At 34.9% G+C, this 72,089-nt stretch overlaps 4 protein-coding genes and 1 pseudogene across 6 annotated transcripts; 3 read left to right on the plus strand and 2 right to left on the minus strand.

Moving 5' to 3' along the window:
- Positions 1–10,723: 10,723 nt before the first annotated feature.
- Positions 10,724–11,699, minus strand: LOC126702535 (transcription factor TCP14-like; annotated as a pseudogene).
- A 9,199-nt stretch (positions 11,700–20,898) lies between these two features.
- Positions 20,899–23,532, plus strand: LOC126702615 (HVA22-like protein a). 3 transcript variants are annotated; one of them, XM_050401371.1, is made up of 5 exons: positions 20,899–21,171; positions 21,433–21,463; positions 21,626–21,748; positions 22,813–23,056; positions 23,260–23,532. In XM_050401371.1, exons 1-5 carry the CDS (start codon positions 21,159–21,161, stop codon positions 23,317–23,319), a joined length of 471 nt encoding a protein of 156 aa, XP_050257328.1. In that variant the 5' UTR covers positions 20,899–21,158; the 3' UTR covers positions 23,320–23,532. The 3 variants fall into 3 exon arrangements, with proteins under 3 accessions (XP_050257328.1, XP_050257326.1, XP_050257327.1); XM_050401369.1 differs by having other exon boundaries at positions 21,433–21,459; XM_050401370.1 differs by lacking the exon at positions 21,433–21,463.
- Positions 23,533–29,224: 5,692 nt separating this feature from the next.
- On the minus strand, positions 29,225–35,808 carry LOC126702035 (microtubule-associated protein RP/EB family member 1A). The gene is made up of 8 exons (XM_050400633.1): positions 35,459–35,808; positions 33,218–33,286; positions 33,021–33,107; positions 31,823–31,929; positions 31,546–31,688; positions 31,368–31,441; positions 30,727–30,840; positions 29,225–29,698 (listed from the first exon to the last, which is right to left on the minus strand). Exons 1-8 carry the CDS (start codon positions 35,564–35,566, stop codon positions 29,561–29,563), a joined length of 840 nt encoding a protein of 279 aa, XP_050256590.1. The 5' UTR covers positions 35,567–35,808; the 3' UTR covers positions 29,225–29,560.
- Positions 35,809–64,890: 29,082 nt separating this feature from the next.
- LOC126701559 (40S ribosomal protein S9-2-like) lies at positions 64,891–67,860 on the plus strand. The gene is made up of 3 exons (XM_050399731.1): positions 64,891–65,072; positions 65,837–66,218; positions 67,396–67,860. The coding sequence occupies exons 1-3, from the start codon at positions 65,045–65,047 to the stop codon at positions 67,577–67,579; spliced, it is 594 nt and encodes a 197-aa protein (XP_050255688.1). The 5' UTR covers positions 64,891–65,044; the 3' UTR covers positions 67,580–67,860.
- A 2,175-nt stretch (positions 67,861–70,035) lies between these two features.
- Positions 70,036–71,119, plus strand: LOC126702355 (pectinesterase 3). Its single transcript, XM_050401049.1, has one exon. It carries the CDS (start codon positions 70,132–70,134, stop codon positions 70,882–70,884), a length of 753 nt encoding a protein of 250 aa, XP_050257006.1. The 5' UTR covers positions 70,036–70,131; the 3' UTR covers positions 70,885–71,119.
- The last annotated feature ends 970 nt before the right edge of the window (positions 71,120–72,089 follow it).

Below are 72,089 nucleotides of genomic sequence, written 5' to 3' on the forward strand. Positions count from 1 at the left end.
TGGGAATTTTCAAAGGGATTTATGTGTGTTGTTTGGCTTGGATTTTTGCTATTTTTTTTTTTTTTTGGGTTTCTATTGGTTTTGAAATAGATTTTTATTGGTAGTGTTGTTGATGCCAGTGACCAAGTCATGGGCTTCGCCGTGGCTAAGGTTCCATTAGAGAGAGAGAGTTCTGAGATGGGGGAGAGGAAAGATATAGAAGACAGGAAGAAGAGAAAAAAAAATAATAATAAAAATAACGGCGTTTTTTTTTTTTCCAAGTTCAGGGACAAAATTGTCTTTTTAGGACGAAATGGGTAGGTTTTAAAATGTTTTGGACTTAGTTGGAATTATCACAAACCTCAGGGTGGATTGTGGATTTACGCTTTTCTTTTTTTCGATGAAAACGATAAAGGATGCGAAGCATTTAACTTGGTTCATGCATGCTTGTAATTCACATATGCTTATTTTGTTTTACTAATACTCCCCATAATCAATTAGGCATGCAAATTCTCTAGTTATATTATATAACCTGGATGGATCCAAATCTCTTTAACACACTTTTTCACCTTTTCTCAGATCTCCTTCTCCACTTTTTCACTACCTTTTCTCAGATCTCCTACCTTTGAGTTCCTCCTCCTCCGCCAAGATGGAGATGCAGGAGTGTTGTCGTACGAGCACTGGGTATATTATTTCTCTCTCTTTTTCTCTCTTTGTTCTTTAGCAGTAGTATTAGTTAGTGATTTTGTGTGTGTTTGTATTCACGTCCACGTTTCTTTGCTGCGTTTTACATTTTTTTTTTTTTTTTTTTTTTTTAGTATTGCGGTTACTGTTTAATGAACAGTAACCGCAAAGTGGACTTTCTGCCGTGAACAGTGTACATATGCACGGTTTACGATCCACAAATTTTATTTTTTTATCAATTTTTTCATTAAAAATGGGTCCTACAGTACTATTTACATATTTAAAAATTAGTTTGCTACAGTGTTTTCAGTTTTCAGTTTTCAGTTTCAGCAAAATAAGTTCTATCCAAACACACCCTTAGTTCTTTTTTCTCTCTTTATTCTTTAGCAGTAGTATTAGTTAGTGATTTTGTTCCTTTTTTCTCTTGGTTCTTTAGTAGTAGTTTTAGTTAGTGATTAAAGCCCCCTCTTTTTCTGTGTTGTTCTTTTTTTCTCTCTCTCTTTTTCTGTGTTTTTCTGGGTTGTTAGTAAGAGACTTTTAGAAAATCACTGAGATGGATGGGAATTTCAAAGTGAAAGTGAAACAGCTACATTAATCGAGATTTTAGTTGAAAAATTAAGAACTTATTACCCAAAATAATATAAACTAGAATATAAAATTCATAACCTTTAAAATAATGGCTTCAGAGAAAGAAGCCGCTCTTGCAGTTGTTGCTTCTGATTCTCCTACCATGTATTATATATATATATATATATATATATTATTATTATTATTATTTTCCTGTTTTGAACATAATACAAAGACAATGATATTCAGATATTTTCTAGTGTAATGTAAAGGGATATAATATAATATATATTTGGGGTATTGATTTATTATTATTATTAGGGCATTGCTCCAAATTAAATAAAAAATAAAAAAATAATTCATGGTTCTATTACTCTTGATTACTGTTATTTGTATTGGGTTTGGGATTCAATTTTCTTTGATCTGAATTTTATTTATTTTATAACATCATATATATTTGATATATTTATATTTGATTCATATATTTGATTTTTCAGCCGATGACTATATCCGCAAACAGGACTAGCCAAGCAGAGGAGGCATCATTGCTGACCCGCCACATCAAGAGTCAAAAGGTAAGTTATTTGTGCTGTGTTATTTATTAATAATTAGCTTGAATAATTGTGTCAATATTTTTGAGGTTATTAAATTATTAATATTATTTTATTCTTGAAAAGTACTTTTTACCTTTAGTACTTATTGGGGCAGTCACGTGAATTGGGGTCTTTATATATTTCATTAAGATAATAATGACATAAAAAAATAGTGATTTTAATAATTAATTAAAGGAATAATCTTAAAATTTAATTTTTCTTTAAAAGGAATGCATGATATATACCATTTTGAGGAAAAGAAAAAAAAAAAAAAAACACCTAAAAGAAGGGTGTCACTAAATTTTATGTTTTGAAAATAACTTTTGGTTATTGTTTATTTACATTGGTTATTTTTAATTTCTACATTTTCGATGTAAAAGCTCACATAATTTTTTAAAAAATAGGTTCTTTATTTTTTTAACATTATTATATGGAACAAGGGAATAAAATGTAATTTATCCTACTTTTTTAAGTAAATGAAAATATTGTTGAAATGATTAAGAAAGTACTTTGACAATTTATCAAATTGGATGTTGAAATGATTAAGAAAATATCTTTTTTATAAGCTGAAAAGTATTGGATTTATTTTCTCTACAAAACTCAATCAAACCACATAACTTTTTTTTTTTTTTTTGGAGAAGAACCACATAACTAATTGATCTCCATTTACCAAAAAAAAAAAAAAAATAGCATGCAGATTTTTTAATAAAAGATTGGAAGGCATTGGAATTAGTTTTGTAATGGTTTATGCTATGTCCTATATTTTATTTTCAATGCAAGGCGTTTATTTATTTTGGTACATATACAAAAATAAAATGCATGGTATTTAATGATAAAGCAATCAAGGAGGACAGCTTTTAGCTATTGGTGATGTCCATGAGGATTAAGTAATCCCTCACTACAGACCTGCCATTTTATAATGTTCATTTTTGGGCCCAACAATGTTAATCAATGGGATGAATAACAGTCCAAACCTTACTAAAGGAATCAAGAAAAACAATTGGGCGAAAGTAGGCGTAAATAATCAAGAAAAACAATTAATATCGTGAACTACGCACACACACCAAAAAAAAATTGTGTATCTAGAAAGGCTAAAATATTTCTTTAACAAGAGAAATTGAGAAAAACATTAGAATTAGCATTGATTTTTTTTTTTTTTTTTGTTATATATATATATATATATATATTAGTTGAAATCATGTGCATTGCACGATTTTATTCAAGAAATAAGTAAATAAATAGGTATTATTACATAATTTTAGAGTTCTCATTTAAGGTATCAAGTAGTTGCTTGTTTTGTGTTTTATTAATGTAAATATTAGTATTTGTATTCATAATGATATAAATTAATCTACAATTAGGCCATATAGTAAAAAAGTAGATCATGTTATCTCAATGTAAATATAAAATAAAATAAAATAATTTATAATATTACCTTGTTAAAGAGAAAAGTTGTGATTTTTATAAACATTCAAAAAAGTCTAAAATTTAATTCAAAAGGTAAACTAAGGTAGAACTAATGAACTCTTGCCACCCCTATTTATTATGGAGTTTGGTTGGAATGTTTGTTTTTTTTTTAATATATTTTTATATATTTTTTTACGGAGCTATCTATTGGGCATTGGTCATTGCTGCTGCTGTAGCAGCGTACTCTGTTACGGTGGTAAGCTACCAAAGCCAGCAGTGCAAGTGCTTTTGGATGTTATAGATTGGGACCTTGACATTGGAGCTATACTTTTGATCCTTTGACCTACATTATAGTGGAAGGACTCTCAGATGAGAGCTCTTATCCTTTTGTAGGGAGTGTATTAAATTAATTTTTAAATTTTTGATTTTTTTTTTGCAATAAAAGTGTGCTTAATTAGTTTTTTTTTTTTTAGAAATGTCACTGCATAAGTACACTATTGATGGTTTTGTGGCAGTTCCACTTAGAGAAGAGTGTCTGATTGACACTCTCAGATATGGACCTCTGATAGGGTCATTGGTATGCATACTTAATGTATAGTTGTTTTATTTATGAGATTTTTAATGATAATTGTAATGTTATATGTAATTATTTATTATTGTGGTTTGAGCATTGATCGTCTAATAGGAAAAATTCAGAGAAAATTTAATTAGAATTTGAAATTAAAATCTAATTTTGCGCCGTGTGTTTAACTTTATGTGGGAATATATGATAATTATCTACTTAAAATTGTGTTTATTAATTTTTTAAATGTTTCTATATGTATGCATGTGTTACATGTTATTTTTTTAATAGTTTGACTAATTTTATTTATGCTTTTATAATAAAAATTGTGTTTAATTTATACTGGGACTTTAGGAGGAAGAGAGCCACACAATATTAATTACAGGATGAGGATATTTGGAGGATTGTATTGCTTTTCAGTTTAGAAACGGCTATGGCACTGAGTGGCACTATGATGGATACGACTATCTCTAGACATTGGAGGGGTCAAAGGACGAAATATTTTAGGTAGAGCTGGAAGGGTCAGAGGGTACATAGCAAGAACCCTTGAGACTTGCAATATTAGGAGTAGAAAAGCTGAAACAGAAGTTGCGGTCTAAGTCATCCTGCTCGCCACTAGCTTGCCACTTCTGTTTCAGCTCTTCTTCTCCTCTACCATTCTTCAAAATGAATATTGCAAGTCTCAAGGGTGCTTGATGTGTACCCTTTGACCCTTTCAGCTCTACATAAAATATTCCGTCCTTTGACCCCTCCAACATTTGGAGGTAGTCATATACATCATAGTGCCACTCAGTGCCATAGTTGTTTCTAAACTGGAAAGCTATACGATCCTCCAAATATCCCCATCCTGTAATTAATATTGCGTGGCTCTCTTCCTCCTAAAGTCCCTTTATAACAATTTTTATTATAAAAGCATAAATAAAATTAGTCAAACTATTAAAAAATAACATGTAACACATACATACATATAGTAACATTTAAAAAATTTAGTGAACACAATTTTAAGTGGATAATTATGATATGGTCTCCACATAAAGTTAAACACATGGCACAAAATTAGATTTTAATTTCAAATTCTAATTAAATTTTCTTTGAGTTTTTTCTATTAGACTATCAGTGCTCAAACCACAATAATAAATAATTACATATAACATTACAATTATCATTAAAAATCTCATAAATAAAACAGCCATACATTAAGTATACATTACCAATGACGGCCATATCTGAGAGTGTCAATCAGACACTCTTCTCTAAGTGGAACTGCTGCAAAACCATCAATAGTGTAATTATTCGGTGACATCTCCTAAAAGAAAAACAAATAATTAAGCACACTTTTTTATTGAACAAGAAAAATAAAAAATTAAAAAATTAATTTAATACACTCCCTACAAAAGGATAAGAGCTCTCATCTGAGAGTCCTTCCGCTATAACGCAGGTCAGAGGATCAAAAAGTATAGCTCCAGTGTCAGGGTCCCAATCTATAACATCCAAAAGCTCTTGCACTGCTGGCTTTGGCAACTTACCACGGTATTTGATACGGTGGTAAGCTGCTACAGTAGCAGCAATGACCAAACTACAAAAAAAAAAAAACATAAATATATATTAAAAAAACAAACATTCTAACCAAACTCCATAATAAATAGGGGTGGCAAGAGTTCATTAGTTCTACCTTAGTTTACCTTTTGAATTAAATTTTAGACTTTTGAATGTTTATAAAAATCACAACTTTTCTCTTTAACAAGGTAATACTTTAAATTATTTTATATTTGCATTGAGATAACATGATCTACTTTTTTACTATATGGCCTAATTGTAGATTAATTCATATCATTATGAATACAAATACTAATATTTACATTAATAAAACACAAAACAAGCAACTACTTGATACCCTAAATGAGAACTCTAAAATTATGTAATAATACCTATTTATTTACTTATTCCTTGAATAAAATATATATATATATATATATAACAAAAAAAAAAAAAATTCAATGCTAATATTCTAATGTTTTTCTCAGTTTCTCTTGTTAAAGAAATATTCTAGCCTTTCTAGATACACAATTTTTTTTTTGGTTGGTGTGTGTAGTTCAAAAATATATTACACATTAAATAGACCCAAAACAAGTCTAACGAATCATTTTTTCAGGATAAACTTAAAATAATTTTGGTTTGAAAATTGTTTTCAATGAGGCCAAACGTCTAAAAATTCAAAAAACCTATATCGAAACAAATCACGATATTAATTGTTTTTCTTGATTATTTACGCCTACTTTCCCAATTGTTTTTTGTGATTCCTTCAGTAAAGGGTTGGACTGTTATTCATCCCATTGATTAACATTGTTGGGCCTAAATAGGAACATTATAAAATGATTGGGCTTCACAATAGAAGTGGATAAATCTGTAGTGAGGGATTACTAATCCTCATGGACATCACCAATAGTTAAAAGCTGTCCTCCTTGATTGCTTATCATTAAATACCATCCATTTTATTTTTGTATATATACAAAAAAAAATGATAAACGCCTTGCATTGACAATAAAAGATAGGACATAGCATAAACCGTCAATGCCTCCCAATCTTTTATAAAAAATTCTGCATGCTTTTTTTTTTTTTGGTAAATGGAGATGAATTAGTTATGTGGTTTGATTGAGTTTTGTAGAGAAAATAAATCCAATACTTTTCAGCTTATAAAAACGATACTTTCTTAATCATTTTAGTATCCAATTTGATAAATTCTCAAAGTACTTTCTTAATCATTTCAACAATATTTTTATTTACTTAAAAAAATAGGATAAATTACATTTTATTCCCTTGTTACATATAATATTATGTTAAAAATATATATAACCTATTTTTTAAAAAATTGTGAGCTACATCTAAAATGTAGAAAATAAACAATAACCAAAAGTTATTTTCAAAACATAAAATTTAGTGACACCCTTTTTTTAGGTTTTTTTTTTTTTTTTTCCCCCTCAAAATGGTATATATATTATGCATAGGTTTGTTTGGTTTGCGCGTTCGCATTTTGGACGTTTGCGTTTCAGGGTTTTTTTTTAACCAGCGCCTACAAATAGGTATGTGAATAGTAATTTTAAAAGTGAACAGGAACTGAAAAATGATTTTTTATTGTTTTCAGCAAAATAAGCGGTATCCGAACGCACACTCATTATAAAGAAAAATTAAGTGAATTTTAAGATTATTCCCTTAATTAATTATTAAAATCACTATTTTTTTTTTATGTCATATGAGTACTAAAGGTAAAAAGTACTTTTCAAGAATAAAATAATATTATTAATTTAATAGCCTCAAAAATGTTGACACAATTATTCAATAACACAGCATAGTAACTTACCTCGAGTCCCTTGATGTGGCGGGTCAGCAATGATGCCTCCTCTACTGTGGACTCCCTACAAAAGGGTTCCGGATCCTCTCCATTTCTATTTGAAATGGAGAGCTATGTAGCACGGGTGCGTTTCGGGATTCGGGTGCGGGTGCGGGTGCGGGTGCGGGACTCGGCAATTTTTGAAAAAGGTGGGTGCGGGTGCGGCGGGACTCGGCGATTAAAAAATTATTAAAAATATTTTTATTTATATTTTTAATATATTGCTAAAATATATTATTAACATTTTAGACGGAATGAGAGCCAGAGACAGAGGCAGAGTCGCAGAGATCAGAGCAAGAGAGAGTGAGACGGAATGAGAGAGAGGTAGTGATGAGAGAACTAATGAAAAAGAGGCAGAGAGCTAATGAGAGTGAGAAACGAGTGAGTAGGGTTTAGTATTTAGGTTAAACGGTGCGTTCTGGGTTTTTTTTTTTTTTTTTTTTTTTTTTTTAATTTCGGCCGTTTCGGCCTGAATCGGCCGTTTCGGCCGATATCGGCCGTTTCGGCCGATATCGGCCGATATCTGCCGATATCCGCCGATACGGCCCGAGTCGGCCCGATTCGGCCCGAGTCGGAGCCGCATCGGCGCGAGTCGGCGCGAGTCGGCTTCGATCTCGAGTCTGCCACGTGGCAGGACTCGGTCGGACGCGGCCGGACGCGCGGGCAACGGCGTCCCTCGCGCGTCGCCGCGTCCGGCCGCGTCCGACGCGGGTGCGGCACCGGAGGTGCCGCGTCCGTGCTTCATAGATGGAGAGGGTCCAGTTAAGGGACCTACAAAAGGATAGGACTCCTCATCTGAGAGTCCTTGAACATAATGTAGATCAAAGGATGAAAAAGTGCAACTCCAGTAGTTTTGATATAGCCTAGTTTGATTCATCAAAAAGATATAGCCTAGTTTGATTCTCAAAAAAAAAGACAGTAGTGTTAATTTTGAAGAATGGCAGAGGAGAAGAGGTGAAACGGAAGAGGCAAGAGCACGTTACGGTCTGACTCATCCTAGACTAGGCAGACCCTAGTTTTATATTTTATTGCATTTTGACAGTAGCAGTTTTACGTTGAGTCTGACGATGAAATCTTTTTGCTCTTGCTAATTATTGGAGTTTATTTTAGTTCGATCAAAACTTGTTTATTCTTTGCTCTATATATTTGATATTTCCAACACACTCTCGTTTAAAGACTCCGTTATTTTTTAGAGAGAGATGCAGAAATTTATTGTTAATATAAATACAAAGAAAATTACAAGAGCAGAGCAGTATATGCTAGGAGAGATCAAAACTCTCAAAGAAAAAATCTACAAACAACAGAGCATTAAAATAAAGAATCCGTCTCAAGCTATAAGGAGAACCTTCAATAGAAATTGAGGAACCAAAAAAATCCGAAACTCGCCAAGAAACCATTAGAGCTACTTAAGGGAACACTAAAGCTAGAAGAGATCCCACCTGAAAACACAGATGCTCGTTGCTCAGTAACCATAGGAGGCAAAAAAAAAAAAGTAATGAAGAATAAAGAGTTCTAAAACTCTGTGTAAATAGTGAAAGTATTGGCTATGTTTTTTTTCTGGGGGAAAGTAAAACTAACAAGATTAGAGCACCCTGTTTACCATCATCAATCACGAAGGATATATTACTTCTGCTTCATATTTGGTGATGGAAAATGGCATGTTAAAAGGATATATAGATTTCTTAGCTCCCCAATCAATTATTTTCCTTAGCCCTACTCTCCTACTTTTCTTGTACATATAGCTCTTCTACTCAGACTATCTAAGATCTTGCCACGTCATTCTACCAAGTTTTCAATGGTTAATTTCCTGTCAACGTATGAAATTTGCTTATTTGATCACTGATGGAGTGAGATTTTGTGTGCACTCAATTGTAGAGTAGAGTAATTAGTTTCTTATATGAAGTAGTATATGATTAATGCCGGACGATGAAGACTTTTAGGAACTGTGATCAATGTGATCTGATTTTTGGATTATTGGGGCCCCACACCATAACTATTAAAACTAACTTCTCCATGTTATAGACAACAGTGCACTGGCTATTTCTATTACAGTTACACCCTTTTAATAAGTTTATTAACATTTTGTACATTTAATTTAGATCACAATTAGTTAGATTATAGTCCAATGTTAATTTTTAATTTGATATAATCATCCTTAGGTGACATCACAAATCCTTACCCAAGAGTCAACTCTTTGTAATTCAAAGAGAAAATTAATATCATTTTTTTGTTGTTATTATTTTATTTTATTTTTTTATATAGGAAATTGATATCATGTTAATCATGAAAGTCCATAGTTGATGACAAGAGATCATATTAATTATTTACTTATTTAGTTTTGTAGCTTAGGATAATAAATTAAGGGTGCATTTGTATAAGCTATTGCAAAATGATGTTTTGAGTTTAAAACGAGTATTTATAAAGGATTTGACCAATTGGGTTTAAGTCCACATTATAAACAAATTGCATATATGTTGATGAATTTTATATCTATTTTGAGTAAATTCTAATATGCCATTTTCCACCTTTTGTGCATTGATATAATACACGGTCATCAAACCTAAATAGCCAATAAAATTGAAGTAAAGCTCCCACATGCAATCATCAGGTCTAAATCTAATAATGTACCAAACTTAGAATTAGAAATCAATAACTAATATAATAAGAAGGATATTTACAAATTATGGTGTTCTTTATTCTTTCCAACATGTTGGAATTAAGGTTAATAAAATCAGCTAAGGCACAAATCTCTAGTGCATTATTAGCTAATGGACATTTTGGGAATATACCCTAAACATAGATCAGATAAATATAATGTCTTTTTCTAAGGCAAAATATTACTGTAGTACCAATAGATTAGATCGTGCAAATGTTGCAATATGTCAGAGTCCCTCATCAACCAAGTCTATTTAAGGCCAGGACTACTTTGCTCTGGGAACTAAGCCACACACCACACTACCTAGACAACTTGAACCACCTCTCTCTCTCTCTCTCTCTCTCTCTCTCTCTCTCTCTCTTTTGCCTAGTACTTATGGCCATGGCTAAGCTTCTCTGCATTCTGCTTCTAGCTCTCCTTGGCATTTCCATGGTTGCAACCCAGGTGAGTTCCCATTCTACACAGTACACACTTTGAAAATGTGCCATGATTCTGGTCCTAAAATGAGAAAATTTCATAACATATACTAGTCATAATCTGGTTGTAATTGTCTACCCCTTTTATTTCTCTTGTATAGGTCATGGCAAAAGAAGCTCGGTACCACCTTCAAAGTGTAAGTTTTTTCATCTCTTTTGCATGATAATTCATTTTGGAAATTTTTGCAATTTCTTTTGTAAGTAATTGTTTTACTTTACATTGCACCATATTTTTGACAAAATAATTGTGTTTTTCAGGGGCAAAATGGACAAGGGAGTCTTAAGAGTTACCTTAAGTAATCACCGACAAAATGTTGTTTTATTTTTACCCCTATATTATATATGGTCTACTTTTAACACTGTGAAGTGTAATTTTGCACTCATAGTAAATTTTTTTTTTTTTTTTTTTTTTCACCTGTTGTAAATGAAATAACCAGAATGCCCATCACAATGCTCGAGAAGATTATTATTAACCGAAGGAAATGTCCGAATAGGGTCACCACTCATAGCTTGGTTATTAGAATTAGCAACCATCCAAAAATACGCTGGAATCTGACCGTGGCTCGCTGGAATTGCTCCGGCGTAGACTGCAACAAATAGCTCCCCATTTGGTGCTGCTGCGACTGTGGAGACAAGTCTTGTTCCTGTCTTCTCTTCCTCCCTCCTATTCTCTCCTCTGTTGTCTCCGACGAGTCCAAGGATGACGTGGCATCCCTCAATTCTTGCTTAACTTGTAACATGGTGTTGAGATTACAACTTGTTTGGAAATTAAGAAGCGTGGAAGTACTTTCTGATGATAACCCAATACCTGGAAACAGGCTTGATGATCTCCTTTGCTGTTGTTGTTGATGTTTCTGTTGAATATTGAAGGTTGGATTGAAGTACGAGGATCTTAGTTGAGAAGGGACAGACATGCTTGAACGGTTGAACCAGAGCTTCTTAGAGAGATATTTAGAGAAGTGAAATTAGCTGGGATAGTGCCGGTACCAGTGGCAGCGATCACGGCAGGCTCAGCTTGTTGAAGTAGCCTTTCAATGGTTTCACCATCGGACTTGTGACCCAGTTCACGTGTGAGCTGAAAAACCCTGGCGGCACAGAGTGCTGGCATTCGGATACGGCGGCCACGGCCATCAACTTTTGTGTGGCGGTCCTTGGTGGAGGTTCGCTTCGGTGGTGGCTTCTTTGAAGCTTCAGCAGCAGCAGCAGCAGCAATAGCAGAAGTGGTAGAATTTGTGGGTTGAAGAGCAGTTGTACTAGTGTTATTGTTGGGGTCTTGGGATATAGCTAAAGATGGGTAGGGACAAGTGGAACAAGGTTCGTCTTCTTTCTTTTCTAGCAATTGGAATGGAAAATTTGGACGGTGGAGTTGCTCATCACCTCCATCCATGATCGCATGGAAATAATAGGTTTAGAGTGAGAGAGAGAGAGAGTCTAAAATGGAGAGGTGAGAGTTAAGAATGCTAGATTTCCCAGCTAATTAAAAACCCAAAAAGATTTCACAAAGATGGGGAGGTTTTCTTCCATTAAAATGTGGACAACCCTTTTGTAAATCTCTCTCTCTCTCTCTCTCTCTCCCTCTCTCCAGACTCTTATTCATGGTTCAGCGTAATACAGTTGTGTTCCCATAAACGGTCTTTGCTAAATATCATGAATTCATGATGGTTAACGTGATAATTACAATAATTACTCCGTCCCATAAAAGCACAGTTTGATGAATTTTGAATCGACCCAATTGGAAATTGGGAAAGGTCAAAAAAAAAGGGAAAAAAAAAAAAGTTTTACTTACCTTCAATACTTTTTTAGTTGAAATTTTCTTTTGTTTTAATGAGAAACTATCAAATCATCCATTACCTAGATAAAATGTAAAGATTAAAACTTACTGCTACTTGTTATTATGTATTTAAAACAAAAAGACACATTCAATTAAAAAAATATTAGAAGTAAGTCCAAAAATAAATAAATTCAATTCTAACAATATTTGTAATATTCTGTACAATATTTTCATCCCAAAATAAATATTTAGACAATAAAATACCACTCATGAAAAATAATTTAAATGTCTCTTTACTCTTTGATTTTGACTATACATCATATCAAAGAATTTGTGAGATTGTGTGATAAAGAAGGAAAAGTTAATCGTGTGGTAAGGAAAAGTAGTGGAAGCCAAGAACCCTTTTCTATCTGCAAATGAACCAAATTGTTTATAAGTAATTGAAGTTCAACTTGATAAAAACTAGTTTATTTTGTTAGTTTATTAAATAAACAAGCTTATGCTTGATTTTAAGGTTTGTTTAATTTTAATGACTTAATTAAGCTCAAGCAAGACACAGCTAATCTCTCTTAGGTTTTCAAAGTAAACTTGTGTGCTAGTTCATCAACAAGGCTCATAATTCATAAATAAGGGAACATGAAATATTGTGTGATAGAGATATGAAGGGAAGTTCTAAAAACTTGTTTATATATGTTCATTTTTTTAATTACCAATCAAACAGACTCAGACTAGATTTTAAGGCTAAATGAATCAAGCTTGAACAAGACAAACAATGTGTGTTGTTCAGGCTTACAAAAATAAAATTCGTAAACTAATTTATAAACAAGGGTAGTGGTCATCTAGGCTCATAAGCAACTTGATATTACAAAAATATATCTAAAAAGTATTGATATATTCTTGTTAAACTTCAACTATAATAGTTTGGTTTTCTTAATTCAATTTTTATGTTTAATTTGGCTTTTAATTATGCGCAGTTTGCATAATTGCATACCCCTTTGGGCCATTACTTATCATTGTGTCCAGAATGTTTGGTTTCTTCTTCTTCTTCTTCTTCTTTTTTTTTTTTTTTTTTTTTTGAGAAGAAATGTTTGTTTGGTTACTTGGTGCTCAAGTGGTACGTTTTATAAAATTTGTAAACTTGTCAAGCTAGCTTAACAGACTCATATTAAGTAAAAATCAAACTTAGGTTCAAAAGTTCAACAGAAGCTTGATCCGAGCTCAAGCTCATTTAATTTTTAACAAACAAAAGCCTAAGAAAGTATAAAGCTTGACTCAACTATAACTTGTTTGTAGCTCTAAACTATTGGATGTAGGGTTATGATTCAAACAATTTGAGCTTGACTTAATAAAAAGTTCGTTCATGCTTGTTTGTTTATAAACAAGCTAAGTTTAAGCTTAAGTTTTAAGTTTGCATATTGAATGAGCCGAGCTCAAGCAAAATATTTATGAACATAATTGTGAATAATAAGGCTTGATAAAAAAACAAGTTAAGTCTAGTTATGTGCTTCGTAATAAGCTTGATATGAGCTTGGAAAATAAAATCATATCTTACTAATCCTTTACTTAATTGAGAGTAGAGAGAGTTGGGACCATTTGTCCAAATCAAATAAGCTTGATAATATATTTATATTAAATCTTTAGCTCAAAAGCTTGATATATTACTCGAACTTGATTTGATTTATAAATCAAATCAAGCTCAAACTTTTTAATTTTTTGACAATACTAAGTTCAAACATTATTTTTATGTTTGGTTCAAGCTTGAGCTTAAGCTTAAACATTTTTTACTTTTATTTTCAAGTCAATTTTAACACGTTCAAAATCTCAACCAAAAAAAAAAAAAAAACCTTGGCTTTTTTATTTGCAGATGAGAGATTGCTATTAATTCACAAGACGTCTAAGGCTTATCCTCTATTTGCTTTTCTTATCGCATTGAAGAGTTTAAATTAGAATGAGTGTTTGTGATTGACTGATTGTGATTTGACATATAATTTGTTAAATTAATTTATGCAAAGCTCAAGTGGGAGATCATTGGTTTAACTGTTAAAACTTTGGATCCATTGTGGACACACGATGAGAGGAAATGCGTGTCATTCTAATGGTCCAATGAAAAGTATAAAAATGACCAACGGGAACGAAGTCTCGTGGAATTGGTGCTTTAAATAGATGCTACTTACAGCATGTAGCATGTCGGTTGCCCTTGAGGACAAAACCAAAAAAAAAGAAAAAAAAAAAAGACGACCAATGGCTTTAATTTTTACATGACAATCATAAAACATACAATCATGTCCTTACAGTAAGTAGGGAATAAGAATTGGTCGTATATGGTGCAAGCCATTCTTATCATGCATGTTAATTTGCTAGGTCTCATTTAAGGTTTAATTGTACAATTGTGACATTAATCTTTCATTTACTTTCACACGTTTGAGCAGTTAAGTTTGTAAGAGCACTTGTAGTAATGGAGCTAAATAGCTATATAGCTATTTTAGATGTGCTAAAACATAACAAAACTCCGTTGCAGCAGTGGGGCAATAGCTAAATTTTTTAGCTGAATTGCTACAGTGCACATCTATAAATAGATGTGCAGTGTAGCTCACATCTAAAAATAAAAAGTAATTTTTTATTCCCCTGGTACAAATTGCTTCTTTTTTTTTTCCCCCCACCGGTCTCTCATTCAGCTCAAGTCTCTCAACCTCTCACTCTCTCAACTCCGGCAAGTCTCTCAACCTCTCACTCTCTCGACGTCACCAACACCGGCACAGCTCGCCACCATAGACCGCCCACATCGCCCTCACCGACCCACAAACCCACATCGTCCTCACTGACCCACAGACCCACTTCGCCCTCATCGACCCAGCCACCGCAGACCCACATCGCCGATCACCCATCTTCCTCTATTCGCCGATTTCACTCACCCAGTCGCCACAGAGCCACCTCGCTCTGACCCAAGCCGCTAGCCACTGCTGCTGTCCATCTCTCTTTTCTCCTTGCTGTGATTGTGTTTTTTTATGTATTTTCATATGGGTTTGGTGGTTGTGGTGGTGGTGGTTGATTTTGGCTATGGTAGTGGTGGTGGATGATTTTGACAGTGGATTTGTGGGTTTTTTTTTTTTTTTTTTTTTTTTTTTTTTTTTTCTATGTTGTGTTGTGGTTGCCAAAGTAGAGTGGTGGTTGTGACCGGTGGTGGTGGTGGTGGTTGTGGCTATGGCTGATGGTAGAGGTGGTTGTGGTAGGTGCTTTGGATGTTTTTTTGGTAGTGGGGTATATTATTTTATTGTAGGGGATATATTATTTTATTGTGTTGAAAGCTAAAATAGATCCACTACTGCAGCATATGTGTAGGTAAAATAGATAAAGTAACTTTTGGTAGAGCTAAAACGCTAAATTTTTAGCTCCACTGCTGTGGATGCTCTAAGGGACATCTCTTTTTTACCCTTGCCTTTTTCTAAGAGGTTTGTTTATTATGATTTGGCTACTTTAAATGTCTTATTTTATTTGAAAATTAGAGCTTTTGTGGCTTTGATGACTCTTAGTGGATATGAGTGTTGTTCAGAACACGTGTACTCGTACTCATGTTGACAATTAAAATGTTATTCATTATGTCCACAACGATGTCTTCTATGAGTATACTAAGCGCATTCAGATTGATTGTCACTTCATCGATCATCATCTAGAGTAGCCTTTATTTATACTCAGTTTCCTTTAAAGACCAACTTACTAATATGTTTACTAAGTTTTATCCGTCAGGCTGACTTCGTGATCTCATCTTCAAACCCAAGTTGACTTCCTTCACATCACCTCAAGTTTGAGGGGAATATTAATATATTGCACATATTTAGCACATGTTGTATATCATAGTAATACCTACAGCTATGTGGTTCAATATCCTTTCCAATTATGTTTTAAATTTGTGTCATTTGCTCCTGCAAATGAATTGTAGCTTCAAGTGTTTTTAAAGACATTCGTGTCTTTGTTTCTTTCAATTTTTTATGCATTCTTTCCCACTTCTTTTTCTTCGGCAACATCTCCAAGTATGCCATTTTCTATTATGGCAAGGAGATCTTACAAACAGTAAATTCAACTTTCTAGCCCAAGCTCTTTCAAACAATTTGACTTGTAATTGTTTGGAATTTTATATGTAATGTTCATTTATGTTTTTTGAAGAAAATCAAACCCTAGCCTTTTGATTTGTGTTATGTAATGTTTCGTGGTAAAAGTTGTTTTTTAAAGGAAAAGTCAAAGGTGGGTAACAGAGACCAAACAAAGCTAAACACAGGTGGGCAAAATGTTAAGTTTTAAACCACTGGTAAGCAAGGTCAAAGAGGACCAAACCATAGGTGGGTTTACTATAATTTTCCCTAAAACTTTTCATATCCTTCGAATTCTTATAGTTTTGTGCATGACTAAAATTCTTTGCACTCATAATAACAAAATCTTTCATGTTAATAACTCACTGACATAATACTTATAATTACAAATTTACAAATTGAGAGAGAGATAGATTCGAAGAAACACAAAAAGTATATGTTTTAATATTACACACTTCAGATTCAAAGTTCACTAATGATATGAACTTTTGGACTTTTTCTTTTACTTTAGTTTTGTTTTGTTTTGTGCTAGTTAGACTTAGTGTTAGTAACTTCTTTATAGTATTTAACTCTACTACTTAGGGTATGTTTGGTAGATTGTAATAAGTACTGTAATGTAATAGTTATTTTTATAGTTTAGTTATTCAATAGTTTGATTATGTCTTTATTATAGGAAATAGTCATTTCTTATGAATAGTTATTCTTTAAAATGAGGAATAACTATTCATTTCTATAAAGGTTATGATAATTATTCCTTAGTAGGTGTATTAATTTCTAAAATTAATATATTTCCAAATAAACAAACTTTCCATATGCACATAACAATTATGAAAATAAAAAATCATAAAAAATAACTAATCTCTCTTTCAAATTTAAAAAAAAAAAAATTATTTGTTAGGAAATATAATTATATGAGTAAGATATTTCCTAAAATATATATTAGGGATAATTACACTTTACTCACCTGTGGTTTGCCTTTAATTTTATGTGCCTACCCGTGGTTTAAATTTTGACACTTTGCCCACCTGTGATTCTCACTGTTACCCAGCCGTAACCCACCTCTCCAATTTCCGTTACTCTAACACAGAAAAGGTAAAAAACATAACTCCACACGGATCAAAACTCACTCACTCCCATCCAACCCAACGAAGATCCTACACAATGCAATGCAATGCTAGTACGTGTCAAGTGCTTCTTCAAACAACTTAGTAAATCTGAAGCAACAAAACCAAATTAAATCAAAGAAAGAAAGAAAAAAAAAAAAAAACCAATAACCAGCAAGTGAGAATCAGACCTAGAAATGAAAAAACATCCAAATTTCTGAATTTCAGATTGATTTTCTAATTTAAGCAAATACCCACAAAAAATAAAAAAAGAAACTTCAGGTTATTAGTCCTCCTGCACAATTTACAAACCATTTGAAGTGGTTTTTAATTTAAGCCAAAAATAACCAATAAGTAAGAACCTGACCTAGAAATAAAATAAGATCCAGAATTCTGAATTTCAAATTGACTTCTAATTTAAGCCAAAAAAAATACCCACAAGAAATAAAGAAAAAATAAATTCAAATTATTAACCTTCATACACAATTTAGACGCATTTGGCGTGATTTTTCTCATCAAAATTAGAGGGTTTGAAATTTAAATTTCAAAACAGAAACCTGGAGGTGCAAGTCAAGAGATTGGGCCTATTGCTGTGTATATGACTACCCAAGAAATGAATATGGAAAACACAAATTTGGATTCAGGGTTTAACATCACTTGGAATTTTCCAGTGGGTTCAGGTGGTGCTCAATACTTGGTTTGATTGCATTTCTGTGATATTGTTAGTCGTGCACTTAACTTGCTGTACTTCAATGTATATCTCAATGGGTACCTTGCTTATGAGGATCTTGATTTGTCAGTACTTACGTCCCATGTGCTTGCATCTCCAATCTATGTGGATTTTGTTGTGGATCTTCATTGGATTGGATGGGAGTGAGTGAGTTTTGGGAGAGAGTGAGTTTTGATCCGTGTGGGGTTCTGTTTTTTACCTTTTCTGTGTTAGAGTAACGGAAATGGGAGAGGTGGGTTACAGTTGGGTAACGGTGAGAATCACAGGTGGGCAAAGTGTCAAAATTTAAACCACAGGTGGGCGCATAGAATTAGTGGCAAATCACAGGTGGACAAAGTGTAATTATCCCTATATATTAAGTTTGATATAAAATGCTTTCATTTTATTGTCTTCAAGGTTATATTATTGTGTTGTCACCAAACAAATAAATAGTAATAAGTATTACATTACAACGTCTTGTATTCTTTATAATACCTATTCCTATATAATTATAGTTACAGTCTACCAAACATTGTAATACCTATCCAATATTCTAATGTAATTATCATTACAGTTTACCAAACGTGTTCTTAGTATTTAACTTAGAGTTAGATGTTTAGCAGTGTAGACGTCTGGTAGATGTGTAGTTGTAAATGTTGTTTTTAAACCTAGATCGGATCGGTTGGTCCGACCTGGTTAATCAGGAATCGATCCTTGGATCAATTTTGTAAGCCACAGTTTAGCCATGTCATTATTCTGGTAAAAATTGATGAATCTAATAGACGTGTAGTTGTAAACATTGTTTTTAAACTCGGATTGGACCGGCCGGTCTTACTAGGTTAACTAGGAACTGGTCCTTGGATCGGTTTCATAAGCCATGGTTCAACGATGTCATTATCTTGGTAAAAATTGATGAAAATATGCTGCTAGCAAGACTTGAACCTGCTCTCACCGAGTGAAAATAACATTTTTAGCATGCAAACCATTAGGTCACGCAGATCTTGTTGGATAGGAATGAAAAATTAATAAATATAAACCAATTTAAGTATCAAATATATTAAAAAATTAAATGACACATCACAGTTTGACCTCAATTGAATTTCAGTCCGATTTCAAAAGCTTTTAACATCTCCCTTTTCCAGTTCATTAAACGGTTCAAGTTTTAAAACCATGGTTGTAAATGCTTTTGCCTTTTGTATTTTTTTTTCCTTTTGATTAACTTTTTTTAATAAATAGGGGCATGGCCATTGGTGGCTACTAAATGGCTAAATAGCGTCAGTGTAGTGCACCTAACATCGTGGCATATAGTTTAAACATTTTTTAGAAAAAAAAAAGTTTAAAAAATGGGTTGAGTTGGCTCGCAAAAAAATGAGTCGGCTGTGAGTTGGCTAGTTTTTTATGCATGCCAAAAAAATTCATGTTTAGGCCTGTTAAAACAGGTGGGTTCGAGGTTGGGTTAGCAAATTTTGATCTATTTTGCCATGTCTACCTCTAGTTATGCCAGTTTTGCATTGACCCTTACAATAAAAATTTTGAATAAATTTGAAAAATCAGTGACGAAACAAAACACCAAAAAGACCACACAAAAAAAAAAAAAAAAAAAAAAAAAAAAAAAAAAAAAAAAAACAAAACAAAACAAAACAAACCTATAGGACTGGCTCAAGGTATTGTGGGGCCTAATGCAATAACTTTAAGTGAGGTCTATTCTTATACTTTTAATATTAATAGAATATTTATTTAACTTTTAGTTTTTTTATTCATTTAAAATCTATTTTTTTAGAAAAAAATTACAAACTAAAATGAACCCATCGCATTATTCAATTACTATACAACTAAAATAAACACTATTTATTAAATAAAATAACCAAATACTAAAAAATTATGATTGAAAATTGTAATAAAGTTATATTTTTGATATTTCTAAATAGGATGTGAGTATAAATTTATTTACTAGTGTAAGATTAATGAGTTTTTTTAATATTTATGTGTAAGATTAAATGATTGACCCATCCAATAAAAATATTTTTTTGTAACTGGTTTTTATTTCATAAAAAAAAAGCTACTTTTTATTTATTGGTGAATATTTAGGATTTAATTAATACTTTTATTGATACAAGAATATCTCTATTGGTAAAAATTTAGGAACCTTTTTTTATTGGGGTCTTAGGCAGTTGCCTATTTTGCTCATCGATTGAGCCGGCACTGAATATGAAGAATAATTAACTAATTGCATTATGCAAATTCCAATCTTGTGCACCATATTCAGCACCAAAAAAAAAAAAAAAAATCCTGTGCACCATAGTAGTGGTTCTTTCTAATTTCAATTTAGATTTCGGTGGTACTAATTGTTAAGAGTTTTATAACACACTTATTATTTCCCATAGAGACATTAATAGTTTATTTTTGCACCCCAACTAAAAAAAAAAAAGCTGGGAACTAATTATATACCAATATAAGTATATAATGAAACTTTGATTTCCACGTAAACAAGAACACATGAAAACAAAAAAAAAAAAGGTGGGGGCTATTTCAATTCAGTACCTTTAAAGTGTCCGAAGAGAGAGAATTTTCCCCCACCGACCTGATCAGAACTTACTCGAGAGTGGCAATGCTGTGATAATAAGGAGAGACAGAGTACCAATCTGACAATCAACGTAACAAAGATTTGTTGCAACTAAACTTGGGAAAACGAAAAATATTGAGTGTGAAAACGGTGCACCCAGGCCCTCCTCACAGATCAATTCTCATTGGCTCATATCAGAAAAAAGAAACAAAACTCAATGGTTCCTAGTTCTACATGACTTTACGGCTTTACCTCGTCTTCAATTGTGAACCACAATCTTCAGGAACACCTTAACGTAAATAAACAATATTATTCTCTCTCTCTCTCTTTTTTCTATTATTTATTTAGTACTTGGCAGTTGGCACTGCTTTTCAAACATTTGTCTGCTTTTAGTTTGTAACACAGACACCTGCACACTCTCTCTCTCTCTCTCTGCCTTTACCAACAAATCCTAACCTTTTCTAAATAAAAATACTAAATTTGACAAAAACAAGCGGTTGGTTTTTTCAGGGAAGAGATTAACTGATTGAGATCAGAACTAAAGAAATCACATTGAGGAATCAAAGATGGGTTCTGGTGCTGGAAGCTTCCTCAAGGTTATTCTCAAAAACTTTGATGTTCTCGCTGGGTATGTCTTCCTTTAACTTCTCTACTTTTTACCAATTTGCTTCCTTAATTAAAGAATATTGATTTTTTTTTTATTTGGGTTTTGGACAGATATTCATATTATGTGATTAAAATTTAAAAAAAGGTTTTTTTTTTTTTTTTTAATTATTGGAAAAAAAGGAGCGAAAATTTAATAAATTTCTCAAACCCAGGTTAATGTAGTAGACCTGGTTCTTGATTACTTTTCTTTTGCACTAATTTGACTTATTTGTTTGGATTTCAGGCCTGTGGTTAGTCTTGTTTATCCTTTGTAAGTGAGATTCTATTTCTTCTTTTGGACTTTCTAAGATAATAGTATCTCGTACACCTTGATTTTTTTAAAATTTTGCAATTATTTTGTCTTTCTGTGATGGGTAGTGTTCAATTTTGATGATAAAGTTGTATGTTTTTTTGGTGTGGTTTGGGTTATTTAACAGATATGCCTCAGTGAGGGCAATTGAAACGAAATCACCTATAGATGATCAGCAATGGCTTACTTATTGGGTTCTGTACTCCATGATCACGCTCTTTGAGCTCACCTTTGCCAAACTTCTTGAATGGTAAGTAGAAACGTAAAAAAGGGTAGCTTGTTTTCCTGTTGATTTGTTTCCTTTTTGGGTTGGGACTTGGGAGGGTGTGAATTGTATTGAATATGCATTGTGCTTAATTTTGATATTTAAGTCTTGGAATGGTTAATTTGTTGCATCAAACTTTTTTTGGGATTTGGTTCAACTCAAGGGAATGAAAAAGTTGGAGAACATGTCAATTGAAGAGGTAACATAGTATGACTTTGGATAGAATAGAATGGTAGAAAAGAAAACATGTGGTTGACCTTGATTGGTTTGTTGAGGTTTCATTATCCATAGCTGGCCTCAGAATTTTAGGAATAATGCTTTGTTTTTATTGTTTAGTACGTCTTTTTTTATGTTTACTTACTATGAGTTTGTATTACTTATCAGAGAAGATTATGATGATGATTTTGTTTTATACTTAATTGTCATTAGAATCAATGTATCTCACATTCTCACATTGCAATTTCTTTGCCATCATTTTGATATTTGAAAAGCTATTGCTATTTAGCAAATCCAACTCATGCAAAATATGGGTATTGAACTTGGTGCGTCTGGTCTTTAGCTATCTCAGTGGTTATTTTCTCTAAACTGCGCTTCATAGGGTACTCTTAAACGTGTATTCTCTTTCTTTGCAAAGACAATTGGAACCATTCTGAAATTAATTAGCTTTAGGTTGTTGTGTTGTTTCAGCAGGAGATAAAGTGCTTGAATTTGCTGCTAATTTTGGTAGTTTTGTAGAACTCTCTAATAGAAGTACTACTTCAGGAAAATATAATGGTGTTAGACTTGGGCTGTCATTATATGGCAAGGATTTATGTTATGTACTGGATTGTATTAAGCATTCGAGCTGTTTTAACTCACAGATTTCACATAGTACTGTTTTTGTATTTTTGGCTCAGGTGGTTAAGGGGAAGGGGGGTCCAATTAGGAATACATCTTGGGTCCCAATCCTACTGATGAAGAAAACAGTACTGATGTGTATGCTTTTTATATGTAGAAATACTTTTGAGATCATTTAGCTTTTGCTTGAATATTGTATATCTGTGTGGCAGGATTCCTATCTGGCCATATGCAAAGCTGATTTTGACGTGCTGGTTGGTCATCCCATACTTCAGTGGTGCTGCATATGTTTACGATCATTACGTGAGACCTTTATTTGTCAACCAGCAGACTGTTAACATCTGGTATGTTCCAAAGAAGAAGGATGTCTTCAGTAAGCCAGATGACATTCTATCTGCTGCAGAGAAATATATTGCTCAAAATGGAACAGATGATTTTAAGAAGATTATTAACAAGGTATCCTCCTCATCCTTAATGTTTTCAGAAAATAATTCCGTACATGCCTTTTGAGAGTATATTGGTAAATGGTGCAAATGCTAGCTGATTCAATCGGTCAATAGTGTACTTATGTTATATATCTCATCTGTTTCTGCAATTCATGGAATTAAAAATTAATGCTTCCCCAATGCTGGCTTAATGTATTTTTTCTTGTTTTGCAGGCTGACAAATCAAGGAGTAGTGAAGGTTACTCGAACATTTTTGAGGACGATAGGTATTGAGCCTTGTATCTCTCATTATGTTTCTGCCACGTGCTTTGTTGTGGAGAGAAGATGTTGGCTGTTATTAGAGGTTTTTTGTGGGTAGTTAATATTCGGTTTTTCTGTTTGTTGTTTGAAACAATCTTTGGTTGTAAAATGTACTGGATGTTCTTAGTTTACTACATGTAATTACTAATTAGAAAAGGTTGTGTTGCTTTTCTTTGTTTCCATGCATCATCATTGTGCACTAGTGTTTCGTCTTGATTCCATTGGTCTTGGCTTTTAACCAGAGTTTTAATTTGGTCCACCATTTTTGGTCTTTTTTGAGAGATTTTCTATCTCATACTAGGTCGAATTCAGTTAGTTGTATATTTGAATTGACGATAGGAAACCGGTCCACGATGCTCACTAAAGAACTAAAGCATTAGATGATTGACCCATACATTTTTTCGGTAGTATTTTACCCTAATAATTTATCCATGTAGTTTTGGCCTTCCTCTTTGGCTTGCATATTCTCATTGATAAACATGTTGTTGCTCATATATTAGTTCTCACTTCCTTAGCTTAATCGTCATGCGTGTTCCCTTGGTGCTCCTTCAACTTGTGCCCTATGATTCTTTCCTTGGATGGTCCATGTTCATTGCTCAAATTATCTAAGCTCAAGTTTCTCTATTCTGGTCCCCTGTTAAATCCACCTTAGATCTATTGTACCGTGTTCTAGTTTGGTGCTTTTCTAAACCAAAAGGATAACGTTTGTTACTTTCTTAGTTCCTACTTGCTAGTTGCAGCATTCTTAAGAGCATCTCCATCAGCTCTATCAGTTTGGCTAAAAACCAAACAGCTATACCTACCTACCTTTTCAAGTACATTTTTTAATACTTTATCTATCTTATTTAAATATTATTTCTTTAATCTTTATTTTTTTATCTGTTTTTCTTTCTAATGTCTCCTCACATGGTCATACCCGATTCCTTCCCAAACCAAACACTACCCATAGTCCTGCACAGACCTATGAGAGACAGTGGAAATCAATCAGCTGCGTGACTCCATTGCCCCTATCGTCCTTGCTTTTTGCTACTGCTTGTCCACCCTCCACGACTGCTGGTTCACAGCTTCTCCATGCAGTTCATTGCCTTGATCAAAATCCTCCCCTCCACTCTTAATGCCATTCCTCCCATCTCCACTTTTTTTTTTTTTTTTCCTTAAGCCCAGGTCAAAAGAAAAATGGAAGGTGATTTTTTTGTCGTGAGAAACATTTGAGAGAGAGAGGGAGGAGTTAAGGTGCACAGAAAAGAGAGAGAGAGAGGCTGAATATTTTAGTAAGTGGAAAGAGAAGGGCTGAATATTTCTGTCTTAAAAATTCATTTGGAGAGCAACGGTAACACTTCATGTGTGGAGAGTACTGTAGCCCATCTATTTTAATTTTTTTGCATTTTGGAGAGATTGTTTGAGCTTATATTTGTATTGTGGGTTTTTGGAGAGGAGTATGGCTTTGAAGAGTCTATTGGAGATGTTAAATTGGCTACTCCAGCCCCTCTGTTGTTGGCCACGAGCTAGTCATGAGTCACGACCAAGAAAATGTTGGTACCTCTTCAAAGTTTCAACTAAAGTAGAAAAAAATGTGGACTTAATTGTATTTATGGGTGTGTTGACACCGACAGTCAATGATTTTGGTTGAATAACCTTGGGTAAGTTTTGACTTTTGAGGAACTCTTCTTTCACTCACTGCCCACAAATTTATTTGTTTAAGCATTGAAATATTGAATATGGCTGATGGTGATAGCCTCTTTGAAACCTTCTGTTTCAGATGATGAACGTCATGATAATGCTGCTTTAAAATAGCCTTAAGAAAGGGTCACCTATCTATGTGAATCCTAAAGCTTTATGAACAATATTTTTACTAGTGGATAAGTGGAATGTTTTGCTCATTGGAAATCATAACACCAACTCATTTATGAGAGGCTAAAATTTATCCATTGGGTTAGCAGTTCCTCACTTGCTCCCACTACTAACCTAAAGGACCCACAAATCGACTGCTCCAAATGATTTTGTAATAAACGTCCATGATCTACTATCCCATTATTAAACTATCTATGTATAGATTGTAACAAGTTACAATTAGCCTTTCTCACTTTACAAAGAACAACAATTCTACTAATACACCTAATTTTACATATTTTGCAAAGTTGTTGACTTCTAATAAAAAAGTTATGCACACGGGATTCACAAAAATCAAAGTGTCGACAATCCCTTCTCTCTCTCCTCATCTTTTTTCTCCAATACCTCCTCTCTCTACTCATTTTTTTCTTCTTCCTCCTCTCTTCCTTTTGCTGAAAACAAACTCCACTTCTCTCTCTCTCTCTCTGCTCATATCAATCTAAGATAATTTTTGGAATTTATAGACAAACCTAATTTGGGTCCTTTACAATAAAGGTTCAGATCTTATATTTTTCTTCTTTTCTCACCGATCTTTTAATTACGAATGAATAGTAATATTCAATTACGGAATTCTGAATTCTGAAGTTATCATTCAATGCTCAATGTGACTTTCGCTCTTTCACACGAGTTCATCATTGATACTATTTTTATAATGCACTAATCACAACTTGACATATTAATTGGGTGTGGAATTGTGTCTATATACTTATTGTTACAACTTCAAGAATGATTGCACACCTAGTTGGAATACTTGTTTGTTGCGATGGAGCCACGCCCATTTGATTGGACACACCATTTTGCGATGGAAGATTCAACTTGTGAATAGGGATCATAGCTGTGCAGTTCTGTTTGATTCATTCAAGAACAAGGCAACGTCAGCCTGAACAACACAAGGAAACGAGTATGGCGTTAATGAGTTGCAACAAGGTTGTGGGATTGGTTCATAGTGAGGCTGTGAAAATACTTGACCTAGAGGAGAACTAAGCTTACTAAACACAAGGTGGTCCTACGCTTGACCAACCAGACCTTCTATTTGTTTCCTTATTGGGCCCAAATTTCCAGTCCTCTTTCTGTCCTTTTTTTTTTTTTTTTTTTTTGCAGCTTTTAAGCTGTGGAGCCAGCTTCTTAGAGAAAAAAAAAATTATAATATTAAGTAGAATTCACATTAGTCCAACCTTAACAAGCACCACATGGTGTTTGTTAACATTTGTCATTCGATAATTAGGAGAATGGGTGATTGAATCCCAAACATTTTTGTTGGAACATCAAGAAGTATTAGATGAATTACAAGACCTTTAACTAAGAAGTTTCTTCATTAACTCTGTGCAAGTACAATAAGGAGAATTTGGACATCCTAGTTGTGGGAGGCTAAAGTTTTTTTGCCATTTGTCTATTTTTCATGCATACATCAAATGCAAGAACTTGTCTATTTTTCACTATATCCAATCGTGGATATAGCGTGTTGCTTTAAAAAAAACGACCTAGCCAATCCTTATCTACTTTCACATATCCAATACTATGCATTTTAGTAGGGAACATCCCGTTGTGCATCTATAGTGGATCTATTATCTCTGTACATAATGGAGTGTAAATTCTATACTGGCTTTTAACCTATCATAGATTCATAGGCCTCATCTTTTTTCTGGAGTTTGAGAACGATTGTAAATAAAATATATGAGACTAAAGCACAGATATAAATGGAGTCATAAGCGCATGAAACGTTGAGAGAAAAGTAAACTCTCATACTTGGCGGGGTTGATGGCATTGCGACACTCTTGCAGCCGGAGCAAATAGAGGATGGTAATGTAAAATAGATGCAAAAAAGGGCGGTCCAATTCATGAAGTTCTAATAGAAACTCACCACCATAGCACACCTTTAGTGTGATTGTCATTTCACAAATATAAGAGTTTGTTGAGTGTAGGGGAGTAAAAGACAAGTTCAAGTCTCGAGGAGAGAGTTTCGCACATATATACACTTATATTAAGTTAGAGTAAAATTTCTATCTTGTATTTAAAAAAAAAAAAAAACAGAAACTGACCCACCCAACTAACATCATTCATAATTTACAAACCCAAAATTCCATATACAACACAAATAGATAAGGCAATTATAGATCACCTTGTCTAGTGCTTGAATACGATAAAAATGTTAGCCTGACAGCATTGAAGAAAACAGAGGTGCTAGTTGAGGATATAAAATCCATTATATTACTGGTGTGGACAACAAATTTAAAAATAATAGTCAAGTTTGTTTTAGGCTTCTTTCCAAATTGATTATCTTGACATTACTGCACAAGGAGAGGGAGTTAGATGGGGCTGTTTACTGGTTTCAGAGGAAGAGATTGAGATATTAGGATTTCATGTCACTATCTGGAGAAAACTTTCACTGCTTTTGTTCCCCATTAGAATTGTTGCCTTTTCTTTATTAATTGTCAATTTGTATCTTTGTTGTTCCCCACTCTTTTGGGTACTTATTGTGAATTGTAACTTCACTGTGTTGGAGATTGTTACTCGTATTAGATGATCATAAAGTAGTATTCTGTATTCCTCACTCCCATCAAAGGAAAAAGTAGTATTCCTCACGTTAATAATGCCCTCAATCACATCACAAACGGAAAGCATTGGAGGATTCGACTAGCTAGCTGGCAATTTCAGTACCTTCAACCTTGGAATATATGAGAAACTCTTGTACCACAATTTATCTCATAACTTCTTTGATACAATTGTGATGTGACAAAATCTGAGAGATGAAGAAAAAATAGCATATTTGTTTATAAGTGGTAGGCAACCATTCATAATCTGTCACGTTAGAATTGTAGTAAAAAGTTGTAAAATGGTGTATGGTCCTAAAACTGCTCAGAATATGTCACATTAGTGGGTATATAGTTTTTTTTTTTTTTCCTAATTGGGGAATATAGTAACATTACTTGTGTTGAAATCAAATTTAATTTCCAGAGTCATCCTCCAAGTATCATTTAAAAAAAAAAAAAAGAAAAAAAAAAAACCCACCTCTTATTTCTGCCATTTTGATCTCAGCTTCCTCACAAATAAACTAAAGAAGAAAAATTCGAATTAACTGAACCAGTGAGATGAAATTGCCACGTTGATGGCACATGGGAAGGGAAAATTCCATTGTCATTACTCTATGACTATGACCCCGCAATAATATTATAGACCCAATAATTTAGATGGGAAAAGATATGGTCTAAAAAAGGTCTATATACGTTTGTGTGCTATAAGCAGTGTGATATAAACACCACCTTCTGCTTTATCTCTAAGTTGTGTTAATGTAGTCTAAGATTTTGCGAATAGTTCAACATTCTTGTTCTCATATCCCTATTAAAAATTGAGTGATTTCAATCAAAATCGATGAGTGATTCAACTTGTAATTAATTTTAATTTTTTTCTTATACAAAACATAAGAGTTTGAAGGAAGTATGATCCGAAACAATTTAACATTGTCGGCAAGCTAGATTTTAGAATTTTATGGACAAAACTGACACAAGGAATATTTTTGTAACAAAACTGAACTTTAATAAATAATTCAGGGACCAAAATGTTAATTAGTCATAATTTAAACAAAAACTTGCAATGCTATCCCAAGAAAACAAAAACAAACAAACAAAGTTGCAATGCTATCCTTTAATTGATTCAAGATTTTGTTACATCTTTTCCAATCTTTTCCTTATAATGTGAGTATAGAAAAGCACTACATATATTTAAAGCACAAAATTTCCCTCCAGCTCCAGACCAAGTTATCTGGGTTAAAAAAGAAGAAAAGATCTTATTTCTTAGCATTGGCAAAATGAAGAGTGATAACTTGGAACATGCATTGAGATCCTAGTTAACAATTTCTCCCAGAAATATTTTAAAAAACAAAACAAAACAAAACAAACCGTATAGCTAGAATTTTTTATTATGTCCGGTCATACCTTATAAAGAAATCAAGCAACAAAATAATGCTCTAAGATAAACAATGCCACCTTAATTCTGTACCAAATAATACTTTATAAATAAAAACTTGCCTTAACAGAGCAAGTTGTGGGTGACCAACCAATCCCCTAAAATGAGGTTCCAGCAAGAAAACGGAAAGAAGAAATTCAATCCATTATTTTTAGGTTAGTTACTTTTCCTATCCAGCAGATACAAGTAGACATAAATAAAACTACAAGCCTTTCATAAACAGTAACTAGTTGCTGAAGAAGCTAAGTGAAATATCACTAGTATCTCATGATCGAGTAAAGGCATGAAGCTTGACTAGCCAGAAGGCCCTGCAAGTGTCTTACGATTTACAGGAAAGAACCTCATCTGTTAATCATAACACTCAGGCGTCGGCTTCAATTTCAGCTTCAACTTCAGCTTCAGTAGAAGTTGTAAATTGGGACAGATACTCCTGAGCATCAGCAAGTGCAGATTCCTTTGCGTCCGCAGCATATAATATCTTCTTAACTGCAACTGACATCTGCATAGGATTTAAATAAATGCATAAATTACACAAAACCCTTAAACCCAGGACACACAACAGAGACATTCCTGTGGTTATGCAAAGGTTAGAAAATAACCTAGCTGGGAAGAAAATGATGTATTCAAGGATTATCCTCATCATAACAATTAGCTCAAAATATTATAGGTTATAGAAGAAAACTCCTAGTCTCCTAGCAGATGATTCAAATCTCTGGGTCAGAAACAGACCTACATCAGGATAACATCTTTGGAATCTTTTAGTAGTGTACCTAGATTCCTTCATCACCCTCAATATATTGGGAGAATCAAATGAGTAAGACAACAGTTTGGCTAAATAACGACAATAAAACAAGATATAGAAACACTAGCAGAAGAAATACGCAGCATGGAAGACTTACGAATATGAATAAAATTTACTAAAAGAGGGCACACGCAATGTGTATGACTTTGTTTTAAAAACTATTTAAAAATGGTTGAGAATGTAGTACTGTAGCAGGCATAAAAAACAAAAAGAAAAGAGTAAATAGATGTGGGAAGTTATATTTAGTTACAAAATATAGAGAGAGATTGAAAATGTAGAATGGAGGAAAGAGTAACTGAAGGAGAAAGTGGTGGGTAACATAGGCTAGAAGTTGGGTGATGGTAATTTACTAAAATGGCATTCTAGAATTTTTTTTTTTTTCTGACCATTTTAGCTTATTTATATAACTATAATCTTCTATTAAGTAATTTTTCCTAAGCTTCTTTTGGGAATGTAACAGTTTTTTCTTTTTTTTGGGTAAGTTACACACGAACCTAGTGGGTCTTGAACTCACAACCTCATCCTCCAACCAATTATTAGGGGAGAAGGAAGTGTTACTATTGAGCTATAACTAATTGGCATTTGGGTACTTAAAAGATGACACCAGAGGGGAATCCCCTTTCTATTAGTATAGATGAGAATGCAATCTTGACATTATACATGAACATAATTAAAACCATAATACAAGCAGTTGAGCATAATGAAAGATCTCTAGAAACTCTTACCGGGAGATTCTCCAGATCAGGAGTCTGGCAGAGAATTTCTATATCCCTTAATTTTGCAAAGTAAAAATCTCTTTCTTTTTCCAAAAGATCCACAGAGAACTTGAGATCAGTAATCTGTAAGACAAAAGCATATAACAACAGAACTTTCCAGACTTAGTATTGCTATTAGAAACTCTGCCAACCAGACCACAATATCTTCTTGATTCATATACAGTCATAACAGAAGGCAATGAGAGGAACAGTAGAGTAATCAATTCTATCGAACTTCAGGCAATAAAATGTTTCAGCCGCAGGATTATTATATCAATGGAGAGAGAGAGAACGTCTAGGACAAGCATGGTTGTTGATCCAAAGAAATTTCAAAGTGAAATCAATACACTGGTGGGTCACACAGAGTATCCCAATTGTCCCTTATTGTATCTTGTGTGAGTTTTTTCTTTAATACAATTGCTCTTACTTTTTTAAAAAATATACTAGTGGGGTCATCCCTGTGCTACCTTTGTGCTGTCTGCACTAAGTATCCTCCAATTAATGATAAAGAAGGATGATCTCCTCAGGCAGCCATCATAAACAACTAATATAAAGCTCACATTTTGGATTTAAATAGGAAAAAATCTTCCAGGTGAAGTTAATGCCAATACCTCCTGGGACAGAGCCTGAACCTCCCCTGAAGAATTAGCAACTGGTGCTGCATATGTCTTCCCCTGCCTGAACCCTATAGCAACAAGCAGCAAACAACAATGGGAAGGATGAAAAGTTATAAATGGAAAAAATAAAAGGCACAGACACAGCAAAAAAATAAAGGTGAAACAAGCTGACCAGAGGCTTTATTAAGACCAACTGTGTCACCAGAACCATGGTTGTGCATATTATTTGTTTGCAGTGATCTTGGGTTCTTCTGAGACCCCTTAGGATTCCGATCCTTCACACCCTTACACCTTCGCTCAACAGGATTATAATTCCTATAAGACATTAAAAAATATTAAAATTTAGGGAAAATTCACAAAGGGTATATGGTAATATTGATGCAACAATGCTCAAAAAAGTATCAAAAAAGGGGAAAGGGGATTAGGAGAATGAAGAGAAACTAGCATACTCATTCATAATGCCACCATTTACAGAATCACAGTAGCGTTTCAGCCATTGTAAGAACTCCAAATTGTCCAAAGGTCGTCCTTTAACTAGCCTGTTGACTTCAATATGCTGCCATACAGCCAAAAACTTAGCAGTCAATGCAAATGTAATTTTCTAGCTTGAACAAAAAAAACTCCCTAATCCAGCTTCCCAATTAATTGAGGATATAATTAAGATCCAATAATTGAGGCTTGCACTACATCCTTTTTGTTGGTTATCTAAATGCACCTAAAAGTTAATGGAGTAATTTCCTTTATAGTGAAAATTTATACATGCATGATAAGAAGATTTATTTTTCCCTTTTTTTCCCATAAAGGAGATCAACCCACAATCTTTCCAAGTTTCCATTCAGAGGAAGTTTTGACGTTTTGAAGGGACCTTGATACCAAGAGATTTATAATAAATAAAATAAAAACCCTACTTTACACTCTTTTTAGAGTCTAGAAATTGAAAGGTCATTGCTCCTATTCTACCGTATCTGTAGACCAGTTGGCATGAGTCGTTACTCTAAAATTCAGTATTTGCACATTTTGCTTGATTTTTAAGACAGGCAAATCCTATAACCAAACTCAGGTGGTTGTGGAAGGAAATTCTGCACAAAAGTTTCCCACTAGTAAGAGCTGCAATCCAAGACATTCACACCACATATGCAAAATGACTTTATAGATATAGTTTCTAAAGTGGTTGGATCATTCCACTGGTCCTCCAATTGGAAGAATGATAAGTCCCACGCCAAGACATTACCACCACTGTGAAAGATTGTATTGTGAAATTCCATTTATACTAGTTTTCAGTTTTGCTTACCAGAATTTATCTTAAGTTCCTTTCTTATGTATCCAGTACAACTAAGATCTCCCCAAAAATATTTATTCTTTTCCCTAGTATCACTTGACTGGCCTAGATTTAGTTAAGCCTGATTAAAACTGATCGAGAAATTCAGAAAGTAATTCAATTCCAACTTTCTCACAGTCAGAAAGGTCTGGCAGAAATGGGCAAACCCTAAAAGTTAATTCCACCCTGGAGTCAACAGCTCAAAGGAACATGATAATACAAAACTGAACACTTAACAAAAAAAAGATAGGTAAAAGAGAAAATGGAAACACAAGAAATTCATGCACAAAGCTCTATACACAAAACTTTGACCAGTAAGACGAAATTACCTTATCAATTTTCAACTTGTTAAATACTTCCTGCAGAACCTTATAATTTTGGATCATATCATATTCTGATTTTGCATCAAAATTCACCTGAAATATCAAATGACAACAAGTGAAGCTCATTTTATGGATAAAATTATTAATTGAAATAGGAGGTGCAAAAAATGAAAAAAGAGCAAACAGGAGAGGTAGTTTGTCACCTTGTGCATTGGAACAACACCTGGATAGGTCATGTCCATCATCTGACATTGCACAGCACCAGATGCAGCCTAGCCACAAGCATTTACATTTAAAATAAATTGAAAGTAGTTAGCCATTTCATCATGGTAAATATTTAAGATGAGAAAAGCATGATGTGGACTTGCAACAGTTTGACAAGTATCGAATGAGAACTACCATCAAAGTTACTAAACTAGCTTTCTTTTGTCCCCAGCAGGGAAAAAAATAAAAAAGCATATGAAGAATATTATGAGACTACTAACAAGAACCAAGTGTCATAATAAGGCTTATCCCATCCCAACTCAATCAACGGTCTTAAATTTGGTTCCACGAAAATTCAGCACTTCAATCAACATGACCATCAATCCTTATCTCCAACTACAAAGCAAGATTTATCCAGTAAAATTTAATGTGAACACCTTGCAGGCCTTTATACTTTATTTAGAAATGAAGCTCCTAAAGTTTAATTTACTTAGATTTCCTTTTTTTTTTTTTTTTTTTTATCAAGCAACCAATTAGTTTCCATCAATGCATTTAAAAATGAAAATTGTCCTTGCTAATGGGGCATGCATACTTGATACTTCAAACCGTGCATTTTAGCATGTCCATAACATGCAGATTATGCTTTGGGTTAAGGTTGCATTGTTGCACCCACAAGCACACGTTACCACCCATTGAATCTGAACTCTTTCAAGGACAATGCTATCAAGAATACACTGTCCCTTATGCACATGGTATCATAGAACAAATTGCAGAGAAATAAGGTTTTCATGCATGCTAAATAGTCCATAAACATAAAATGAATACTTGTACTAAGTGGATTAATGTATTGCACCCAAGATCGCACTATAAAAGTTTATAAACAAGAAAAACAATTTAAACCCTCTTAAACATTCATTAGGATGATGAGACAGCTTAATGTTTTAAGGGATGTTAGAGGCAGCACATTTCATTTACAATTAAAGCACTTTGTGTGTGATCCCATGGCCCCCTAGAGCAGATTTTGTGAAGCTGACACATAGAAAGGTCTACATCAATACAAAATCTGAACAGTCAGATTATACAAGAAGTGCATATCATGGACAACCACTCACAGCCAAAATCAGCATTTTACCCATATATCTAATAACAAAAAATTCAGAATGGTCATTTCTTTGCAAATTTATAATGGTAAAGTGGTAATACATGCAAAATTTGAGAGTCATCAATCTTTGCCCAATGCTTAGCGCTGTCAACAAACCTAGCCAACTTAATTTCTCCCCTCATAAACTAAAGTGAACATACATAAACATTATGCTCAAACTAATTAACCTCACAAATGATTTGAGCCGAAGAAGATAATTGTTTAGGTGTCTTTGTTATTGAAGCCTCTCAACTAAACTTGTTAGATCAGACTTGGTTTATACCTTACACATCTTTGATTCAGTTTATACCAGAGAGAAACAATGAACTTCCACATACAAACAATATAACTTAAAACTTAACATAGATTAGGCCAGATAATGATATGTCACTCATTGCATTCCAAATTTTTGCATCTCTTTACCCCCACTTTAAACCCAAACACACCACACACGTAGCTTTCATTTTACATCTTACTACAAATACGTATAACATTAGTAAAACCCAATTGTGCAATGGCAAAACTGTAAAACAAATTTACAATATTGAAAAGGGATAAACAAATTCACTGTAAATTGTATGGCATCCCAATCAGCATCATATCAATCAACATATATATATATAGGAGCATGATAGTAACATATTGGTACACTTTCTATTTCCACGTCATTTGTAAAGGAAAAGAAAGCCCCCCAACATTAAAAAAACCAAAATTCAGGATGATTTTCAGTATGTAAGAACAAAAATCCATAATTGGGACACATATCTCTGAAAAACTCCATCTGGGTCATCAAAATAAACCCAAACAACATCTTTGTCAACTTAAATAGTACCCTCTAAAACTCTAAATCCACCCCAGGAATACCCCAAATGCCAAAAGGTAAAAAATTTCTCAACATTAATAACATAAAAAGAACATCTTTTTTAAAAACAAATCCAATACAGAATAGAAATCCAAATTCAGGAATGGGAAAGATGTTGAAAATGCAAATCCAAAGAAACCCATGTGGAAGAAAGTAAAAAACTTCGATTCCATAACTGCCAAGAACCCAACAAAGCCTCAAGAAATGAGAAAATGAATAGGAAGTAGGAACAAGTACCTCTTCAACCCGAGAGAGATTAAGCTGAAGTCTGTTATTAATCCAAGTCAATATCTCATTCCTTCCTACAAAGTACGCGCTGTCCATCATTCCTATATTGGTCGCCATTGAAACTCCTTGAAGCAATTCTCTCTCACACACACAGACACAGAGAGAGAGAGAGAGAGAGAGAGAGAATATGAAAGATAAGATGAGCGAGGATTAGTGTTTATTAATGCAATGCGTAATCTTTGGAGGGGTTTTAAAATTTTTTGGTTATTTTTCAAAAAAAAAAAAAAAACCAACACTGAAAGAATTGAACGGTGAAGGATTAAGATTATAACACACACAAAAACTGAAAGCCAAAGTGAAAGGCCACAAAAGGACTGGTTCTCTGGCTCCCACTATAACTAGTCACCACGATTCTTATAGGACAATTTTCTAGTACATTAGTTTTCTTTGTTTCTCAAACAAAAAAAAGTAAAAATTCTTTTTCTATTTTTTATTATTATTTATTTTAAGTAACAATTTGTGGTGTGAGAAGGGTGTCTAATATATTTCTTTGGGTGTTTCTTAAATTGGTATTTTCTTAACCAAAAAAAATCTAGTACCACAAAAAATATTTGCACAATTTTTGTCGCAATTGTCTACATGGCAGATTGTAAGTAATGATTTATGTGAAAGTGACACAGTCTATTACATTCTGCCACGTAAAATAGTTGTAATAAAAATTCTGACTTTTTATATGTTATAGAGTTACTCTTTGCTTAATTAGATCTTTCAAGTTTTGATGCGAAGTAAGACTGCAAACTTCTTAGTTGGTAGTGTGTCTAATTTCTAATGTCAATTGTGTGGATATCATTTTCTTTTTCTTTTTTTTTGTATGTTCCATTTAAGAAAAAGAAGCCAAAGTTTATGTTTATCCCTAAATGAAGGTTGTAACCCCATTTCCCACTAGAAGGTTGAGCTTTTAGACAGTGACTTACATGACATATAATCTGGCTCCCACTATAACTAGTCACCACGATTCTTATAGGACAATTTTCTAGTACATTAGTTTTCTTTGTTTCTTTAAAAAAAAAAAAAAAAGTAAAAAATATTTTTCTATTTTTTATTATTTTTTATTTTAAGTAACAATTTGTGGTGTGATAAGGGTGTCATTTTTTTTTTGGGCGTTTCTTAAATTGGTATTCTCTTAACAAAAAATCTAGTACCACAAAAAAAAAAAAAAAAAAAAATTGCACAACTTTTATCACAATTGCTTACGTGGCCGATTGTGAGTGGTAGTTTATGTAAAAGTAACCAACAACCAATTACAATTTGTTGTGTAGAATAATTGTAGCAAAAAATGCTACTTTTTATGTGTTACTAGAGTTACTATTTGCTTAATTAGATCTTTCAAGTTTTGATGCCAAGTAGGACTGCAACTTCTTAGTTGGTAGTGTGTCTAATTTCTAATGTCAATTGTGTGGATATTATTTTCTTTTTTCTTTTTCTTTTTTTGTATGTTCCATTCAAGAAAAAGAAACCAAAGTTAATGTTTATCCCTAAATGAAGGTTGTAACCCCATTTCCCACTAGAAGGTTGAGCTTTTAGACAGTGACTAACATGACATATAATCTGTGTAAATGTGTAATGATAATTTAGATTTATTAGGTGGGGATTTTACCTGTCACATCCTATAAGGAGCACAATTTCTTTTTTAAGAAAAAAAAAAAGAGACAAGGACAAGTTTTTGTTCTTGAAGTGGAGATGGGGAGAGAGACATGAGGCGTATGTGAAACTCTTTTGTTATGTGTTAACAAAACCATGGGAGATTCTGTTTTAGTTATGTACTTAAGTTTTATTCTAAAAAAAAAAAGTTATGTACTTAGGTTTGATGGGGTGAAACTTAAGATTATGTTTAGTAACCGTTTTTGTTTTTTATTTTCAAAAACTTATTTTTGGAAATATAAAGAAAAAACAATTTTTTGTATTTTTGAAATAAAATTGGTTAGTTGAAATTAAATAAAATAGTTTTATGAATAAAAAATAGAAAATACTGAAATATGTTATTATTGGGATTTGAATTCTGATACTAACTCATTAAATGAGATAAATTTATTAAGTCAAAAGTGTGTTTTTATTAGCTTTTGAAAACTAGAAATTGATTGGTGTTTTGGTCTGATGATAAAGAGCAATCATCAGGAGCGGACGCCATAGGTTGAAACTCTCTAAAAAAAAAAAAAAAAAAACTAGAAACTAAAAATAGCCTTTTGCATATTTTTAATTTACTTGACAAATTAAGTTTTGAAAACAATTTTTGTTTTTTTTTATCCTTTTTCGATTGTCAAACAAGATTTTTAGTCTCAAAAATAGAAATTTATTTTTGAAAATAGAAAATAGGGAAAAAAAAAAACAGTTACCAAACATACTCTAAGATTCAACCTTTTTTTTTTTTTTTTTTTTTTCTCTTCTAAAAAAATTCTTTTATTTTATATATTTATCCAGCACCAAACGAGGGTGATAGTGGAATTGGAGTGTTCTTGTGTTTTTGTTTCTTAAAAAAATAATAATAAAATAAGGTTATAGGAAATTGGAGTTTTACTTTTCTTTACTTTTTTTTCTTTTTTTCCTTGTGGGGTTTGTGTGGTGTTACGTGAGTTTTGTTTATCAAAATTTGTGTGTCTCTTGTGGTAATTATTAATTGGAGATCTATTAAATTATTGTTGTTTTTTTTAATTGTGCAGAAATCAAGGTCGTCCAGCAAATGATTTTTATAAGGTATTTTTTTATATTAAAAAAAAGATTTTATAGATAAAATATGGTGTGCATCAAAGACATTTTCCGTGGTTGAATACATATTTATAATATATGTTTTAGAGGAAAATACTTCTGACAAGGTTTACAATTGTTTCATTCAATGTCAAAATGCTTGAGGACAAACAAGGAGAAGCCATTAATTATAGAGTTTTTTTTTTTTTTTTTTTTTTTTTTTTTTTTTTTAACTAAGGGTCTGTTTTGATACCGTTTATTGTTAAAAATTAAAAACTGAAAACATTATAGCAAAATAATTTTTAAATATATGAATAATACCGTGAGACCTAATTTTAAAGTTTTTTTTATGAATAAAGTACTTGCGGGTCTTGTAAACAGTGCACGAGACCCACTGAAAAACGCATAATGCAGCTGAAAGCACTTTTCAGCTCTATCCAAACGTTCACTAAATGAATTCTCTAAAGAATAATAAGGATTTGGTGGGAATCCCAAATAAGGAGAAGCCATAAGTTTTGTTCAAAACTCTTCTTATATATTTTCTTTATTGGATTTTTTTTTTAAAGAGTTTTAATTTATGACGTCTACTCCTAATGATAACTTTTTATCATGAGAAAATTATACTTTGTCTACTTGTGGTTTGTCCAAAAAATACTTTGCCTACCCACCTGAGATTAGCTTCATTTGACTCTCGTTACTCACATCTCTTAAAAATAGGAGTAAATTTGTATTTTTGTTACTTTTTTATGTCTCTCTCCTCTCAAAATATTTAAAAAAAAAAAAATACTAAAAAATCAAGAGAAAAGAAGATCTAAAAGCTAAGTTTTATAAAAATTAAAACCTAATTTTTAGGTCTTCTTTTCCTACATCAAATTTTAGATCTTCTATTTTAAAACCTTCCCCTCTTTCTATAGAAGTAGAACTACACATTAGTGAATATATGATGTATGACAGTGAGGGGAAAGCACATCGTCCACCTCAACCGCCTCACTACACTCAAGGTGGATATCCTCCGACAAGTGTTGCTCTTAAGAATCCACAACCAACAATAGGCCCCATTCTTATGGTCCGGAATCCAAGCCATTCACAATTCTTTTGCAACCATCTCTACAGTGAACTGATTGAGAAATTGGTAGAGCATGGGTTTCAGGGGTGACCATGTTGCAAGCGTGATTCAGAGGATGGAGGAAAGTGGGCAGCCTGTCGATTTTAATGATGTGCTTGACAGGTTGAATGTGCATTCTTCTGGGGGTTCTCAGAGAGGATGGTTAGGCTAGAGAATTTATTCAGTAATTTGAGTTCCATGTCAGTGAAAATCATGCGTGTTTTATTATGCATTGAATAAAAGGTTGATGTAATGTGCACGTATATGTGGTTTGAGAGATACAAAGATGGTGTATGTCTAATATCTGCGACCTCATTTCAATACTTTTGTCTTTTGATGTTTGATGACACCTCTAGCAGTAGAAAGACTTCCATTAAATAAATTTTCTTTCTTTATATATATTTCCCTTCTTCGATTAGTAGAAGTCCCAAAATCCATTGCACACGCATAAACAAAGCTGATGGCTTTGTTTATGTGTGTGTTCTATAGAAAGAGGGGAAGGTTTTAAAATAGAAGATTTAGGCTACGTTTGGATTCGGCTGAAATGTTTACGTCTGCGTTTTTTTTTTTTTTTTTTTTTTTTTTTTTTTCACGTGTTTTTGAGACTTGCGGCTACTGTTCATGCATTGTTCAATGAACAGTAGCCGCAAAGTTGGACTTTTCAAACTTTTTTCAGCCAATCAGTGCATATTGTGTACTGTTCACAGACCCACAATTTTCACTTTTCAACAACTTTTTCATTAAAAATGGGTCCCACGGTACTATTTACATATTTAAAAATTATTTTGCTACAGTATTTTTTAGTTTCAATTTTCAGTTTTCAGCTGTATCCAAACGGACCCTTAAAAGAGGGGAAATTGCACTTTACCCACATGTGGTTTGGCTCGTTTTAACAGTACCCACCCGTAGTTTAAAAGTTATTACTTAACCCACCTGAGGTGGCCTCCATTAGACCCCCGTTACCCACCTCTGCCATTTCTGTTAAAAAATCCCCTTTATTATATAAGCCAAAATTAGACCCCAAATAGAACCCTAAAAAAAAGAACAAGCTCTCTCCCTCTCTCTACCTTAGAATTCCTAAAAATTTCCAAACCCATAATCCCTTTCTCTCTTCACTTAGATTGTCAAAGTGAAATTTGACACTTGCAAGCAAGAAGGTGTATTAAGAAGGTATATTGAAGCTTGGGTTTTCCTCTATATCAACTTTAGCCCAGTCTCCTTCACACTCTCCATCAAAGTCTCTAACACAAGCACCTGCTCCTAAAGCTTCAACGTCGTTGCCTATAGTTAGAAAGACTTTAGTGCTTGCTTTGTCTCCGGCAGTGGTGAATTTAAACAAATTTCTGGGTTTTTTTTTTGCAAATTTTTTTTTACTTGCAAATCTAGGTTTTTTTTTTAGATAACCCAGCAAAAGAAAGAGGGTTAGAGTTTTATTTTGTGACTGTTCTATAAAGAATTAAGTAGTCAATTTGAACAGATTGTTGGGTTTTTTTTTTTTTGCAGATTTTTTTTTTAACTTGCAAATCTGGGTTTTTTTTAGAGAACCCAGCAAAAGAAAGAGGGTTAGAATTTTATTTTGTGATTGTTCTATGAATAATTAAGTAGTGAATTTGAACAGATTGCTGGGGTTTTTATTTTTTATTTTTTATTTTTTATAGATTTTTGTTTTACTTGCAAATCTAGGATTTTTTAGAGAACCCAGCAAAGAAAGAGGGTTAGAGTTTTATTTTGTGATTGTTCTATGAAGAATTAAGTAGTCAATTTTTGGATTTAGCAGTGGAAGGCAAGCGAATTTGTGGGTGTATGTTCACATGGATTTGTGGCTTTGTTTGTGACTATAGGTGTATTGGTTTTCTTTTATGTTTTATGTGAAGAAGAAGAAGAAGGAGAGAAAAGAGGAGAGAGACATAAAATATAATGAAAAAGACACATTTATCCCTATTTTTAACGGTGAAAAGGGAGAGGTGGGTAACGGGGGTTTAACGGAGGTCACCTTAGGTAGGTTAAGTGATAAGTTTTAAACTACGGGTGGGCACTGTTAAAACAGGCCAAACCACAGGTGGGTATAGTGCAATTTCCCCTTTAAAAGATGTAAAAATTAGGTTTTAATTTTTACAAAATCTAGCTTTTAGATTTTCTTTTTCCCTTGATTTTTTAGTTTTTTATATTTTGAGAAGAGAGAGACATAAAAGGATAATAAAAATATAAATTTACTCATATTTTTAATAGAGGCGAATATCGGGAGATAAACAGAGCTAATTTCAGGTGGGTAAAGTGCCAATTTTTAAATCACAGGTAGACAAAGTGTTTTTTAGGTAAATCACAAGTGGGCAAAGTATAATTTTCTCTTTTATTATCAAATCAAGACACCAATCGGTTTTTAGTGTAGACGGGGATTGAGCCTCAGATCTCTTATTCAACCATCAGAGACTTGTTAGATTGTATTTTCTTATTATATCTTCTATGCTTAAAATTTTTCAAGACAATTAAAGATCAATAATTATATCATCAATCAAATATTTAAATTTTAAGTTTTTGTAATTTTAAATTATGCATAAAAAATACTTTTACGAATAATAGTAATTGGCATCCAATTTGACATGAATGTTAAAAATATAAATAACATATAATTCAACATTTAGATTTTCAAAATATATAACCATATTAATTTTTTAGTGAGAAACTATGTCCCAACTTGAAACTCTTTGCCTTGGTGAAGGTGTTTTTGGTCTGTTTTTTGTTTTTATTTTCTAAAAATCGTGGACCATATTAAGGGAAATATTGTTTGACAAGTATATTTAGTTTTTTTTTTTTTTCAAAATTTCACTATTCCAAATTGAAAACATTAAACAATTTTTTGGTGTTTTCTAAGGACATAACTATATTTAGTGATAATTTGAATGGAATCACCATGACTTGCTGAGTTTTAAGAGGGGTGCTTTGTGGCTATGTGATTTTCACGATTTTAGGCTATTGATCTAGAGATTTCTAGGTTTGTTTTAGTGTGGTGGTACACATTCATAGTGGTGGATTTATGGGTTTGTTTGGGTGGGTTTTTGTAGTCCTAATAATTTTATGGACAAAATTTAGTTACAAAATTAGTTGTAATCTTAGGCTACAATCTTACCCAATATCTTTTTATTGAATGTGAATTTTGATAAATCCATCATTAAATTATATCTTCTTTTTATATCCTTCATCATTACATCTTCTTCTTAAATTACATCAATAGTTATGTTATGAATAAATTGTTTAAATTGTAAATTTTTATATTTTAAAATTATGCATAATATATAATATATAATATAATATAGTAAATAGTATCCGATTAACACAGAATTTGACTTGTGCGTTAAGAATGTAAAGAACATGTAATTCAATGATTAGATTTTCAAAATATGTAGTAATGTTTATTTTATTTAGTAAAGTTATAGATTTAAGCTACAACTAGTTTTGTAGCTAAACTTTGTCATAATTTTATATTGTTGCCTTTGTCAAAATAACATGTAATTTTGGGGAACTAAAATTGGTCTAAAACATCATTTTCTCTATTTTTAGTTTTGAGAACTTGTTTTCTAAAATAGGTACCAGACAAAAAATGTTGTAAAATTGTGTTTTGAAAAATTATTCCTTACAATTTTGAGAACTATTTTTTAGATTTTCAAAAATGTAACAAATTTTTTTGACTAAATAGGCTCTTTATTTTGTAAAGAATTAATAGGGATTACTCGAAACTCTTTGCCTTGGTGAAGGTGTTTTCAACTTGTTTGTTTTCATTTTCTAAAAATCGTGAGCCCCACTAAGAGAAATGTTTTTTGGCGAGTGTTTTTCTATTTTCAAAAAACTGAATCCAATTTTTATCGTACAAAAGTTAAAATAGGAAATAAGTTTTTAGTGTTTTCTAAGAACTGAGAACTAAATTAAGTGGCAATCTTGTAAATAAATCAAAAATTATGGGGCCCACATATTGGTCTTATCTCTATCAAAGTTAGTTTGGCACTCTCTCACTCCTCACTCTCCCAATCGAGACCAAATGGAACCACCACAACATGTTGAATTTTGAATGAAATGCTTTTGTGGTGATGTGATTTCATGATTTTGGGTCACTAATATAGGAATTTATGGGTTTGTTGTGGTGTGGTGTAGGTCTTTTAGAATGGTGAATGAAGGCTTTATGGGTTTGTTTCGACGTGTTTTTGTAGTCCCAACAATTTGCATTGTTGCGTTTGTCAAAGAATAATTACGATTTGTTTGTTTTGATATTAATGTTTTCTAAAAAATGAGTTATTTTTCAAAAAAATGTAATTTTTGAAAAGAGAAATGCTACGTCCATAACATTTTCACAATACTTTGAACAACAAATTATATATGGTAAGTTGATATTAGTTCTAATTTGACTCCACAGCTCAAATTACTTTTTTGCCTACCCATAACAATCAAGAATAACCTATCACTTAAGATTTATTATAAAAGTGTTGTGAAAATATTATGGACACAGTATTTCTCTTTTGAAAAACTATCTTTTAAAAAAAAAAAAATTGGTAGTTGTAGGGCCCAATAATTTATGGGCCAAGCCCACTTATTCAAGGGGAGCCCTAAGGCCCAAGCCGAAGAAGGCTATAGTCCAAACTCAATAATGTAGAGCACAAAATGGCCCGGAGAAGCAGCCGAGGACAGTCCAGTCCTCGGCTGACCCAAAGCTCCACCGAGAAGAGGGGCAAAAACGGTATAGGGACAAGCTTGAAAGAAAATCTAAAATATCTAGGAAAGGCTGCCCTTACTACCTTCCCCATACACGGCTATGCACCTAACAGAGCCGTATTCTTCAGCTTTATCAACCACTCCCAACGACTTTGGTCTTGGACTGAAGGGACAAGTATCAGTCTTGGAAAGGTCGACCCTACACGTGGACGAAGGAGAGCGAACGCAGGCTAATATAAAAGAAAAAATAAGTAATCTGGAGAAAGGGAGGGGGGGGGGGAAATGGGCAGAAAAGGGGAAGGCCTCCCATCCCACCTCCAAGAAAAGATTCCAGGGGCGAAAACACCCTAACCATGCATGAACACCACAAAAACCCACCGCCGGGTATCCAAGGCCTAGCCTTTCAAACCCACTCTCTACAAATGATATTGTTTGGGCTCTTTCACGTGCGAGCCCAACACTGTTGTGGTTCGTTGCGGATCGTGTCCTTACAATTGGCGTCGTCTGTGGGGAGGGGCTTGCGCGTTGGCTCAGGCGACAGTGGAGTTAGGCTTTTGTCGAATAGGAGTCTATGAGGACGCCTTTATGACTGGCGACACATTGTTGTTGTTCCAACATAAGTTCCCACTAGGGGCTACGCCTCGCAGTGCCAGTGGCGTGGGCAAGTCTAGGGGCTTCAAACATCAAGCTGACTTCCTCCACCTTATTCGAGGAGCTAACCTTTAGGAAATAAATAAATAAATGAACAACTACAAGTTTTGGACAGAACCAAGGCCTTGCATGGTCCTCGGACCCAAGCCTCTGGGGAAACCAATTACTTACAAAGTAAACAAAAGTTTTAGACAGAACCAAGGCCTTGCATGGTCCTCGGACCCAAGCCTCTGGGGAAACCAACTACTTACAAAGAAAACACAAGGTTTGGACAGAACCAAGGCCTTGCATGGTCCTCGGACCCAAGCCTCTGGGGAAACCAACTACTTACAAAGAAAACACAAGGTTTGGACAGAACTAAGGCCTTGCATGGTCCTCGGATCCAAGCCTCTAGGGAAACCAACTACTTACAAAGAAAACAAAAGTTTTGGACAGAACCAAGGCCTTGCATGGTCCTCGGACCCAAGCCTCTGGGGAAACCAACTACTTACAAAGAAAACACAAGTTTTGGACAGAACCAAGGCCTTGCATGGTCCTCGGACCCAAGCCTCTGGGGAAACCAACTACTTACAAAGAAAACACAAGGTTTGGACAGAACCAAGGCCTTGCATGGTCCTCGGACCGAAGCCTCTGGGGAAACCAACTACTTACAAAGAAAACACAAGCTTTGGACAGAACCAAGGCCTTGCATGATCCTCGGACCCAAGCCTTTGGGGAAACCAACTACTTACAAAGAAAACACAAGTTTTGGACAGAACCAAGGCCTTGCATGGTCCTCGGACCCAAGCCTCTGGGGAAACCAACTACTTACAAAGAAAACACAAGTTTTGGACAGAACCAAGGCCTTGCATGGTCCTCGGACTCAAGCCTCTGGGGAAACCAACTACTTACAAGGAAAAACTACATTACATGGACCTTAGGATCTATCCGAGGAAAACTCTCCACTAACAATTGGGTTAATTCCTCAATTGCGAGGATTCTCAAATCTGCTTTCGGATCTTCAGCACCAAAGGGATCGATGCAATATAGAGCAGTATGTTGCCTGAAAAACAATCGGAGTTCCCTACTGCTCAGTCAACTCCTCGGATGGATTATTTAGAGATTATCATTCTCGGACGGTATTCTCGCGCTTATCACAGAATATTCAACTGTTACCTCGCGTACAATGAAAAGCGGGAATCAGCTCATGTCAAAGTTCACTACATAATCGAAAGGAAAGATACAAGAGAATAAGACAAAACCGAGGAGGCAGCACAAAAGAGAGGTTGGCTTCTAAAGCTAACTACATAACCGAAAGGAAAGATATGAGAGAATAAGACAAAGCCGAGAAGGCAGCACAGACGAGAGGTTGGCTTCTAAAGCTAACCACATAATCAAAAAGAAAGATACAAGAGAATAAGATAAAGCCGAGGAGGTGGCACAGAGGAGAGGTTGGCTACTGCTTCAAGACCTTGTTCTTCCTCAATGCTTTTACATGCCCATAACTCAAGCAGCAAAAGAACCCAGCTTGGGGCCTGCACCATCAAAGAAAAGGTGCAGAGAGAGCCCAGCTTCAGGCTAGCGTAGCTGAAGAAAAGGTGCATTAAACCCAACTTGAGCCTCACACCGCTGAGGGAAAGGTGCAGGGAGCCGGAAGTTGAGGAGCCTTCACCAAAAATTTCCCTGCAACAAGGCAGAGGCGCTGATGGCGGAGAATCTTTCTTCTGACACACCAAAATTCTGGCATGAACAGAACCTGTTTCGGATTTTGACTAAAAGAGGGAGAAACACCCTTTCCCCTCTGTCGAAACGGAATATTCTCTTGAATTTATGTCTCCCTTGCCCGTACCTCACTACTTTGAGTCTCAGGAGGACACAGTGCCTCTGTGGCGGAGAGAGTTTCTTCACCCCAACCTTCGCCTCAAACATGTTATACTAAGGGAGGATAGCATCGAATATGGGAGTTGTGATTTGGGAAGAAACTGAAGGATTTGTGCATAGGTAAAACAACTTTCTCTCCTATTTATTTAAAAAGATAAGGTGGTGGCATTTAATTCACGCAGCGCCTCAAGGAACGCTACAGACAAAATGGCTCCGGCTCAATTTCCAACGCCACCTGCAACCATGAGATTAAAGGAGTCTCGTGAAGGCGCACCTCGAACACTGGGGCGCCAAAGAGTACCACGTGACCACAGACTACAGAAATACCTCTTAATTTGTGGGCCTAGTGAATTCCCGGCCCAGGCCCGTTCTGCATGGGGGCCTAGGAACTATGGCCCACGCCGAGGAATAGCCGTTGCCGAGGACAACCTCCTGCTCGGCACCTCATGAAATACCTAAGGAAGGGGAGAAACTGAACTATGGTCCTCGGACTCAAGCCTCTGGGGAAACCAACTACTTACAAAGAAAATATAAGTTTTGGACAGAATCAAGGCCTTGCATGGTCCTCGGACCCAAGCCTCTGGGGAAACCAACTACTTACAAAGAAAATACAAGTTTTGGACAGAACCAAGGCGTTGCGGAGTCCTCGGACTCAAGCCTATGGGGAAGCCAACTACTCGGATGGGGAAAGTCCTCGGCTCAAATACTGTAAAAGTTTAAGGCCAATAAGAGTATTAGGATGATGGCGGGATGCCCCACTATTCAGTAGCCTAAGGGGGCTGTTCATTTTTGCGGGTGATATGTCTTCAGATGATTACTTCCTACACCGCATAGAGCATCCAGTTCTCATCTCGGCATTGTTTTGGGTTAGTATCGTTCTTCACAGGTAAGCATTATTGTGTCAAACAATTCTATTAAAGTTATGGTGACGTCTTTTTATTAGCAAGTATTTTGGCCTCAGTTGTCATTGATTCAAATGCTATATTGTTGTGCCGAGCAGCGCTTGCAAATTTGTAAAAACATAGAGATAGAACATGCGAAGTAAAATAACAACAATTTTTATTAATATGAAGATGTATTACAACGTACAAAGAGGGGCTTAAACAAGCCTATACAAAAGGTGAACTGCTGAAACAATAAAAAAAAAAACATCAGTAATACAGATAAGTAAACAGTCAGGTGTCTTTTAAACTCGTCTTCAAAGCCTCTCCAATCTCTGTCTCAGTATTGCCCATATTGAGAGAAGAACCTTCTTTAGAAAAAGATGAAGGAGAAGGAAGAAGAAGATGGAGGAGATGAATGAAAAAGATGGAGGAGATGAATGAGGAAGATGGAGGAGATGAGTAAAAAGAAGGAGGAGAAGAAGAGGGAAGAGATGAAAAGAAAGAAAAATGAGCAAAAGAGGGAGAAGGAAAAGCACCAGGATGGATCTGGTGGTGGAAAGAAGAAGAAAGAGAGGCAAAAGGAGGCGTCAGTGAACGAAGAGAGGAAGAAGCAGAGGCACTTAGTCCTTGCCCCAGTCCTGACTCCTAACACACTGGTGCCATGTTAGATATGCTCATGAGGGAACGGGTGGTACTGATCATGGGTGTCCTCGGCTCAGTCACGCCGAAAGTGTGACGTGACGAGTCCCTGCTTCGGATTTTGGCTGAAAGGAAAGTGAGGCAAATCTTGAGTCTTCGTCATCCTTGCCCTGACCGAGCCATTTTGAGTTTTATTAGAACATGGTATTTTTGGGAAGGGAATGGTTTCTTCATTGCCTATGACTGTGGTGAACGTATTACGGGTTGAGGTATAATCAGAAGGTGAAAGTAAACTCTGGGAGGAATCTAAGGATTTCAGATTTCTGGGGGATTAAAGGATTCATATATGGGAGAAACAACTCTCGTCTGCCCTCTTTATATAAGGGACGAAGAGGATGGTACTAAATGTGTTCAGATCTCTAAGGAAATCTGCAAACAAGAATGTGCCCGTTCCGCTCCCCCACACCATCAGTAACCATTGAATCTGGGAGGTCTCGTGAAGGGAAACCATTAAAGACATGCTTCGGATAACCAAACGGCATGAATGTATCGAGAATAAATCGAGAAGAACATCTCGTAGACCGGTGCACTTCCTAGGCAGATGGAGAATTGCCAATGCCAGTGAAAGGTTGAATTAAATGGGCCGTAATAAAGGCTCGGTATTATCAAAACCCCCCTATCCAACCAGGAGGTCGGACAGCATGGTTTTGAGGGGCTATTGTGGGGCCCAATAATTTATGGGCCAGGCCCACTTATTCAAGGGGAGCCCTAAGGCCCAAGCCGAAGAAGGCTATAGTCCAAACTCAATAATGTAGAGCACAAAATGGCCCGGAGAAGCAGCTGAGGACAGTCCAGTCCTCGGCTGACCCAAAGCTCCACCGAGAAGAGGGGCAAAAACGGTATAGGGACAAGCTTGAAAGAAAATCTAAAATATCTAGGAAAGACTGCCCTTACTACCTTCCCCATACACGGCTCTGCACCTAACAGAGCCGTATTCTTCAGCTTTATCAACCACTCCCAACGACTTTGGTCTTGGACTGACGGGACAAGTATTAGTCTTGGAAAGGTCGACCCTACACGTGGACGAAGGAGAGCGAACGCAGGCTAGTATAAAAGAAAAAATAAGTAATCTGGAGAAAGGGGGGGAAAATGGGCAGAAAAGGGGAAGGCCTCCCATCCCACCTCCAAGAAAAGACTCCAGGGGCGAAAACACCCTAACCATGCATGAACACCACAAAAACCCACCGCCGGGTATCCAAGGCCTAGCCTTTCAAACCCACTCTCTACAAATGATATTGTTTGGGCCCTTTCACGTGCGAGCCCAACACTGTTGTGGTTCGTTGCGGATCGTGTCCTTACAGTAGTGATCTTAAAATGAGATAAAGTTATTTCCAATAATTTCCATATTTGCCTTTTAACTTTCTTATTTAGTTTAGTGAGATAAGGTTTTTTTTTTTTTTTTTTTGGGAAAAATTTTAATTTTTAGAAGTCATATTTTTAGTAGGGTTTTTTGTTGACCAAAATATGGTTTTCATTTGACCTTTTTTTTTTTTTTTTTTTTTTGATGCCATCAAATATTGAAAAACGTGAAAAACTAACTTCCCAATAAGTTTTTCATCGAAATAGATGCAGCAGTAATTTTGGAGAACAAAAAATTGGTCCCAAACACCATTTTCTCTAATTTTAGTTTTGAGAACTTATTTTCTAAAATAGGTGTAAAAAAAAAGTGGTAAAATTGTGTTTTGACAACTTATTTCAAATACAATTTTAGAAAAACTGTTTTCCAGATTTTAAAATGTAAAACCAAAAAATTGGTGAACTAGCAGCCTCTTGTTTTTTTGAATTTTAAAAAGGAAAGACCGAGACAACAAAAAAAAAAAAAAATAAAAAAAAAAAACCCTAAACAGACACTATCTGATTTGTTTAAACTTACAATTTAATAATAACTAAAAAAAAAATTAATTGTACTATTTCTTGACGGTTTGAGTACATGTCTCGTTTAATCACAAGTGTACACCGACTGATAGATCTTAAAAAAAGTTAATTGTTGAATTTTTATATTGTATGAATCAAGGTTTCAGTAGTATAATTACTCATTAAAAAAAAAAAAGTAGAGAATAAACAGCTTCACGAACTGTCCAACACGTTTGACTTTGTTCCTCTTACCATGACTGCCTCAACAATGTGATGAGGATCTAAAAGGAAATCACGATTTCAATATACAAATATGCACCATGTTTAAGGGGAGACTGTTGTCCAACCATCTTTAATCTTTATTTATGGGAATCTTTAATCCTTTTTAGTTGTTTGTAACTTTGTATATTTTGTTATTCGGCAAAAAAAAAAAAAAAAAAAAACTTTGTGTGTGTATATATATATATATATATATATATATATTTTTTTTTTGCGAAGAAAGTATCCTTAATCCTTGAAGATTGATGCAACTTTGCAAGTCCCTTACAAATGAACTCCCCCGGCTCGGGCAGTCCAATTGCTAGTGGGAGTAGACTTTGCCGTTTTGCATTGGAAGAGTAGGCTTGAATCCTGACTCTCCCACTTGTTTGGCGTAGACTTTTAAAAAGAGAAAGGGGGAATTCGTCTGCATAGAAAAGCCCATCAAGTGGCTCTTTTTTAGCCATGCCTGAAGTGAAATTGTATAATAATGTTATTATATATTTGTTATTGTACACTTTGTACATACTCTTTTGAAATTTTTTTTTAAAAACACGATTTCAATCCATGTGGTAGTGTAGGTACGATGCGTGTGTAACAAGGAGTGTGATTATTGTACTTATAAAGTTATAATGCAATTAGAGAGTTTGGCAAACTAACATATCCAATCCCAATGAGAACACCACTAGCTCCCAAGAAGATCTCATTTTTTCATTTTTTTTTAATCACTATGTGAGTGGAATGTTAACTGAATTTCAAAAACTTCTAAAATTGTACCTTTTTTTTTCTTTTTTTCTTTTTTTTTTTTTGAGAAACTCTAAAATGGTACTTGGAGCTAAATTAGACGACAGATTAAAAGTTTACATCCAACACTTATTTCGCCATTTCCATAATCTCTAGTAGTAGCATACAGTGAATAGAACTTCCAGTATCTTTTATTTTCTTTTTGCTGAATAAAACCTCGAGTCACTTCTTTAATCACCCAATTTCTAAAATGATACTGTTCTAGAACTATGCAACTCTAACCGTTCTAGAACTAGACAGTCAGAACTGTTATTAAAATTAAAACATATCCTGAAGTCATCTTATATATGTTATTTCAAGAATTGATTCACACCCAATTGACATACTTAGGCCTCTCAGCCTTCACTACTATAATATCCTCATTGTATGACATTTGTTCTAGCACTTTGAGGAGTAAAAATGGAGTTCCATAGACTTGAGAGGTCACAGGTTACTATTACTGCCTTAACCATCCAGGAAGACATTATATTAAACAACAATTTCATACAATCTGATCTAGGGGTGTCCATACAAACCGGAGACTCGACAAAACTGGCCAACCTGACCAAAACCAACTCGTGATGGCCGAATCTGATACCTCTGACAGTCGATGATGGGTCTCAACCCTTAGAAACTAACTCTGGTAGGTCAAGTGGCGGGTTTTGTCCTCAAAAACCCGAGCCACCCAACCCGCCTGACAAAAACTCAAAGAAGGCCGAAAATAACCTATATCTGGTGACGATTTGGCACTCCTCAGCTCTGATTCGGCCACGTTTAGCCTTCCTTTACTTAGATCCACTCAAATCCAGCCAAGATCTAGTCTCTTCCTCACTCAGATATGCTTAAATCTAGCGAATCTAGCCCATATCTACTCAAACTCGGCCAAAACTCTGGTAAGCCCAACTCTAACTCCGTCGATATTCTTAAATCTCGGTCAGATTCCATAAATCCGAAAGAATATTGACCAAATCTCGTTAGATCCAGCCAGATTTCGATCAAAACCTGGCAATATCGGAAAACTCAAAACTGACCGATTCACACCCAAAAACCAATATGACCTGACCCGATTGATCTGAAACTTCATTCGGGTCGGTTGCGGGTTGAAATCTTCCCCACCCAATAATGTTGGGTTGAGTCCAAGTTGGGCACAAACCCGACTTGGCCCGACCTGTGGACAGCCCTAATCCGATTCTCCACATATTGATATTAGTCTCCCTTAACATACAAATAATTATAAGCCCAAAATGCAAAAAGGCTTTGTGCTATCACTTTTTTATTATTTAGCCTGGGGTTTAAGATTCGTATAAATTGACCTCTTCATCTTTCTTCTGTTGAATGACCACGTAATGTGCATGGACCACTTTATTATAAAAGAATATCTTTTTAAAATAGTAGGTGTATAACACAACTATTTTCTATCCATTATAGTTAAAAAAATTGAGTTGCAACGTTCAATTTGAACCATTCTTAAATCCTATGGGTCAATAATACAAAATTAATGGTACAGGGGTCTGTTTGATCCAAACTTGAGAGGATCTTTTTGCATTTTGCCCAAAAAATATTCATACATGATAGATATAGAGTCAGGATAAAGTTACATCTTATGTAAGTCTAAGTAATGTTACATCACCTAATAATTTGTTATTGGATTACGATTTAGAAAATCACCATTGGAATACATGTTCTCTATATATCATGAGTAAGAATGGAGAATTTCTTGTCAATTAAATATTGTTTACTACTTTTTTTTTTTTGAGAAAGATGTTGTTTACTACTTGATCTTGAAATCCATCTTTTATGCATAATTTTACAATTCAAAAACTATAAATTGAAAATTTTGATAAATGACACAATTATTAATCTTTGATAATTTTGTTGCAAGTATGTAGACTATAAATTGAAAATATAATCTAATGATAAATTTGTCAAAATTCACATTTAATAAAAAAAATTGAATGACATTGTTGACTCAACTTTAATCCAACGGTGGATCTACTTTAACTTTAACCCAACTTTCATATATATATATATATATATATATATATATATATATATAGTCAACGAAAGTGTAAAAATAAGATCCCAATTCAATAGTCAATATTTCATGGCTAGGGCAGTAGGGCTATAAATGGGACAAGTTTTGTTGAGTATTACATAAAACTAGTATGTAACTCATACTTACCCATGAAAATGATGAATTGTAGTGGTACTATTAATGTTAGTTTGGGTAATAAAATATATAGAATATTAGTTCGATCAGAACATTTGGAGATATTAAAATAGTTTTTTCTTGCAATTTTCATGATATTGGTCATGCCAAGTTTTTCATTACACTGCTATTGTGAATATAATTTTGAAAATCGCTATTGGATACTATATATACAATATCAATTCACAATCATTGTTTGTAAAATTCTACTAAATACAACACAAAAATAAAAGAATAAACTGATCCAATAGTATCTTCTAAATTGAATAGGAATAGGTGCATGAGATGGTTTAGCTCAATTACAATTTGTTATGTTCAAGATCCTGACATACAAAAGATCTAAATAAAAACAGTATAAAAAATATGCTCATTAGTTCAAAGAAAAAATAATAGTAAAAATCTAAATAATTTAATTTATATGAAATGTTAACAAAAGCAAAATTCAATTTTGAATCTAATTAAATTTTCTTTAAGTATTGGTTATATATATATATAAAAGTTTTTATGGTTTATTTGTATTAAACTCTTCGTTTTCTACATTGAATTAATTCACTTGACACAAAAATTAAAAAACTTACATTAAATGAGACATGTGGTGTAAAATTAAACTCTAATTGAATTTCAATTTTTAGACTAAATTAATTAACTTGACACAAAAATTTAAAAACTTAGATTAGATAGGACATATAGCGCAAAATTAGACTCTAATTGAATTCTAATCAGAAATCTAATTAGATTTTCTCTTAGCCTTACTTATTAATATATATATATATATATATATATATATATATATATATATATATATATATATATATATATATATATTTATTTATTTATTTATTTGAGTTTTACTCTTTTTGCATTTTTTTTTCTCTCTTATTTTTATTTTTTCTTGGAGGCTCGTGTGGTGTTGCGTAAGTTTTGTTTATCAAAATTTGAGTGTCTCTTGTGGTAATTATTAATTGGAGATTTATTTTATATATATATATATTTTTTTTTTTTTTTTTTTTGAGAAACAATTTATTAAATTATTGGTGTTGTTTTAATTGTGCAGAAATCAAGGTCGTCCAGCAAATGATTTTTAGAAGGTATTTTTTATATTAAAAAATGATTTATAGAAGGCATTTCATAAAACACGGTGTGCATCAAAGACTTTTTCCGTGGTTGAAATTTGAATACATAAAATATGCTTTAGAGGAAAAGATTTACGACAAGGTTTACAATTGTTTCCTTCAACGTCAAAATGCTTGAGGACAAATAAGGGGAAGCTATCAATTCTAGAGAGGTTTTTACTAAATGAATTCTCTAAAGAATAATAGGGATTTGGTGGTGGATCTTAACATCGAAAAACAAAGTTTCTTTTCAAACTAACCTTTAAACTCTTTCCAAAAAAAAAAAACCTTCAAACTCTTTTTATTTTTTTTTATTAGATGTGAATTTTGACAAATTCATGGTTAGATTGCATTTTATTATTATATACTTTATACTTAAAAAATTTCAAGAAAATAAAGATCAATAACTATACTATTAATTAACTGTTTAAATTAGAAAAAAGTCTCTCCAACCTAAGGCGGTGCTAAAACCCTAGGTTTGGTAGAAAACATGCCTACTCCCTGAGTGAGGCTTTTGTTCCTGTTCTCTGGTTTCCTGACCGGCGCGGCAGTGAGTTTCTTTTTCCAGTTTGGCTACGAATGGAGAACCTGTCTGTCCTTTGGGAGTCTTTTTCGCTAACGGAGTCTGAAGGGAGGAAGTATCAAGTTGAGGACGATGGGCTTGAAGGGAAGTTTCTTCTTGCGGCACGGTTTTTCACTGGCAGAGTGCTGAATATTGAGGCCGTCGCTCGCACTTTCAAAATATTATGGCACACTAAGAAGGGCTTTGAAGCACGTGATATGGGTGATCATTGTGTGCTGTTTATTTTCTCTGAGCAGAGTGATATTGACAGAGTGCTTGCGGGAGAGCCATGGTCTTTCGACAAAAATTTGGTTGCGTTGAAGAGGATTGGACGTCAAACAGAGATGAAGGGACTGATTTTTGACAGAGCATCTTTCTGGGTGCAGGTACATGATCTCCCCATCAGTAGTTTGAAGCTGCGAGTGGCACAAGATATCGTTTCGGTAGCAGGGGAAATCGTAACCTTGGGGGCGGTGGAGGAGGAATATGAAAGCAGCCACTTTGTGAGAGTTCGTGTGCGGATAGATATTACCAAGCCATTGTGCAGAGGTAGAAAAATTGGGCTGAGCAATGGAGAGGAAGGTTGGGTGAGCTTTAAGTATGAGCGGTTGCCGAATTTATGTTATTGGTGTGGCCGGCTTACTCACCATGACAAAGATTGCTCAACATGGCTGTCAAGAAAGGGATCAATGCAGGGTAATGTTCAACAGTTTGGTTCGTGGTTACGAGCAAACACTCCGAACCTGGCCAAGAAAACTGTAATTCGGGTTGCTGGGTATGATGAGGTGATACATGGTGATGATGGGTCCACTTCGCAGTCGGAACAGAGGGAGGGAGAAGATGTGGAAGGTTTGAATTTCATGCAAGGCAATGGGATGAGCACACATCATTGTGATGACAATGTGGAGGGTGGGAGTGCAATCTCTGATACAGTGCATGGTCAGGAGGAAGTTCCAATAGATACGGCTGGGGATGGAAATCTTGTGGGGAGCATTCCGAATAGAAGCATGGATCAAGGCCATATTCGGGGTAGCACTAGTCAGAATTTTCAAGATCAGCTAGATGAAATTGATGTCGAGTTAGAAAGATTTGATGATGGGAAGGAACTTGGGCAGCAGAATCGAGTTTGTAGGGGCAATGGAGTAGGGGATTGATTAGAGAGGTCAGTAGGGGGGGCAATAAATTATGCACTTCAATCTGAGGGAGGTAGTTCACCTTCTAAAATTCCAGGAGAGCTGTGTTCTTTGAAGCGTCCAAGGGAGGTGTCAAGTGAGGAATTGGGTCTTGCAAATGATAGTAGAAAGAAACAAGCGTTAGTAATTAAAACTCAAGCGGTGGAGGCTGATGTTCAGCCCCGCCGACAGCCATGAAAATCTTAGTTTGGAACTGCAGGGGGCTTGGGAATCGGCGTGCAGTTCAAGAGCTTGTCGACATTGTGCAAGCACAAGATCCCATGATTGTGTTTCTTTCAGAAACATGGTCATCTAAGGAGCGTATGTTATGGGTAAGAGATCAGATTTCTTTTAATGGGTGTTTTACGGTTTCTAATGATGAGAGGGGGGGAGGTTTAGCTCTTTTATGGAAAGCAGGGGTGGATGTGTGGGTGGATAGCTTTTCAAAGTACCATATTGATTCTATTGTGTATGGTGGTTCAGAGAGGGCATGGAGGTTGACTGGGTTTTATAGGGAGCCAGATTCTGGTCGTCGGAATGAGGGATGGAGTATGCTTCGAATGTTGAGCTCTAAACCAAAGCTGCCATGGTGTGTTGTGGGTGATTTTAATGAGGTGCTTGAGGTGCAAGAAAAGAGAGGTGGGGTTCCTTGGGCTCATTATTTGATGCAAAATTTTCGAGATGTGTTGGACCATTGTGGGTTTGCTGATTTGGGGTTTTCTGGACCAGATTTCACTTGGCATGGTAGGCGAAGGGGGGAATGGATTTGGGAGAGATTAGATAGGGGTGTTGCTAATTATGAGTGGCTAACTCGTTTTCCTACAGGAAGGATAAAGCATTTGCATTGCTTTACCTCAGATCATAGGCCACTCCTTCTATCTTTAGAGGGGCATGGGGAGTATCAAAAGTGGCGTAGGAAGCCTTTCCGGTTTGAAGCAATGTGGACTGATGATCCTGAGTGTAAGGAGGTGGTAGCAAGGGCTTGGGATTGTACCCCTACTGGTACTCCCATGTTCATGGCAGCCACTAAGAATTGTAAGAAACAGTTAAAGTCTTGGCGTCGAGTTCATTTTGGCAATGTGAAGAAGCAGATAAAGCAAGTAAAGGATCTATTATGGCAAGCTGAAGAGGTTTCAGCCAGGACTGGGGAGCATGAGGAGGTTATTCGGTTTAAATCAGAATTGAATGCACTATATGAGAAAGAGGAGAAGATGTGGCAACAAAGGTCCAGGGTTCAGTGGTTGAAGAATGGTGATCAGAACACAAAGTTTTTTCATGGGACTGCTACTCAAAGAAAGAGGAAGAATTTTATTAAGGGGTTGCGTGATGGGAATGGAGTTTGGCAGGAGGATGAAGAGGTTTTTTCGGCCATCATTACTGATTTCTATACTAATCTATTTACTTCTTCAAATCCACAGGGGCTTGACAGGGTTTTAGATGGGGTCAATACTGTGGTTACTAAGACTATGAATGCAGAGCTGATGAGGCCTTTTACTAGTGAAGAGGTGGGGATGGCAATCAAGGAAATGGCTCCACTAAAAGCTCCTGGTCCAGATGGTATGCCGCCTTTATTTTACCAGACTTATTGGACCGATATCGGTATGGATGTTGCTCAAGCAGTTCTATCTTGCTTAAATTCAAGGTCTATTCTTAAATCTATTAACCATACCTTTATTACTTTGATTCCCAAAGTTCCCAATCCTGAAAGGATCTCAGATTTTCGACCTATAAGCCTATGTAATGTGATCTATAAGATTATTAGCAAGACAATTGCTAATCGCCTTAAGCCTATTCTTAATTCCATTATATCTGAGACCCAGAGCGCTTTTATTGCTGATAGATTGATCACTGATAATATTCTAATTGCCTTTGAATCTTTGCATCATATGAAGAATAGTTGTACAGGGAAGAAAGGTTTCATGGCTATGAAATTAGATATGAGCAAGGCATATGATAGGGTGGAATGGGTGTTTCTTGAAAAAATTCTTCTGAAGATGGGTTTCCCAGGTGCTTGGGTAGCTTTGATTATGGAGTGTATTACCACTGTCTCGTACTCTATCCTTGTGAATGGGGAGCCGAAGGGTATGATTGTCCCTTCTAGAGGTTTAAGACAAGGAGATCCGCTCTCTCCTTATTTATTTCTTTTCTGTGCAGAGGGGTTGAATGCACTCTTATGAGGTGCTGCAGTGAATGGTGAAATTCAGGGCTTCTCCCTTTGTCGTAATGGGCCTAAACTAACTCATTTATTTTTTGCAGATGATTGCCTAATCTTTTGCAGGTCTACCTTAGATGAGTGCAATAAAATTCAAGAGCTCTTAGATTATTAGGAGACTGCGTCAGGCCAAGTGATTAATAAGGAAAAGACTACTCTTTGTTTCAGTAGGAATACAGATGAAGTAACCCAGGAAGCCATAAAAGTAGCCCTTGATGTTCCAGCCATCAGGCATTATGAGAAGTATTTGGGCTTACCCTCTTTTATTGGAAGAAATAGGACGGCGTGCTTTACTCAAATAAAAGAAAGAATATGGGTCATTCCGGTTTATTCGATGAGTGTGTTCAAGCTTCCAATTAGCCTGTGTAAAGACATTGAAGCCATGGTTCGAAAATTTTGGTGGGGTAATGGGGATGCTAAGAAGATTCATTGGGTGAAATGGAGCTCTCTTTGTTCCCCAAAATCAATTGGCGGGATGGGGTTTTGAGATTTCCAGAAGTTTAATAATGCTTTGTTAGCAAAACAGGTTTGACGTCTTATCCATAATCGAGACTCCCTTCTTTTTAAAGTTTTTAGTGCTAAGTATTTCCCTCATGGTAATATTATGGAGGCGGAGGTTCATCCTAAATGTTCTTATGCCTGGCGGAGTATTCTTCAAGCACGTGGAGTTATTGAACAAGGGGCTATTTGGAGGGTTGGTGATGGAAATTTGATTGATGTGTGGCGACATAGGTGGCTGCCTGATCCTAATCATAGTAAGATTATTTCTCCTAGAACTGACTCTTCAGTTCATCGAGTTAGTGATTTGTTCTTCCCTGATACAAGAGTTTGGGACCCGGGTCGTCTTGAGAGTTGTTTAATTCCATGGGAGGCAGAATTGGTGAGGAGGATTCAAGTCTGTGAGGATGGGGCAGAGGACACTCTGATTTGGCCTCTAACCAGTGATGGGGATTATAGTGTTAGGAGTGCTTACCGAATGTTAGTATCTGCCGATTCTATTCTTCAGCCGAGCTCATCTAGTTCGGGTAATCCTGGGTTGGTGTGGAAGAAAATTTGGAAGATGAGAGTTCCAAATAAGATCCGGCACTTTATTTGGCGCACTGCAAAGGATTCTCTGCCTATGAAACAGAACTTAAAAGCCCGGCATATCCCAATTGATGAGGTTTGTAATGGGTGTGGTGAGCATACGGAGTCGACTGTGCATTGCTTATGGCTCTGTGATCAAGTGCGGTTAGTATGGATGTCGCTCCAGGAGTTTCGGTCTTTGGTTCATAAGAAGTTTCGAACCTTTTATGAATTATTGGAGGAAGTTCTCAGTACAGAGTCGAATCGGAAGGTTGCTTTGTTCGTCACTGTGGAATGGTGTTTATGGCAGCGTCGAAATCGTGTGAGGGAACGTCAGCCATCTTGGCAGCTTCATGAGTTGGGTGAACATGCGCATAGGATGGTTGATGAATTTTGGAACGTGAATTCAAAAGAGCATGGTGCGTCTATCCCTCGTTCAGTGGTTCGTTGGTCTCCTCCGCCTGAGGATCGTTTCAAAATAAATTTTGATGCAGCTTATTTTGAGGATTCAGGTTATGCAAGTATTGGTGTAGTTTGTCGAGATCATTCCGGGCAAGCTATTGCGGCTCTGTGTCAGAATTTGGGCAAGGTGCAGTCAGCTGAGATGGCTGAAGCTTTGGCTACTCGAAGAGCTATGATTTTCGCCTGGGAGATGAGTTTGTTTGACATTATTGTTGAAGGTGACTGCCTTACTGTTATTCAGGCTTTGCTGCGTGTTGGCCCCTGCCCGCTGCTGTTTGGCCATATCATTGATGAGACAAAAAGACTTGGTGGAGTATTACGACGTTGTATGTTCCAACATGTCAGGAGGGATGGGAATAGATTAGCTCACTGTCTAGCTAAAAAAGCAGTTTTATCTGCAGGTTTTGAGGGTTGGGTAGAAGACTTACCCGAGGACGTGGATGTTGTTTTCCAGTCGGATCTTCCTTGAATTGGATTTTTGTTTCGTTGCTTTTTTTGTAGTTCGTTTTTTATTATTAATAAAATTTCGCTTACCTTTTTCTCAAAAAAAAAAAAAAAAAATTAACTGTTTAAATTTTAAGTTTTTGTAACTTTAAATTATGCATAAAAAATACATTTATAGATCGAATAATAATTAACATCCGATTTGAACGAAATTTAATATGTATGTTAAAAACATAAAGAATATACAATTCATTGCTTAAATTTTCAAAATATATAGTTATGTTAATTTGTTAGTGAGAAACGTTTTCCTAACTCGAAACTCTTTGCCTTAGTGAAAGGTGTTTTAGCCTGTTTTTGGTTTTTACTTTCTAAAAATCATGGTGCCCTTAAAAGAAATATTGTTTGACAATTATATTCAGTTTTTTTGTTTTCAAAATTTCACCATTCCAAATTGAAGACATGAAACAAGTTTTTGGTGTTTTCAAAGGAAATAACTATATTTATTGACAATCTTGTAAATAAATCAAAAATTAAGGGGCCCATACTATTGTATATATAGGTATATACAAGGATAGATTGTGTCGGGGGCGAAAAAGTTTCTTTTTTGACAAATGAGATTTATGTTGGGTCAGAGAGTCTAAACCGAAACTCGACAATGGACTTGATGCACGGCCCAAAGGCTATCGGTGAAGATCCAAGAAATCCACTATATTTTATGCTTTGGGTTTAGATTGGAACTGACAAGAGTGGCCCATGAACAATCCCTATAGCAGACATGTCAGTACGATTAAAAAACATATTGTAAGAAATAATCCAACAGTAAAGTGTTTCTGCAGAAAACAGCCCAACTGTAAGGTGTTCCTGCAGAAAATAGCCCAGCAGTAAAGTAAAACAAAACATGATAGATCTTTGGCTGTTGGTTATTTCACAGACTAAGGGAAATATCTATGTTTTCAAACTCATCATCTGTTAGCTCTGGAGAGGAGTTTTCTAATACAACAATATGAGGGCAAAACTCAATAGTAATAGTTACATCATAACCATTGATAGTAAAAGAATAAGTAAATATCATAGGTTCCATTATGACAAATAGTGATGAAAACTTAGTGTGAGATGAAGGGAGAGGGAGAGATCCCAGTTAGTGCAGCAAGATCATTATGGTGCCAAGACATGCTTATGAATATATAGTGAGTAATGAGTAGAGAGAGTCATTTGTGAGTAGTATGAGTAATGAGTGAGAGTGTATGGTAGTATGAGTAATGAGTGAGAGTGTATAGTAAGGCTGCTGGAGTTTTCTGCTGGGAGTAGATAGATGTTTATGAGTAGAGCTATGAGAAGTGTTTTTGAGCTAAGAGTTGGGAACTTAGTTTCTAGGCTTGAAAACTAAGAATTCAGTAACTTTTTCAGAGCTTAGAGGAGGCTCAAGCAGAGAGGTTAAGGAAGAATCTTTTCTAGTGTATGGCTTAGTGTCTTGTTGTAGCATTAATGGAGAGTTCCATTTATATCAGGATTTTTAGGGGGTGATTAGCAAATAATCTTTGCTAAATCTTTCTCAATTTTCAGAAAATCCTTAGAGAATCGTTCTTAGAATTTTAGCTAAGAGTAGTAAGCTCAACTTTTAGAAGTTTCTTGTTGTTTTAGGCAATAATAGCTGGGATTCTGGCTTAGCATTGAATGCTGATTAGCCTTGGCTAATGGGATTAGAGCATGCTTTTAGGCTAATGATTTTGGTTATGCTGCTGCTAGAATTAGAGTTCCTTAGGGCAGATTGAACCACCCCAAGTTAGGTGTCAACCTTGGAGCCCTTGCTGGGAACTCTACCGGGATCCCTTTGGTGCTTTTCAAACCACATTTCCCTAAGTTTCCCCATTTGGGGTTTATGTGCTTGGTCCATGAACTAGAGAATACATATTTTTAGTATGAAAATGAGCTGATTCCATGTTGTTTTAGGAGCTTTAATGGCTTGATAATGGTTGCTCTTGATTTTTGAACGACTGGATTAGAGAGGAAAGAAGGGACAGCTGGCTGAAACTTTTCAACTTTCTGTCACATCTATCTCAGCTTTATGTCACATGAGGAATGATGGGATTTCAGCTTGTGAAAGAAGGATTCAACCCTTGAGGGACACATGTCATCTTCTGATTTGATTTAGACAAGTTGGGACTCGATAGGAAAGGTTCCAGCTGTTTGTGCTGAGATTTCGACTAGTTACTTTACGTAAGCTTTCAGCTGCTAGATTTTGTATGTGGGCTGGGCTGGTCCAGCTAGGCTTTGTAGTCAAGCTTCCTTTGGGCTTGGTCATCCCTACAAAAATGAATGGTTTTGCCATGGGTAACATACATGGGCTTTTCTAGTTAGTTGATTATGGAAAAATAGGTATTCTTCCCATAAAATTTTGTCAAAGACATATTTTTTGAGAGATGCATATTTATATTTCCCATGAGTGTGGGATTTGGTATATGTAGAAACAAGTGTCAAAATAATACTCGCATTTTGTAAATATATGCCAAAATAGCATTTGGATTTTGAGTGTAAAGTAATTGTTTTTGCCAAAATATTATTTTGAGCTTTGTAAAATAATTGCCAAAATAGATTTGGACTTTGTAAAATGAGGGCCAAATGTTAATGTTTGGGATTTGTAAAATAGATGTCAAATTATCATTTGGGCTTTGTAAAAATAGTTCCAAATTAGCATTTAGGCTTTTTAAAAATAGTGCCAAATTAGCATTTGGGTTTTATGAAAATAGTGCCAAATTATCATTTGGGCTTTGTAAAAATGGTGCCAAATTAGCATTTGGGCTTTGTAAGATTTTGTAAAAACATTGTTATGTAGCGATGGGCTTAGTAGAGATGTCGCATCGTAGCGGGCTTTGTAAATGGTGCCGGATTGTACTGGGTTTTAGAGGTACCGGATCATACAGGGCTTTAGAGGTGCCGGATCGTACCGGGCTTAGCAAACGGTATTGTTGGGCCCTTTTTGGCTTTGCCCACAAGTAAACTGATTTTGGGCTTTTTGTGGAGATAGTGTAATTTTGTGGCCCGATTTTGGTGGTAATGTGATAAGTATTATTTGTGGATAATCTAAGTTTGGATAGTATGAGTAATATTTGTGAGAGGGCCCAAGGTAATTTATGGAGTTTTATATAGGAAATATTTGTGGGAGCCCAATATCATGGAGAATATTTGAGTAATGTGTGAGAAATATTTATGTGGGCTCAGAATAATTTATGGGCTTGTGTGGGTATCTTTTGGGAGTGGGCTAATGAAATTAGGGCTCAAAAATTTGTACTTCAATAGATTGTAATAATGATATAAGGTTGGAGAGTATTCATTTGTAAAATGAATAAAATGGAATTACAAGATCTCGAATTTTCTTTGTGAAAATTTAAGTTTCAGGATGTTCAATCGGTCGAAGCTTTTGATCGATCGATTGAATTGATTAAGAAAATTGATATGAAGCTTTTGCCTGACTCGATTGATGCTTGATTCATGTTTGATCGATCAAAAAGAGCTTTCAATTGATGCTCAATTCCTTTTGATCGATTGAGCATCGTAAAAACTGTTTTTGCAGAATTTTCTGTAGAATTGTGGTAACTGTTCTGAACGTTGGGAAATGTTTTAAATCTTGTAAACGGTTTTTTGAGGCATTGTAACTCTCCATACGTACTTGCAGGTTATAACCCTATGGTTATTTTGTAAAAATAAAAGGAATAAGGGTATTTTGTAAAAAGAAACTAAAAAGCTAGCCAATCACCTAGATTGAGGGAACTTTTATTTTTGCCAAATAGAGAGGCTCATCAATTCCTCCCAAGTAATGTTGGTTGAACAAGTTTTATGGAAAGCCACTGACCTAGCTTTTCTATGAGATTTTTGTAGGCACTTAAACCCTAAACCCTACACATATAAACATGGTCTTGTAACCCTAATTTAGAGAAGAAGATGACGACTAGAAAGTAAAGAAAAACTAGATATGAGAATTCCTAAACTCTTTTTAACTTCTCCCACTGAATATCTTTGAGAGGCGATTATTCCAAAAATCCTTTTTCAAAACAAAACCTCATTTTTCTAAAAGATCATTTGTCAAAATATACTTTCCAAAAATAACAAGAAAGCCAAATAAAATATTTTTCAAGAGATATTTTCCAAAAATCTCATAATCTAAATAAAACATGCCCCCCTCCCCAAACCCTCAAAAATATGCTTTCCAAAAAAGATTCCAAAAAATTTAAATTAAATGCCTTCCCAATAACCTCCCCCCCCCCCCCCCAACTCTTCATTTTTTTTATAAAAAAAAGTCACAAAAATCACATTTTCTAAAGTTTTTTTTTTTTTTTTTTCCTTCTAAAATGATGATTCCTTAAATTGATTAAGCAAATGGACCTCAATATATTAATAATACAAAGAATGATTTGAACCTACGTCTCCATTGTAAACACCATGAGTTGTCTCTCTTTTATTTATTTATTTATTATTTTTTAAAATAGAATGGCTACAAAACTTTTGGTAAACAAATGATACTCATTACAGAAAAAGTAATAGTAAGATTAAGATCCCTACTCAATACTCCATGGGTCGTGTGCTTCTCTCCATATACCTGAAATTGGGCCTAGATAAATTGCGGGCCGCTGAAAACAAGGTCGGGTAAGGCCTTAAAAAGTAAAAAAAAAAAAAAAAACCCAAGAAGTACGTTTGGCAACACGTACTTTGTAAATCCAATTCCAACATTAGGGTTTTAGGGTTCCCTTATAAAGCACAAAGTCGCTCACACCTTCACTTTCCTCCTAGCTAGCTCATCCGAGAGAGAGAGAGAGAGAGCAGCCATGGTTCACGTTGTTTTCTATCGCAACTGTAAGCCCTATCTGCCTTTTGATCTTGAAGTACTTTTTGTTTTGTTTTTATTTTCGTGTTTTTATTGTTAATACTTGTTTGGGTGCTGAGAAAATTGAGGAAAGGAATTGAAGTTGGAACCTTAGATCTTACGCTTGACTTGGCTAATAATTAGCTTGTTGGGTTTTTGAGTTTTGAGGGTTTTTGTGTTATGTGGTTTCAAATATCAAATGATGGATGGGAATTTTAGATTCAGAATATAAAAAAAGGGATCTTTTTGGTTGAAAAGGAAGCTTGAGGTCTAATTGGTGATATTCAATTTGAATGTCTTGCATTTTCTGTTGTTTGGTTTGTGAGAAAATGGGCAACTCAGTTGTGTCAAATTATGTGCAGTGATTAGTAACTTGAGCTAGAAATTATAACATGGGTAGATGTTGGAATCCATACATGTTCTTTTATCTTCATAGGTTTCATTCAGCTAAATTGAGTGTTAATTTATTCTTTTGTTTCATTTTCTCAGAAACCAAACAAATTGTAAATACCAGACTGAGTTTAGTTAGTAACTTTATCATAGAAGATGTTGGAATTTAGATGCAGTCTATTTTTTCCCCTCATAATGGGTTCCTTGGCAGCCAAACCGAGAGCTATTTTTAAGGTCGTTCTTTATTTTTTTCATAAACCCAGCATGGCATAAGTTAATAGATCATTTTTAGGTGTTTATTAAAAATTGTAGATAAATTTTGTTTCTTTGTGATTTGTATTAATATAAACTGAGTTATATGTAGATGGGAAGACCTTTAAGAAGCCTCGCCGCCCATATGAGAAGGAGCGGTTGGATGCTGAGTTGAGGCTTGTGGGAGAGTATGGGCTGCGATGCAAGAGAGAGTTGTGGAGGGTTCAGTATGCTCTTAGCCGTATTCGTAACAATGCAAGGATGCTTCTGACCCTCGATGAGAAGAACTCTCGTCGAATCTTTGAGGGTGAGGCTCTTCTCCGAAGGATGAATCGGTATGGGCTTTTGGATGAGAGTCAGAACAAGCTTGATTATGTCTTGGCCCTGACTGTGGAGAACTTCCTTGAGCGTCGTCTTCAGACACTTGTCTTCAAGTCGGGAATGGCCAAGTCCATCCACCATGCTCGAGTGCTCATTAGGCAGAAGCATATCAGGTAAAATTATCTTTTTGATTATTAAATATAGAATAACTGCTTCACTGCTATGTTGTTTACAAATGATTAGACTTGTAAGTTGGTTGTAACTAGATCTTGAGAAAGCCTTGTTTCCTTATGAGGTAGAAATAAGAGAGGTATGGTCAATACAGATGTGTTCATAAAAGAAATACCTTGAATGATGCAAACTAACCTGTTTAAATAGCATTTTTGTGCTTAAGATAATCCTGGTGTTTCTTTTTGTAACTGTGAGCAATTTTTATGGTGGTGGTGGTGGTGGTGGTGGTGGTGGTGGTGTTAACAGTTGATGCATTTGATGGTGATGGCACTGTAGTGCAAGTGGAACAATTGGATGTGATGGTGTTCTTGGTAATTGTGTCATGGTAGTAATGGTGTGTTGATGAATTTATACGAAATTTACATGTTTGGCACACTGCTAATATGTACGTGCATGTTTGTGTGAATGTTTGTGTGTGTTTAGTGGACTCCAATTGAGACCCTTGGCTTTATTCTTGTGGCTTGTGTATGTATTTATTTGCTATTTTAGTTTGTATGCACTTCTTGTTGATGTAATATATTCCCATGAAATCATACCCTCTCAAATGGGCTTCTTAGAATAAAGATTGTATGTACTGTCTTGGTGATACCATTGTTGTGTCGAATAAAGATTGTATATATTTCCCAGAACTGCTCTGAATCAAAATTCAAAATATATTCAGAAAGTATGGGTGAATGATTTGAGGCAGTACTTTGTATTCTTCTTCCTTCATCTTGTATTTCCTTTCTCTTATATATGAATTAGCTGCCTGGACATTGATTCTTAATCCTATGTACTGCAGTGTCTGTAAAAATCCCATTTTAATTCTTCTTTAGCTTAGAAGAGTTGGGAAAATATATCAAAGGTTGATGCCTCTGTAGGATAGTAGCCCTGATAAAAACTCAAAGTTGCTAAATGCAACTCATTACTACAGTTACTGACATTTCCAAAAGTGCCTGATGTTTCTCCCTCTCTTCTAAAGAATAATTTCTTCATTTGTAAGAAAGATTTCAGTGTTAAAATGGATAATCATTTTGTACTGTTGACTTGAATGCCTACGATTAGTGATTTTGGCTGCACTTATGAGGGTTAAGGATCATTTACTCTTACAATGCTAATGACTGTTTTTTGGCTGGCCAGGGTTGGGAGGCAGGTTGTGAATATTCCATCTTTCATGGTGAGGGTTGATTCACAGAAGCACATTGATTTCTCGCTTACCAGTCCATTTGGTGGTGGACGACCTGGAAGAGTGAAGAGAAGGAATCAGAAGGCAGCTGCTAAGAAGGCTGCTGGTGGAGATGCAGATGAAGAGGATGAAGAATAAGTGATGGGTTAGGACCTTTACTAGTAATACTACCAGGACTGAGGTCTCAACTGTGTTGAACTTTCAACGTTTTGCTTGCAATGTTTAGTATCACTTTAAGTGAGAATAGAAATAGCTTGTTGTTATTTATATGTACAATGTGTGTTTTCTTGGCTTAAAAATGTGTGTCGAACCCAATGGCAGAGGAAATTCATTATGGATGATTGCTAGCTAGAGTTTCAGCTGTCATTTATGAGCCTTCTAGGCCTGTTAAATTATACATGGGATGTGCTTATTGGATATGTTAGTGTGTGATAAATCAGTTGCCAGTGTTCACAGCCTTTTGGGTCGTGCAGTTCTTTAGGCGTAGTACATTGAGTTCCTTAATTAAATTCAAATGCAAAATTGTATTAAATTTAATTGTCTTTTGGAAAGATAAAATTGTTTGTGTTTCATTAGTTTATGTAACCATGTGCTTGAATATGGTTAGAGAGCTGTACCTAAGTATTAAGTTTTGCTCATGAGTCAATTGTTAGTTTGTAACCATGTTTTACTGGTAAAGTTTTCTAGTGTGTTGTGTTGATTCTTTTTTCGGGTATGGAAATGGGTGGTGTGGGCGCACTTTAGAATCAAGGGTAAATTAAGATTTACCCTTTTCTGTTTGGGTCATTTAACAATTTAATTCACAAAGTTTCAATTTTTACATTTACGCTCTCTTTGTTTCGATGTAAAATATTTTACATTGAAAATATTTTCCGTAAAATATTTTCATTTTACAGTGTTTGGTAGCATTTGTGAAAATGTTTAGGAAATCATTTTGTAAAAATTTTCTAATCACAGAACCTCCTGGATCACTGCAAGTCCAACTAGAATAGAGCAAATCAAAGCAAAATTTTGTCTAGTCGGAGCTATTGAAGCATCACTAGCAAATTCAAAGTCACAACCAGTACAAAAATTGCAACAATCATCAGATCCCACCAAGTTACATAGTATACACGAAATCCATCAAACAACCCAAGTCATCTGGGAAGCCACAATCAACCCACCACCATGACAAATGAAACCCATACCTGAAACCCATCAAACAACCCATGCCGTCCGTCCAGGCACCATCACTTTGCCTCCGCCACTGTCGACAAACACAAACCATACCCAAAATCCATTAGCACAAAAATCATCCACTCACCACCACCATGACAAATGAAACCCATACCTGAAACCCATCAAACAACTCATGCCGTCCGTCCAGGCACCATCACTTTGCCTCCGCCACTGTCGACAAACACAAACCATACCCAAAATCCATTAGCACAAAAATCATCCACTCACCAAATCCACTGTAATTCGACCCACCAAAAGCAGCTCCACCACAATCTGACTTCCAGAAACTCAACTCAACAATCTTAGATAAATGGTTTTAATCTCTTCAATCTGGGTCTTGAAGGGCAGCGATTTTCGAAGCTGAATAACTGGGTTGGATTCGGTAGGGATTGGCGCCATCAGTGGTCTATCGTTGGTGGGTGTTGTCGTTGGTCTCACTGGTTTGGTTGGGGAGAGAGTTTGAGAGAGGGATAGAAGAACTAAGAAGAAGAGGGAGTGAGCGTTTTGTAAAATGTTTTACAATTGATTTTTTGGTAAAATATTTTACAAGTTTTTATGCACAAACTTTGGTCAAACTGAAAATATTTTACAGCTTTGACTATATTTTACATGTAAACAAACACTTGAAAATAAGAAAATATTTGACGGAAAATATTTTACTTCGAAATAAACGGAACGTTAAATCCAAAAGTTGGGATTAAAAATGAAATTGTTAAGTTCCATTTAGAATTAAAAATTAGAGATATAAATAAGTTCTATTGATGATTAGCCTATTGTAGATTAATCTTAGCGGTTGGTTTTGTAAATAGACTAAGGTATTTATGCACAATTTGGACTCAATTTGAGACCAACAGTTAAGTTTCGTCCAATATTAACATTGGGAGATATAATTTATCGATATGAATTATAAACCATTTTGAAATAAAAACTATATATATTATTATCAACAAAAATATCTTTTTGACCTCTATATTTTGACCATGTTTTTAATTTAGTTTTCAAGGTTTTATAACTTTATTTTAGTCCTTATATTTTAAACTTCTTGTCATTTTAATTCCTACTGTTATCTTATTTACAAAGAACCTCATTTACAAAGAACGCAATCTTAAGCTAATAGTAAGTTTCTCAAAAAAAAAAAAAAAGTAAAAAAAAGCTAGTAGTGAAATAACTAGATACCTTTCTTCCTTTCTGTTGGCCCGGAATAAATCTGTGACCACTGTAAACTGTTTTTTTGAAATACTGGCAAACCAAAAAAATGGTCATATACACAATAATTGACATATTATTTTCTAGTCCAAAGACTAAACAATATTTATTATTATTATTATTTTTTTTTTTAAGTCTAAACAATAATATATCAATATATGTCATATGTGTCCGTATCAAAGTTGTTTACTTCGAGCACCACGAACACGTTAACGTTGTTCAAAAGCTCAAAATCCCCAAACCAAAACTAAAGAAGACAAGCAAACATGGATTCAATTAACTTCATCAAAGGCTATGGCAAAGTACAAGACCTTGAACTCCAGCATCAATCTCCAAATCCAAACACAAACACACAGAAGAAGCCCCTTGTCACTGCAGTTTCAATCTTAGCCATTCTCTTCTTGTCTCTAACCCTCGGTGCCATGTTCGGAGTGCTTGTCCACATGGCCGCATCTGACCCACCTGATTTACCATCATCATCATCATCCAACTCGGCCGAGCACGACACTGACTCAGTCATCAAAGCCGTCTGCAACGTGACTCGCTACCCCGACTCGTGCTTCTCCAGCATAACTTCATTTTCATTATGTTCATCTTCTCGAAAACTCACTGACCCAGAAGCCATTTTCAAGCTCTCTCTCCGAGTCTCCATCGCCGAGCTCTCTAACTTCAAGAACACCATGATTTCGAATTCAAACCAAGGGGTTGCTTTCTCTGACTGTCGGAGCCAGATAGAGGATGCGGTGAGTCGACTCAATGACTCGCTGGTGGCGATGGAGGTTTGCTCAGGAGGAGAGAAGGCGTTGACGGAGACCAAGATCAGCGATTTACGGACGTGGATCAGTGCTGCCATGACTGACCAAGAGACGTGCTTGGATGGTTTGGAAGAGACTGGGTCAACGGCTCTTGATGAAGTCAAGACCAAGATGAAGAAGTCACAGGAGTACACAAGTAATTGCTTAGCAATTTTGGCTAATATCCACACCCTTCTTCGCAATTTCAATATGCCCCTTCATTGAAATTTGTGTTCCTTTTTAAACTATGTTTAATGAACAATTTGTGATCTTACTTTTGTATGTGTGTGAGTGTTTCTGAAGTTAATTTGTTATCTTATTTGTGCTTATAAGTTGGTAATGCATGTACAAATTGTATAAGCAATCCATATATTGTAGTAATGATTTTTTGGATTGCAATCTCTTCTTTTTGTCAAGATTGATTGATTCTTGTTTTATGGGAGTAAGAACTTTGATACAATTCGAAATTCTACAATGCTTCACTGAGTTTGAGGTTGAGAAAACACAATGATCTCCCTCAAGCCAAGTTCCATTGCAAATTCCATGCCCTTCTGAGCTACCCCTTTCATGCCTCTCATTCTGAAATCTCCAAATTAACAAAAATATGGTACATCAAACCACAAATTCTTGAGGCGAAGATTGTTATTTCGGGCATTTTAACAGAGCTCTTGTTCCCCCTTTGGCACCTTTATAAAAACACAGTTTACTTTGCTGCCATATTGCTTGTACTGATGGGCAGAGCCACATTGAATGGATGGTCATGGTTGTCTCAGCCTCCTCATGACACAATTCACATGTATAAGTCGAAATAATCCTTTTGCGAAACATATTTACTTTGGGGAGAGAATACTTCAGCCTATAAAGCTGTGTTTCATTAGTTTTTGTGACTGTCTATCAATTCATTAACAGAGGCATTTGCATCTAGAATTCTATGACGAGACATAATCATATATGTAACCGGAATAGCCGTATAGGCAACCGTTGTTGTGCAAACTTTAATGTGATGACCCATTCCAACCCACCACATGGACCCTCTCTCTATCGCCTTCCTCGCTTCCATAATACTACACCAAGCATACGATGGATTACCATGAAATTTAGCTTGCATAAAGTGACTTCCAGGAAAATATTTGGCCTTTAGCACCCGAAAGGATTGAGGGTGATGAATAGGTTGCTAACCTTGCTTGGCCAGTAAAGCCAAATTGAAGGTTTTCAAATATCCAAACTCCTTGCCACCTCTTCTCTTGGAACTACCCAGTTTTTGCCAACTCATCCAATTAATTTTGCATTCACTTCATTGTTGATCCCACCAGATTCTGCTTGCCATGGGGTTGATCTTAGTACCCTTATCAGGTAGTATAAATACACTCATTGTGTAGGTAGAAATTTCCTAGGCCATCGTCTTGATAAGAACTTTCCTCCATGCTTGA

The sequence above is a fragment of the Quercus robur genome, chromosome 10 (genome assembly GCF_932294415.1).
Source record: "Quercus robur chromosome 10, dhQueRobu3.1, whole genome shotgun sequence".
In the NCBI taxonomy this organism is placed as follows: domain Eukaryota; kingdom Viridiplantae; phylum Streptophyta; class Magnoliopsida; order Fagales; family Fagaceae; genus Quercus; species Quercus robur.

What these genes read in the sequence shown, in the direction of transcription:
- LOC126702035 (XM_050400633.1), bottom strand. Translation starts at nt 35,566, where the DNA reads ATGGCGACCAATATAGGAATGATGGACAGCGCGTACTTTGTAGGAAGG. An exon ending in AATGGTGGCATTATGAATGA is followed by an intron (nt 31,689 to 31,822) that starts GTATGCTAGTTT and finishes AATGTCTTATAG; the next exon opens with GAATTATAATCCTGTTGAGC. An exon ending in CTGATCTGGAGAATCTCCCG is followed by an intron (nt 29,699 to 30,726) that starts GTAAGAGTTTCT and finishes AATCCTATGCAG; the next exon opens with ATGTCAGTTGCAGTTAAGAA.
- LOC126702615 (XM_050401369.1), top strand. Translation starts at nt 21,110, where the DNA reads ATGGGTTCTGGTGCTGGAAGCTTCCTCAAGGTTATTCTCAAAAACTTT. An exon ending in AACTTTGATGTTCTCGCTGG is followed by an intron (nt 21,172 to 21,432) that starts GTATGTCTTCCT and finishes TTTGGATTTCAG; the next exon opens with GCCTGTGGTTAGTCTTGTTT. An exon ending in GTTAGTCTTGTTTATCCTTT is followed by an intron (nt 21,460 to 21,625) that starts GTAAGTGAGATT and finishes GTTATTTAACAG; the next exon opens with ATATGCCTCAGTGAGGGCAA.
- LOC126701559 (XM_050399731.1), top strand. Translation starts at nt 65,045, where the DNA reads ATGGTTCACGTTGTTTTCTATCGCAACT. An exon ending in CGTTGTTTTCTATCGCAACT is followed by an intron (nt 65,073 to 65,836) that starts GTAAGCCCTATC and finishes AGTTATATGTAG; the next exon opens with ATGGGAAGACCTTTAAGAAG. An exon ending in ATTAGGCAGAAGCATATCAG is followed by an intron (nt 66,219 to 67,395) that starts GTAAAATTATCT and finishes TTGGCTGGCCAG; the next exon opens with GGTTGGGAGGCAGGTTGTGA.
- LOC126702355 (XM_050401049.1), top strand. Translation starts at nt 70,132, where the DNA reads ATGGATTCAATTAACTTCATCAAAGGCTATGGCAAAGTACAAGACCTT.